The 72,089-nt window shown below is 39.5% G+C and overlaps 3 protein-coding genes across 4 annotated transcripts in view; all 3 read right to left on the bottom strand.

The window, feature by feature from the left end:
- Positions 1–27,252: 27,252 nt before the first annotated feature.
- LOC104234340 (uncharacterized) lies at positions 27,253–28,318 on the bottom strand. The gene is made up of 3 exons (XM_009787891.2): positions 27,824–28,318; positions 27,624–27,776; positions 27,253–27,567 (listed from the first exon to the last, which is right to left on the bottom strand). The coding sequence occupies exons 1-3, from the start codon at positions 28,316–28,318 to the stop codon at positions 27,253–27,255; spliced, it is 963 nt and encodes a 320-aa protein (XP_009786193.2).
- Positions 28,319–35,948: 7,630 nt separating this feature from the next.
- LOC104234337 (bZIP transcription factor 16-like) lies at positions 35,949–49,633 on the bottom strand. 2 transcript variants are annotated; one of them, XM_070152806.1, is made up of 13 exons: positions 49,276–49,633; positions 48,766–48,881; positions 48,616–48,672; positions 48,445–48,519; positions 44,638–44,727; positions 44,489–44,548; positions 44,220–44,389; positions 38,141–38,195; positions 37,889–37,925; positions 37,520–37,800; positions 36,961–37,038; positions 36,760–36,885; positions 35,949–36,432 (listed from the first exon to the last, which is right to left on the bottom strand). In XM_070152806.1, exons 2-13 carry the CDS (start codon positions 48,838–48,840, stop codon positions 36,316–36,318), a joined length of 1,221 nt encoding a protein of 406 aa, XP_070008907.1. In that variant the 5' UTR covers positions 48,841–48,881; positions 49,276–49,633; the 3' UTR covers positions 35,949–36,315. The 2 variants fall into 2 exon arrangements, with proteins under 2 accessions (XP_070008907.1, XP_070008908.1); XM_070152807.1 differs by lacking the exon at positions 49,276–49,633 and adding an exon at positions 49,212–49,234.
- A 19,241-nt stretch (positions 49,634–68,874) lies between these two features.
- LOC138875638 (uncharacterized) overlaps positions 68,875–72,089 on the bottom strand; it is a 14,079-nt gene continuing 10,864 nt past the window's right edge. Inside the window, exons 2-3 of the mRNA XM_070154489.1 lie at positions 69,250–69,360; positions 68,875–69,042 (exon numbers count right to left, since the gene is read on the bottom strand). Coding sequence (XP_070010590.1) covers positions 68,875–69,042; positions 69,250–69,360 — 279 coding nt within the window. The remainder of the gene's footprint in view (positions 69,043–69,249; positions 69,361–72,089) is intronic.

Raw genomic sequence — 72,089 nt, forward strand, 5'->3', positions numbered from 1 at the left:
TCCTTATATTTGTTAGGAAATGCTTTGGGTTTATCAAAGGAAGGTTTCCTAAACTTGGATGCGAAATGTCTGCGTTTAGGTGTTGAATATACAGGTTATGAGATATGTCTGGTTGTTCGTTGTTTGAGATACTTATTGACATAGGCGGTAGTCCAAATTATTCGTAGAAGCTACCTAAATCTCTATGAGTTTGTACTCTATCTTTGGCTAACTGTCTTAAGAACTTATCTTGGCGACAGATTTTGAGAGTAACCTGTTGGATAAGTCTAGTAAGTTGGCCATATGATATTTGTTCATAAGGAATAATACCACTAGTGTATTAATCTTGGAGTTCTTCTTTCACTAAATCATTGAGGGATTTAGGTATACTATCTAGGAATTTTTCTTTTCCAATATGAGAGGTTACCATCTGGTCTTTCATAGATTCTGGTGAGAAAATAATCCTTATACCACCTAAAATCGGAAAGGGTTTTACATTTGAGATTGTTGAGTATCTCAGAGGATTTTTATAATAAGATACCTGGACTTCCTATGAATGTCTTTATAATGGTGTAAATAAGGGTATTGGTAGAGTCAAGAATGGGTTAGCCATCTTTAAAGATTGGTTCTCCTGTTGAATCAACTCGGCCAGTTAGAAAGATTTGTTGTTTATCTTCTTCACTAAGATAGGCATACCACTAACCTTTGAGTTGACCTATAAATCTTGCTACTAAAACATGGGTAGTAAGCTAGTTACAACAATGATAGGAAGTTTTATACATAGTGACTACAATAGTCATTTGTCATAATTTTGATAAAATATTGTATTCGAAACAACCATCTATGTTCCATTCATAGATATTATTGGCATTGTAATTGTTCTACATGACATTGGATTTTTCTTCTAAAACTACATCGAGATGGATAGCTCTAGAATAATAGAGTTTTTGGGGTTTATGCTAGTTGAAAAAGTTTGCTCTAACAAGGGAAACTTCTAGAAAAGGATTGTCATGAAATTGGTCGGTATGGGAATCCATTTCTTTATCAGCATAAATTACTCTAAGAACATGTACTCCAGAGGCTTTTGAGGAGACATCCCTGGTTCTTTTAGAGGGGGTTTCTGGAATAATCAAAGTTTTTTCGATTTCTAGGATCCTATGATGTAGATGAGAGAGTTTAGAAGAATCTATAGATTGGTACATATGGAGCTCCTTAGCAAAAATTTTAGGAATCTCATAAGGTTTGAATAGGGGGATAGAAGAAGTAGAGGGTTCTACTATTTTAGAACCACTAAAGTAGATAAAATTGGTATTAAAATCAAATAGGCACCCAAAGTTTTTAAATATTTGTTTGAATAATTTTTTTTAGCAAATATACCACTAGGCAGGCTGCCTAGTGGCTAATATATAAATAAAATTCCAAAATGGGTCCAAAGCTTACAAGATGTCCAAACCAAAATAGAAGTTGCATGAAGCTACTAGCTACTAATAAGATAGAAAAGCTATAGTCTAATGAACTAGCTATTACAACATTGTCCGGTGAATGCTTCCTTCTCCTGTCAGTGTATATGAATCCAATTGCTAGTGGCAAATACCAAGCAGCACCTATCAAGCTCTCACCAGACGCCAGGGTGTGAGCACGTGATTTTTGCCCAAAGCAAATTATTCCCAAAAATTCAAACAAAATAATTTCTTTATTATTTTACAACTTTTTGTGAATTTTGGTGTCATTTTTCTGTTAATTGTTGCATTGTATCTGTGCATTTTAATTCATATGAAAAATACAAAAATATGCATTTGCATTTCTATTTAGGATTTAATTTCATATTTTTAGTATTAATTAGGGGTTAATTTGTTTTAGAACAAAATATGAAGAAAATAACAAAAATAGTTCAGGTTTGCATTTTTAAATTGTTTAATTGTGAATTCGTCCCGAAATAGTTTTTAAAATAATTTTAGAAATTAATTAGTTTAATTTTGAAATATATTAGGACTTTTTTTTTGTTGCAATTTTATAAAATCAGAAAAATACAAAATATACAAGATGAAATACAAAAATAGATAAAAGAAACAAATGAAAAGGAAAAAGAAAACAAAAAGAAATAGAGAAAGGGCTACCCACGATTTGGGCCATGTCCAATTGATTTACCCAGGCCCAACATCTTTTTTCTCTTTCTTTCCCCGACCCAGGCCCAAACCCCACCCGGTCCAAACGACCCATCTCCAGAGACACCCAAACGACGTCGTTTCACAGCAAATCAATCCTAGCCCTTCATTCTCCATAATCCAACGGTTCTGGTGCTTTCTTGTTAACTTGATAAATATGTCCGAAATATTCCCAAACCCTAAAACATAACTCATCTTGCTCGTACCCCCCATTACTTCGCCGGAATCCCACCGCCGGCGAACACCACTTATGTCATCGACCACCAAAATAACACCACGAGACCTCCTCTTCTCCCTCGTCATGAATCCACCACCCATTTCATTCAAATCCAGCCCTAGCTCGTCGAATCCTCGATCAAAGATTCTCCGGCCAAAACCCAAAGTAACCCAATCACCACCAAATTAACACCATGTGACCGCCTGGGCCCCCTCTACCCAACCCGCATAGCTCTGTCTCTCGAATCTACCTGGAACAGCTCGAATATCAAATCGAAGGTTTCCGACCAAAACCCTAATGCAAAATCTCCATGATTTCGGACCCTAACAACCCTAACCAGGCGTTTTCTTATGAAAACACGTGGTTAAGGATGTTACGGGTCAGAAATTTCGGGGGATTTGGAGAAACAACCACTGGCCGGAGCTCTTTGTTGTCAGTGAGTTCTTGTTTGTATTTTCTTTTATTTTCAATTTCTTTTTCCTTTTCTGATTTTCTGCATGTGTGAATTCCATGGTCAATGTCTATTTTAATTTGCGTTTTAAATTTTTGTCAATATTGTTCTAGTCTTGTGTCCTGATTTTTTTGTGATTAAGTCTAGTTGTTTGTTTGATTTTAATATGTTCCAATTCCTGATCTTAGTTTGATTTTAGTTAAGACGTTGATAATTTGTTAATTAGTTTTACTAAGTTTTGCGTGAATTAATTTCTGGTGTTTCTTTAGTTTAGGTTAATTACTAATTAGTTCAGTTTCAGTTTAATTAATCATCATGATTTGTTGAATTTGGTTATAGTTGATAGTTTAATTTGGTCATTAATTCTGAGTTCAATTGCTAGACTCAATAAGAGTTTAAATCGGGATAGATGCAGAGTTTAGGAAAATGTTTGGTTATAAATGTACTTTTAGTTTAAGTTCAGGGGTAGTTTAGGCATGGAAAAGGGCTATTTTGTTAAAGAATAGTAATTTCAAAACCAAAATAAGGGTAGTATAGGTATTCTAGAGGTAGAAGAACACCCTAGGGCCTTTTAGAAGGGGGCCTTGGTGTAAGTTTCAGTTTTTTAGAAGCAGTAACTTGATTAACAAGTTAGGAAATGAGGGTGTTAACTTGTGTAATAAGTTAGAAAATAGGGGACTAATAGGCAATTGAAAATCTGAAGTTTCCCCTTAGTTTTGCCTATAAAAGGCAGTCTTTATTGCTTTGTTGAGGGAGGTTGGAACCCCAGAAATTTCCCCCAAAACCCTCTCTGCAGATCTGAGCCTAAAATTTGAATTTCAAATCAATGGAAGTTCAAAAATCCTCTTCTAGATTTTAGTTTTGAAAAATCCAGTAGAAAATAAAAAAAACAATAGAAAATTCGAAAAAAAATAATTGTTCCATTGCTTTTCCCTGGGCTATTTTGAACTCCAGCACTCAATTCAAGCTCAATTAGGATCCAAAACTATTTGAAGTACTTTGTTTCTATTTGGTATTTGAGGTCTGAAGGTAACTTGGGTCAGCTGGGCATTAAGTCTGATTAAATCGAATTGACTGTGGTGATCTGTTAAGTGTGTGGATATGCTGGGTTCATTTTCTGGTTATTTGATATAGTTTTGGGTTAATTTGTTGATTCTGCTTGGTCTCCAATCCATTTTTGAACTGTTAAATCCTTTCTGAGTTGTTGTACTCGTTTGTTGACTGCTGCCGGGTTATCACTGGTTCCCTGGAACTGTTACTGTTGCTAACTTCTCTTTCTTCCTTTGGTATTCTGATTTCCAGGTACACGTTTTGAACTTGTTTCGATGTCTCATCCCCTGTTGACAACATGAAATAAAATTGGAGCAAATTCTCTGTTGTAGATCTGTTAGCTTGTTATGTTTTAGATAGTTTGTCGTGATTTGGTGGTTGTACACTGTTATCAAATTCGAAATGCATAACTGAACTGAAGCTGGTTATGTATTAATGGGACTGTAAACTGTTATGTCTTAGATTCGTGTGAGTTTATTTTTCGAGTTAATTACTAGTTGTAGTTAGTCCCCTATTAGCTGATGCATACACCTGTTAAGTACTAGTTGTAATTAATTTCATAGGATAAGTCCATACTAGTTGTAATTAATTCCCTATTAGCTGGTTCATGTCCCTGTATTAACAGACGGTTCAATACAAGATAGAACTTCTACTAGTTATTGTCATGTTCTCAATATGTAATCAAGTAGATCATAGTCATAGATGAATATGTTGGTTTAAATGTTGGATTTAAGTTTGAGTCTCAGCATGTTGATTCATAAGTGAGGAAACTACTGTCCAATCCCACTAGGATTCTGAAATTGACGAGAAGTCTCCAGTTTTTTTTTTTTTCCTAAAAATCGAATTGTTGCTTCATATTCCTGGACGGGTTTGAATGTCAAGTAGTGTATTATAGATGTTAATCCAACGATGCGAAAGGGCTGTGGCCTGGTGATCATTTGAATTCAATTTAGTTTCATAATCAGTATAGTGGCCTGTTTCAACTTGAGCCATATTTCTGGGCTCACTTTGGCCCAGTGGCGTGAAGCCCTGCCAGAATAGCACAAGACCCATTGTTGATCACTCAATTGCTAAGAACTGAAAGTTGGCGTATGTTTGGGCTCTGCAGCTCGAGCATCTTGTGAATCGGACTGGGGCCCAACAGACTGAAACCCCATTGGGCTGCTGAATCATAGACCTAAAGTTTGGGCCTCTTTGATTGCTTCTAATGATAATTGATTGGTTAACTAATAAATTAGGGCCTTTAGAGACAAATAAAGATAGAAGAATATAGTTGCTTTTAGGTTGGTTTTTTTAAATAAAATGAGACGAGCTTCGCCCAATGAAATATAAAATTGTGGGGCCTTCAGTAAAAGCCAAAAATGTGTTTAGAAATTCGGGAAGGGTCGTTCAGCGAATTTCACGGCCTTCCTCAAAAATAAATATGCGTTAGATTCTTTAGGCACGATTATAATAAAATTATCTTCTTAAACTCGAGTGCGCATCGATGCGACCCAAATCCAAGTCTCAACGAAGTCGAAATGTGTTAACAACCACGGGTGCATTGATTGCGACGTGGTTCGAGACGCGTTTTCACGACGTTGCAATTCTTTTAAAATAATAACAAAAGTGGTTTACGAGTAAAAGGCACATAAGCTAGCATATATTAAAACCAGATAAAAACAAACACAACAGTTGAGCGACCGCGCTAGAACCACGGAACCCGGGAATGCCTAATACCATCTCCCGGGTTAATAGAATTCCTTATCCGGATTTCTGATTCGCGGACTGTAATACAGAGTCATATTTTTCCTCGATTCGGGATTCAACCGGTGACTTGGGACACCATTAATCTCCTAAGTGGCGACTCTGAATAATTAATAACCAAATCCCGTTCTGATTGTCCTTTAATTGGAAAAACTCCTTTACGCCCTTACGGGGTGTAGGTGAAAAAGGAGGTGTGACAGCTCTGGCGATTCTGCTGGGGAACGAATCCAAAATCTCTGGTTCAGGGTTCAGAATTTGAGCTCAGATAAATTGTTGTATTTGGTTATATATGATTTTCCTACATGTTTTGTGCTGAATATGCTAAATGCTACCGCTTTGATATCATTTGAACTGTATATAAATTGTGCCGACACCCTTCTCTCTTCACCTCCGGGGATGTGCTTACTGGTTGAGACTCCCTATTCTGTTAGTGTCATACCCTGAAAAAAAAAAGAGGCTCGGATAAGTTGCAAAGCCAGACGATCTCGCGGGTCCCCGGTACGCTGCCCCCTCCTCGACTCGAGTTGTCCGCTCGAGTGCACTGTTTAGAACACATACCCAGGATTTGAACCTAGAATAACTTGACTTCATGTCGGATCCCTGGTAGGAGCGCTTAATTGCATCATGCTGCATTTGACTTAGGGGACTCAACACGGGGGTTGGGTCCGTCTAGGGCTAGCAACCTGAAATGAAAAGACCATCCTGATGCATCCTATTTGTTCTGTACATATATTTGTTTCAAACCAGCATGTTGACCGGCTTTTGAATCTCGGGAATGTTAGAAAATTGAGAAAAAAAGGAAAAGAGGAAAGAGGGAAATAACAGTTAGGGGGTTAATTGATTATTTTAGAAAAACCAATAACCAAATACTGGCGAAACTTTGCCGAAATTTTGAGAAAATGAAAAGAAAAATGTTTTATTAGTCTGTTTTACTAAAAGCAAAAGAAAAATAGAAAAAAGAGTTTTTATTTTTGGAAAACTGTTTGTTGAAAAGGAAAAGGAAAAGGAGTCTTTATTTTAGTTTGGGAAAAATAGGTTGTTTCTTGTTTGTCGAAAATGAAAAAGAAAAAAACAGTCGTTATTTTATCTTGTTTTCAAAATACAGAAAGGGAAAAATAGTTTGTCTTGCCATGAAAAATGAAAAAAGGGTCTTGTTTTCAAAATATAGTTAGTTTCTTTGCTCGAACTACGCAGGTTTGATTCCCACAGGGCGTGAGATACGTAGGCAACCCTCATCGGGTCCAACCTCCCCTTTGCCAAAAAAAAAATATATCAAATTTTTAATTTTCGTCATAAATAAGTTAGGTGATGCCGTTTTGTCAAAAATAGCCGAATGTTCCCGAAAGGGACGCCGGAAGGCTGACTTTGCAAAGACGACCATTTTTGGTCATTTTGATTTTTGACCGGTTGACTTTCACAGCCTTAAGATCTTCGTTCTTGGGAGTGCTGAAAGGCCGTGTTCGAAAATAGAGTCTTTCATTTTAAATTTGGAAAAGGAAATAGTTAATTTTGTTTTGAGTCAAATAAAAGTTTTGTTTTTGCTCAAATCACTTTAATAAATGTGCAGGAGGAGCACGATGCAAAACGAACCTTTCTCAATAATGACTAAAATCCCTTTCGAGTTGCGGCTATGGTGGAACGATTTAGGCAAAGAAGGACAAGACAAAGTCAAAAAATATCTGAAAGGTCTTACGGGTTTATTGGAAATCAAGCCTCGGGGTGATATTACAAGAGCGTTGGTTACCTGCTGGGACCCGGCGCACAATGTCTTCCACTTCTCAAATTTTGAGCTCACCCCAACTCTGGAGGAAATAGCCGGGTACATCGGAAATGCTGAGGTTCCGTTAAGAGAAAAATATCTGGTTTCTCCAAGAGCCATCACGGTGCATCGGTTTTTAGATTCATTGAAGATACCCACGATAGTCCATAATCCAGATTTGGCAAAAGGCTTCTGCACTCTGCGCTTCATATACGACAGGTATGGCCACGTGGGAGGTTCAACAAGACGGACATCAAGCTATGCAGTAAAAATAACCGTCAAAAATGGGATGAGCACAGACGGGTGGCTTTCATGATAACCTATTTGGGCCTTTTGGTGTTCCCAAGGAAAGACGAGAATGTTGATATAAAAGTAGTCGGGGTCGTCAGTACCTTATTTACCCAAGATGAAAGCACTCTTGCACCTATGATCGTGTCTGACATTTTCCGAGCTCTCACTGCCTGCAAAGCCGGAGGCAACTTTTTTGAGGGGTGTAACTTGTTGCTACAAATGTGAATGACCGAGCATCTATGCCATCGTTCCCAGCTCTTGAGTTATGGTTCGTCTGATAAAACCTATATAGGAGAGTTTTACGCAAGGATTGACGGGGTTAGTCTACCTGAAGGAGTAACAACGTGGATATCATACTTTCGTACTCTCAAGGACAGTCAGATACAGTGGACGTTGGGATGGTTGCCTGTTGAAGAAATCATATACATGCCAACAGCTAGGTCGCATTTTCTTTTGATGGGACTTAAGAGCATCCAGCCTTATGCTCCATGTCGGGTTCTGAGACAACTCGGGAGATGCCAAACAGTGCCACGGGAGGAAGATCTTAGTGCTCAAGTAATTGAGATTAGCCCTGACGGACAGTTTCCCGAAGCAAAAGTCCGCAAGATTTGGAATGAATGTCAATATCTACAAGCAGATACTTGTGTGCAGGATCGGGCCAAAGGAGAAATGTCGCCAGAATACCTCGCATGGTACAAAAGAGAATTGGAGCATCAGAGGCCAGCTAAAAGACCCCACATCCAGGATTTCATTGAATCATCACAAGAACAATGAGGTTGGCTAGTAAAAGAAGAAGGCTATCAGGCTGAAATCGGCAAGCTGAAACAAAAGATTGGAGCTCTGAAATTTGAGAACAGTGTGCAAGTTGCTACTGATCAGGGAGAAAAGAACAGGTTGCCCAAGAAAACGAGGCGCTTAGGGCCCAAATCCAGCAAATAAGGATAGCTGCCAATAACCAACAAAGGAGCCGGTCGGATGAGCGGTTGATAAAGGGGCTGAAAAAGGAAATTAGTGAGTGCCGGGATGAGCTGAAAAATTCCGAAGGCACCATAGCTGGACTCCGGGCAAAGTGGGTAAAAAGAACAGAAGAACGCACCCATTACATGCAACAATTAAAGAAGGATTATGAAAAGACCATTGCTAGTCTGAAAAGAAAAGTGGTCACCCTTGAGGATAAGGCAGCTAAGCAAGCTAAAGCTTTTGAGACCGAAAGCGGACACTGCTATGACTTACTGGCCCGAATGGAAGTAGAAATACAGCAGCTGCAGGATCAGCATCTTCAGGATTCTCATATGTTGGAGGCTCGCAATAATCAAGTAGGGCTATTGCTTACAGAAAAGGGTCGAACAAGAGAAAGGATTGAGACCATTGCCCACGCCATCCTCAGGAGATGTTGGGCATGTGAAGACATGACCCGCGCTACCTTCTTTTCGGCAGTAATGATTTATGTCAAGCGAACCATGTATGAGCTGGAGCAACTTGAAAGGGATTTGGCACCTAAGCCCGCGACGAGGCCGAACGATGCCCCGCGGGCACCCATTTTTGAAGCACTAATGTATTCATAGATCGAGTCTATATTTTTCATTTTAGAGTTTGTTGTTTGTCAGTCTGTTTTCTTTTTGCGTCCAATTATGCTAGTATGTTCGGAGTCTGTATTTGAGTTTAGTTGGAGTCTATTATTTTCCATTTCAGAATGTTTAGTTTGTAATAGAATGTTGTGGTAATGAAAATTTGAAAATTCCAAAAAATTATTCCTTTATTTTGGCACTTATTTTCACGAACTACGCCTGGTCTGATTCGTGCGGGGTCACGATACGTAGGCAATCTCCATAGGATTCGACCATAACCAAATGAAGAGAGAAAGAAAGAAGAAAAACAAGAGAGGATGGAGAAAGAATAAGAAAAGAGAAGAGCGGAAAAACAAGAAAGGAATAGAATAAAGGAGAAAAGAAAGAGAAAAGAAAAGAGAAAGCTTATAGTTGGAACTACGGAAATGCCGGGATGATGCATGCGGTCGAACAAATGCATAATAGAAATGGTTAATTGTATAGATGCATTCATGCCCAATGTGCGGTTATCCAATCTGTTAAAGCCTAACCGCTAACGGAATTGTTGTCTAAATGTGTGAGTCCAGGTAGGTGGTTAGTTGTTTGGCATTCTGGCAACTCATCCATACAACACCCGGTCTAAAGATAAAGTGAACATGACTGGCCCGGAATCTGATACGAGTATTGTTGACCCATCGAAAGAAGTAGAAGAAATGGACGTTCATGCAATGAGGGAGTAAATGTATAAGTTGAAACAACAGATGGCTGAAATGTACCAAGCCTGGGCGAAGGGGCATCCACTGCTAGTTTATCCCGCTAACCCCGCTTATATCCCACCATTGGCTCAGCCTCAGGAGCCACCCACTTTGAATTCATCTCCAGCATTTCCACTCTACCAACAATGCCAAGGCACCACTTCTCATACATCGCAGGCTCCTCCATCCAAAAAAGTCGCATACCCTCCTCCACCAATCACTCCCGTTTTTGTAGCACATCGGCCTACTACCCTACACCGATCCCCCAGTGACCTTTGTTCCAGATGCTTGACAACCAGTATTATCCCCCTGAGCCTACCTTCAAAGTACCAGAACCCTACTCTTATACCCCTCATCTTGATCTCACGGCACGCACCGAGAAGCCGCCCAAAACCCTGAGCAGGAGGAGATGATCAGAAAGGTCAAAATCCTGGAGCAATCATTCCGAGACATGAGGGGGTTAGGGGGCCAAGTAAGTGGTGCCTATAAAGATTTATGTCTGTTCCCAGATGTTCAGTTATCGGCCAGGTTCAAGATGCCTAAGTTTGATTTGTACGACGGGCATGGCGACCCAGTAGCACATTTAAGGGGATTCTGTAGCAAGATGAGAGGAGTAGGAGGGAGAGATGAATTGTTGATGGCATATTTGAGCCAAAGTTTGAGCGGATCGGCGTTGGAATGGTACACTAGACAAGACCATAGCAGGTGGTACACCTGGGATGACTTGGCCCAAGCCTTCGCCTGTCAGTTTCAATACAATCTTGAAATCATCCCAGATCGACTGTCATTGACAAAGATCGAGAAGAAGCCCGGTGAGAGCTTTCGAGAATATGGGTTCCGTTGGAGAGAGCAAGTGGCGAGGGTTGACCCCTCGATGAAAGAGAGTGAAATGGTTGATTATTTCTTGCAAGCTTTGGAGCCCACCTATTTTGGTCATTTGGTGTCAGCAGTGGGCAAGTCCTTTAATGAAGTCGTGAAAATGGGATGCATGGTTGAGGAGGGACTCAAATCCAATAAGATTATGAGCTATTCAGCAATCAAAGCAACCACCCAAGCCATTCAAAACGGCATTGGGGGAGTGCTTGGGAAGAAGAAGAAAGAAGAGGTTGCAACTGTCGAATCCGGAGTATGGTCCAGGTCTAGAAGCCCTTCACCCTATTACAACCAACCCAAACCCCACCACCCAAATTACCCGTATACCCCATATGGCTCTCCTCAACACTATTATCCACCACCAGAGCCACACTTTTCCGTCCATCATGCCCAAACTTATACCCAGCCTCTGGCTCACGCGCAATGGCGTGCGCCGGCTACCCAAAACACATACCCATCTCCACAAAACAAATATCCACACCCGAGGGTTTATAGGCCAGGATCCGTCTTCCGCCCAAACCAGGCTTTCAGAAACAAGAGAATGCAGAAACAGAAAACATTCACTCCGCTGGGAGAATCCTATACCACTCTTTTCCACAAACTGAGACAGGTAGGCATGTTGAACCCGGTTGAGGCCAAAATGCCAAATCCCCTTCCTAGAAATCTGGACCATTCAGTGAGCTGTTAGTATTGTTCAGGGGCTCCCGGACATGATACTGAGAAGTGTTGGAGATTGAAAACTGTTGTGCAAGAGCTTATTGACACACACAGAATCGAGGTTCAGGCCCGAGAGGCGCCCAATATCAATCAGAACCCGTTGTCGGCGCATCATGAAGCCAACATGATTGAACTGATACATAAGGGAGCATAGTCTAAAAAACCCTCACAGACAGTCATGCTGATCCGTTCTAGTAAAGCCAAAGGGAATGAAAAGTCAACTAGTGTGAAACCATCGGTCCAGTTGAAAAGAATAGACAACAAGCCAGTTGTGGTGATGGGGAAAGGATCTTCCGTTGTTGCGAAGAAACCAGAGCCGATCAAGGTAGTGGTTCGGGGAGTATCAAGCATACCTGCGGCAGTCGGGAAGGGGGCTCACATAGAACTAGTTGTTATAAAGCCAGTAACCCAGTTACCAGTAATTGACAGTAAAGTCGTCCCGTGGAAATATGAACAGGTAGTTGTGACCTACAAGGGGAAGGAAATCAAAGAGGAAGTCTGTGAAACACAAGGTTTAACTCGCTCTGGACGTTGTTTTGCCCCCGAAGAGTTGAGAAGGGCTAGGGCTCCCAAGGAAAATCCGGCGCCAGTTAAGAAAGCTATTACGGAGGAAGGGGTAGAAGAGTTCTTGAAAAAGATGAAAGTGCAAGACTATTCTATTGTTGAGCAGCTAAGGAAAACGCCAGCCCAAATCTCGTTGCTTTCGTTGCTTATCCACTCGGATGAACATCGCCGGGTTCTGATGAAGATATTGAACAAAGCTCATGTCCCCGATAAATTTTCAGTGAATCATAGAAAATCGCGAACAAAATCTTTGAGGTAAACAGAGTGACATTTTCTGATGATGAATTGCCCGTGGAGGGTACAGAACATAATAGAGCTCTTTATTTGACCGTAAAATGTGAAGATTCGGTAGTCACTCGAGTACTAATTGATAATGGGTCCAGTGCCAATATCTGTCCTTTGTCTACATTGAACAAGTTGAAGGTTGATGATGAAAGAATTCATAAGAATAGCATCTGCGTTCGGGGATTTGATGGCGGTGGTATAGACACAGTGGGTGACATCATACTTAAATTGACAATTGGTCCGGTTGAGTTCACCATGGAGTTTAAGGTGTTAGACGTAGCGGTGTCTTATAATCTTCTATTGGGGCGACCATGGATCCACGCTGCCAAAGCAGTGCCTTCTACACTACATCAGATGGTCAAATTCGAGTGGGATAGAATTGAGATCGTAGTACATGGGGAAGACAACATGAGCATTGTAAGTGATGCCATCATACCCTTCATAGAAACTGATGATGATAAGGGGCCCTGGGTTTACCAGGTTTTCGATACAGTCTCAGTAGAAAAGGTTCCTAAGGGGAAAAGCGTCCAGGTCCCCAGAATAACAGCTGCAACTGTCATGGTAGCCTCTGAAATGTTGAAAAACGGGTTTGTACCAGGCAAAGGGTTGGGTGCTGATTTGCAAGGTATTGTTCAGCCAGTTTATTTGCCCAAGAATCTGGATACCTTTGGGCTGGGTTTCAAGCCTACGGCGGCAGATGTAAGACGAGCCCGCAAGATGAAGAAAAGAGGTTGGGTTCTTCCCAAACCAATTCCACGTCTGTCCAAGTCCTTCGTCAGGCCAAGTATCGAGAAGCAATTATTGGCAAAGGTGTTTGGTCCACTGATTGGTGCGGAAGGGAACTTGGAGAAAGGACTTGAGAAGGTATTTGCTGAGGTGAACATGGTTGAGGCCGGGGAAGGGTCGAGCAAAGCAGATATACAGTACATCGGGCCATATGCTAATGTCAACAACTAGGAAGCCACTACTCTTCCATCTCGGAGGGAGTCGCTGTAGTGGGTTTTGTTTTCCTTTTGTTCACCTGGATTATTCCAGGGTTTGTAATTCAGTTACTATGTTCCGTCCATTTGGATGAGTTAAAACCCTGTTATCTTTACATTCAATGAAATGCAATTCCTTTTCTTTCTTAATTCCTAATTTTGTCTCCATTTCTTTTTCTTTTTCTTTCTGTACAGTTCTTTTTATGCCGATATCGATGATATGACATGCATGAGGAATCTTCGGCCCAGTTTTAAATCGAGGTGTATGCGGACGATGTGATTGTAAAGTCTAGACAGCAATCTGACCATGTCAGGGATCTAAGAAAGTTCTTCCAAAGGCTTCGCAGGTACAATATCAAGCTTAATCCTGCAAAATGCGCGTTCGGGGTGCCGTGTGGAAAGTTGTTGGGGTTCGTAGTCAGCCGCCAGGGTATTGAACTGGATCCATCAAAAATCAAGGCCATCCATGAATTGCCACCTCCGAGTAACAAGACCAAGGTGATGAGTTTGCTGGGGAGATTGAATTATATCAGCAGGTTCATCGCCCAGCTCACGACAACTTGTGAGCCTATCTTTAAGCTGTTAAAGAAAGACGCTGTGGTCAAGTGGACAAACGAATGTCAGGAGGTGTTTGATAAGATAAAGGGGTATTTGTCAAATCCACCCATGTTGGTTCCACCAGAACCAGGGCGGCCTTTGATTCTATATTTAACGGTATTGAACAATTCGTTCGGCTGTGTATTGGGTCAACATGATATCACTGGAAGGAAGGAGCAGGCCATCTATTACCTCAGCAAGAAGTTCACACCCTACGAGGTTAAGTATACTCATCTTGAAAGGACATGTTGCGCCCTAACTTGGGTAGCACAGAAGCTGAAACATTATTGTCATCTTATACTACTTACCTCATATCTCGTTTGGACCCGTTAAAGTATATATTTCAGAAGTCTATGCCCACAGAGAGGCTTGCAAAGTGGCAGATCCTGCTCACAGAGTTTGACATTGTCTACGCGACTCGGACTGTGATGAAAGCACAGGCCTTGGCGGACCATCCGGCCGAGAATCCGGTTGATAAAAATTATGAACCGTTGAAGACTTATTTCCCTGATGAAGAAGTGATGCATGTTGAAGAGTTGGAACAAGTTGAGAAGCCAGGATGGAAACTTTTCTTTGATAGGGCCGCAAACATGAAAGGTGTGGGAATAGGAGCGGTGCTTATTTTTGAAACAGGGCAACATTACCCTGTTACAGCTCAGCTTCGTTTTTATTGTACGAACAACATGGCAGAATATGAGGCATGTATCTTGGGGTTGAGATTAGCTGTAGATATGGGTGTCCAGGAAGTCTTGGTCATGGGTGACTAGGACCTACTGGTACACCAAATTCAAGGAAAATGGGAAACACGGGACTTAAAGCTTATACCGTACCGACAATGTTTGCATGAGCTTTGTCAGCGGTTTCAGTCAATAGAATTTAAGCACATTCCAAGGATTCATAATGAAGTGGCCGATGCGTTGGCTACTCTGGCATCGATGTTACACCATCCGGATAAGGCTTACGTGGACCCTTTGCAGATTCAGGTCTGCGATCAGCACGCTTATTGCAATGTAATGGAAGAGGAAGTTGACGGTGAGTCGTGGTTTCATGACATCAAGGAATATATCAGGATGGGTGTGTATCCGATACAGGCCACAGATGATCAGAAACAAAAAATTCGACGGTTGGCAAGCCGGTTTTTCCTTAGTAGAGGAGTGTTGTACAAAAGAACTCCAGACCTCGGGTTGTTGAGGTGCATGGATGCGAGGCAGGCCACATCTATCATGACTGAGGTACATTCGGGAGTCTGTGGACCGCATATGAGCGGATATGTTTTGGCAAAGAAGATCCTACGGGCAGGTTACTATTGGCTTACTATGGAGCGAGATTGTATCAGTTTCGTACGTAATCATCAGTGCCAAGTGCATGGAGACTTGATTCATTCTCCGCCATCAGAACTACATACGATGTCCGCACCATGGCCTTTTGTTGCTTGGGGCATGGATGTTATTGGGCCAATTGATCCAGCAGCGGCAAATGGGCACAGGTTTATTCTGGTAGCTACAGATTATTTTACCCTGAGCTGTTGTACTCGTTTGTTGACTGCTGCCGGGTTATCACTGGTTCCCTGGAACTGTTACTGTTGCTAACTTCTCTTTCTTCCTTTGGTATTCTGATTTCCAGGTACATGTTTTGAACTTGTTTCGATGTCTCATCCCCTGTTGACAACATGAAATACTTTCGGTGCTTATCTTTGTAGCACCCATATCGAGCTGTAATATTTTGGAGTGCACCATCTAGGTGTCTCACAAGGAGATCCATTACCACTTTTGCACTATCCTTCGAAAATGTCAACTAACTCTACCAATCCATCCACTATTTTGGGTTACTCTAACCCCAGCCGGATCCTGATAACCCGTCCTTCTCTTAAACTATACATGTTGGACCCCATAGAGCATAATTGGGATCGGTGTGGCCTATTGTAAATACATCTGTCACTATTGAACATAACTCAAAATGCTTATATCTCCCTTCCTGAATGCTAAATAATGATAATCTTTATTAACTGGGTACCTCGTACCTTCTTCACCTTGCTTCTTTTACTTGCTAAAACTTGTGTCTACCTCCCGATTCTGTTATTCCTTTTTACCGTAAAAGTGGATAAGTATTCTTACCTTAAAACTCCTTATCAAGAACCTTACATCTTCTAATACATGCATGGTCTGCTGAAGACCTCACATTTACTCATCATAAGAATGATGCAAAATCGAGTTTTTCTAACTCAACACTTCCATAGCTATATCTCTTACCGACTGTCTTTTTGAATGTAGGCATCATTGTATTATGAATAAGATAGGGTTTAGGAAATTGAGTTCTTACAATTGAGCTCTACCACACGATCTAGAGTAAGAAGAAAGAGTGACAGTCCTAAATGCCTTGTAGCTCCTGTTTATAAGTGTGGTGCATGACACACCCATAAACAAGACTCTACTAGACACGGCTTGTAGACTCCCTAGGACAGAAATGCTCTGATACCACTTTTGTCACAACCCAAACCTATGGGCCTCAACGAGCACCTGGTACCTTACTTAACCGAGTACCAACATAACATATCTTTCTTATTGTACTTTCATTGGCAAAACAGGCCAAATGAGCCGTCAGGGGCTAACTAGAATAAGCATGGGGAAGTACTCAATGTAGGGCGACCCAACCTGGTATAAAAACTTATACATGTGATATACGGGCCTATAAGGCCAACATGATCATTTGTAAACTCAAAACATAGGCCGGCAAGGCCATACAAGAATTCGTATATACATGACATCTATCTACAAGCCTCTAAGAGTACATACTTAACATAAAGGTCGGGACAGATCCCCGCCATACCAAACAATACGTGTCTAAATCATACTGACCAAACAAGCAACTCCGGAGCAAATGGAGCGCACCAACATCTTTCGTTGAGCCGATAGCCTACTTGGAGGACTCTCGACCTGTCTATCGAGACCTGCGGGCATGAAATGCAGCATCCCCAGGCAAAAGGGACATCAGTACGAATAATGTACCGAGTATGTAAGGCACATAATTAAGTACATAAAAGAGATGAAAGAAATATAGAGTAAATGACTCAACCTGTAAGTCTGGATACCCCTGTAATTCATGAAATACTTATAGTGTCATGCATATGCTTATGAATTTCATGTCGTGCATAGGTACATGTGTTCATAACATCAAGCCTCTGAGGGCATCCCATCATATAATCTCGGGCACTGTGGGCAAAATCATCAACGTATACCAGCTGATCAGGTGGTGGTGCGTATATAACGCCGTAATTTTTTTCCATATCCCATATAAATATAATATACATATATATGCATATATAATGTCATCTGGTCATGGGTCAATGTACATGTATAAATGCATGAAATGCATAATAAATACGTTAATAAGTTTTTCTCGGAATGCCATAAAAATCAATATGCCTTTCGGATAAACTTTATCAAATACGTATTTTTGTGAGACCCATGAATAGAAGATATAGTAATAATTCACATAGGGAATCAAGAATATAGACACCCTTAATATTTCTATGAATAGAGTCATTTAAGAAAGTTGCGTATTTTGCTCGTTTCATTTGTATCGTATGGATCATACCAAAAGAAAGAAAGGATAGCATTAACATAGCTGTGATGACCCAAAATAGCATCTTTAAATTAGATAATCATCTCGGTGTTTTAAGACCTTAAAAAGAGCTATCAATAATTCCTCAACTTGCGTGCGCAGTCTGTATAATTTTCCGGAAGGTTTTTGTATGAAAATGGATTAAATTATGAATTAGAGCTTTAAAACTCAACTGAGTTGACTTCGGTCAACATTTTGAGCAAATGAACCCGGATCCAAGTTTTGACCATTCCAGTAGTTCTATATCGTGATTTGGGACTTGATCATATGCCCGAAATCGAATTCGGAGGTCCCTAGCTCAAATTATCGCCATTTAATGGAATCTAGAAATCTAAGGCTAAATATTTCTTAAGTTTGACCGGAGATTTGACTTTTGTGCAAACGACCCCGAAATGGAATTCTGATGATTCCAATAGCTTTTTATGGTGATTTAGGACTTAGGCGCATGTTCGGATTTGTATTTGGAAGTCCGTAGGATAATTCGGCACATTTTAGCGAAAGTTGGAAAATATAAGATTTTGGAAAAGTCCGACCGAAGGGTGAATTTTTGATAACGAGGTTGGATTTTGATTCCGAAAATGGGAATAGCTCCCTTACGTCAAATATGACTTGTGTGCAAAATTTGACGTCATTCCGGATTGATTTGATACGTTTCGGCGCAAAATATAGAAGTTACAAGAATTGAAAACTCATAATTCGATTCATGGCGCGATTCAAAATTTTATTGTTGTTTAGTGTGGTTTAAATCCTCGACTAAGTTTGTATTGTATTCTGGGACATGTTGGCATATTTGGTTAGAGTCCCGAGGGGCTCGGGTGAGTTTCAGAATGGTTTCGGGCCATTTTTAGGCCAATTTAACTTGCTGGATTTTTGACAGCAAGGTTCGAAAATTTTGATGCGAGGAGCATAATTCGGAAGCTTATATCTCGCAATCTATAAGGAATCAGAAAATATATAAAACATGAAAGTTGTAGCCCTTGTATTCTAGTTTCCAGCAAAATAAACCATTCATCATTTGGAAATTTGTACAGAAAGTTATAATCGACTGAATAAGGGTTAGTAAAGCTGTTTTGAAATTTCCCAGAAATTTCTGATGCGAGGAAGCTACTTTGGAAGCTTATATATCTAAATATATATGGACTTGGAAAATATGCAAAACATGAAAGTTTTATCCCTTGGATTCTAGTTTTCAGAAAGTTAAACCATTTATCATTTAGACATTTGTACAGAAAGTTATGGTCGATTGAATATTGCTGGTAAAGTTGTTTTTGGTAAAATTTTAGTGACGACCTTTAGTGACGAAAATGGACTTTTAGTGATGGGCGGGCAGAAACTTAAGGACCAAAAATGCTCATTTCTTCATTTTCGTTTTGGGATTTTTGGAGCTCGGTTCTTGGGCGATTTTGAGGTGTTCTTCACGATTTCAACTCAAATTTGAAGCCTTTGGAGACAAATTCAAAAGGGAAAGTTGTGGTCGAGTAATTGATTGAAATTGCAAAGCAAGGTAAGTGCTTGGTTTAACCTTGACTTGAGGGAATAGGAATCCCTAACTTAATTATTATGTGAAATTTCATGTGTGTGGTGTATAGGTGAGGTGACGAGTATCTATGCACCACCAAATTTTCTGCTTACATAATCCTTTCCCCATTTCCAATATAATTGCTTCATGTTTTAATTGTTTCATGTTGTTGTTTCTATGATTACTTGGCTTGTTAATTTGTTGTTAAGCCTTGTTGCAATTATTATTTTTTTTAGTTGTTTTCCTTGGTTTTATTATTGTACATAAAGATTGAGTGGGTTGACGTTGTTTTACGATATATGTATTCCTGATGGTTTCATTTTGAGATAATATTGATGAGTTTATGAGAAGTACGGTTTTCTGTTTACATTTGCTGAGATAAAAGTATTGTGAAAGGCTTGGCCTGAATTGTGAAAATTTTAATAAATTAAATAAATGATAGTGATAAAGGCGGACATGTGAAATAAATGATAGTGATAAGGGTGGACAAGTGAAATAAATGATAGTGATAAGGGTAGACATGTGAAATAAATGATAGCGATAAGGGTGGACAGGTGAAATAAATGATAGAGATGAGGGTGGACAGGTGGGATCGGGTTGCACGCCGCAACAAGACAGTGATAAGGGAGGACATTTATGTTTTACTGATTATTAATACAAGATTTGGAAAAAAAATTATTGTTTTACTCTACTGTTTCTCATACTCTACACATATGGTTATTTTAATGTGAAGATTGGAAATTTGGAGATTTGTGTGAGATCTTGGTTACAGCTGAGGCCTGGAATAGGCGACTGAGCTATTTTATTTAATGTTACAGTTTATCTTTCTTGTTGGTGTAGAATTGTTTTATTGATTTATTCTATATAATGTTGCAGGTTAAGTTACACTGCCTCGCCTTAGCCTTGTCACTACTTCGTCGAGGTTAGGCTCGCCACTTACTCAGTACATGGGGTCGGTTGTAATGATACTACACTGTACTCTTTTGTGCAGATACTAGAGTTGATCCTAGCGGCCACATTAGACTTGCTCGGATTCAGCTACTCACGGGAGACTTGAGGTATAGCTGCACGGCGTTCGCAGTTCTAAAGTCCCCTTCCACTTTATCATAGTTGTGTATTTCTTTCTGCCAGCTTTATTTTCATTCAGACCTTTATTTGTATTATTCTAGTAGCTCGTGCACTTGTGACACCAGTTCTGGGATGGTTTTTAGACATTACTAGTATTATGGATCAATTATTTTATATTAGAATTACTTCCGCATTGTTTCTTTGATATTAAATTAAATTTAAAATTGTTAAAAATGGTTAATATTATTCTAAGGTTGGCTTGCCTAGCAAGTGAAGTGCTAGGCGCCATCACGGACCCAATGGTGGGAATTTTGGGTCATGACAATTTAGTATCAGATCACTAGGTTACATAGGTCTCACGAGTCACGAGCAAGCTTAATAGAGTCTGAAGGATCGGTACGGAGATGTCTGTACTTATCTCTCAGAGGCTATGAAGTTAGGAACAATTTCACTTCGATTTTACTCTATCGTGCGATTCTTGTTATCTCAAATACTGATTAGATTCTTCTATTCTCTCGCAGATGGAGAAAACACGTGCTTCCTCTTCCAACGACCAGCATTTCGGTCCTCTAACAGCAATAGCTCCTACTAGGGGCAGAGGCCGAAGCCGCGCCAGAGGCAGAGGCCGATGCCGCGCCAGAGGCTGAGGCAGGGGCAGGACTCAGCCCATTGCTCAGGCAGAAGCCCCAGCTGTGGAACCTTAGGTCGAGATTAATGAGGGGGTTTCATCTTAGGCCATTCAAGCGGGACCAGCTCAGGTCCTAGAGGGGTTTATTGCTACCCCGATACTTCAGGACGTTTTGGTCCGTTTAGTGGGAATTATGGAGAGTGTGGCCCAGACTGGCACATTCCCTTTTACAACAGTCGTATCTCAGACTGGAGGAGGGATCCAGACTCCTGCTACCCATACTCCGGTTCTGACTACTCCTCAGGTTCAGACCCCAGCAGCTAATCCAGTTGGGGTAATTCAGCCAGTTGCAGTAGTGTCGTCCGTTGGTGGGGCAGCCATGTCTTCAGATGCTTTGTGGAGACTGGACAGGTTTACCAAGCTTTTCCCTGTCCACTTCAATGGTGCTACTTCAGAGGACCCTCAGGAATATCTAGATAGTTGTCATGAGGTGTTGCATAATATGGGTATTTTGGAGACCAATGGGGTCAATTTTGCTGCTTTTCAGATGACTGGTTCCGCCAAGAAATGGTAGGGGGATTATCTATTGACTAGACCAGTTGGGTCACCTGCCTTGACTTGGGATCAGTTTTCTCATTTCTTTATGGAAAAGTTTTTGCCTATTACTACTCAAGAGGAGAAGCGTCGTCAGTTTGAGCGACTTCAGCAGGGCAGCATGACCGTGACCCAGTATGAGACTCGTTTCGTGGATTTGTCTAGACATGATATTCTCTTATTACCCACAGAGAGAGAGGGTCAGACGATTTATTAAGGGTCTCGATCAACCCATCAAGTTGCAAATGGCCAAGGAAACAGGGATCGAGATCTCTTTTCAGGATACAACTAATGTGGCTAGGAGGGTTGAGTCGGTTCTTGTGATAGGAGGTCAGGTGTCTGACAAGAGACCTCGCCATTCCGGTGTTTTTAGTGGTGTCTCATATGGAGGTGGGACTTCATTTAGCAGAGGTCATTCTCCCAGGCCATTTCATTCAGCACTACATGCTTCACATGGTACTTCGGGTGGTCATGGTTCTTATTTGCCTCCTTCTGCCCAGCCGGTCTATAGTGTTCCTTCTGCTCCTATTAAAGCACCTCCTCTGCAGAGCATTTATCGTGATCAGTCGATTTATCAGGGTCAGTTTACGTATCAGGGGGGATGTTTTTTGTGTGGTGAATATGGGCATATTCAGAGGACTTGTCCAAAATATACATGTAATCAGCTTCAGCATTAATGTTCTCGTGCTATGGTTCTGGCACCAGCTCCAGTACCACCTGCCCAGCCAGCAAGGGGTAGGGGTCAGGTAGTTAGAGGTGGAGATCAGATTCCTAGAGGTGGAGACCTAGTCCGTTGATATATTTTCTATGGTATGGTTGAGGTTGCTACACCAGACAGTATCGTTATAAGTACGGTCTCGAATTATTATAAAGTTAAAATCTCCTTAACTTGATTCGGTTTTAAGTATCGAGGAAAGTTCTCCTATTGTGATCCACTTATGATTGAGCTTCGTAATTCTTAAATCTACTTATGTGAAAACTCCTATTGGGAGATAGCTTCGTCTATCATTATGTGCTGTAATTTTTGTTTAATGGAAAATATTTAAAAGAAGAAAATGGAATATTTTGATTGGCACGATGTGTATATTACTGGTGATTCAGAAACCGAGGATAAGATCATCATGTTTTAATATGATTTTATATGTTTAAATTGGGGAACAAGTTGTGGTAGATGTTATATAAGGACGAGGTCCTTGTGGTGAAAAAAAATTGTTTTTAAATGCTCCTATTATGAAATTAAAATTTGTGCTATAGCACTTGTAGAGAGTCATGCCTATTAGGCTTATTTGAAAATTCTTGTATGAATATCTCTGTGCATAATTTGCCAAATTTGTATTATAACTATTGAGTTTTAGCCTACTAGGTGAGAGCGCATGTGGCGTTAAATTGTGACTCGTTAATTCAGGTAAGTAATTGTAAGATCTTCATGCCTTCTTGTTAGTAAATTGGAGGTTTGAAACAAAATTTTGTTAACATGAGGTTAATTGGCAATGTTGTAATCTATTATGAACAACCATTAAGACCAGAGATGTGGTTATGGTCATACATATGGTGCGTTTTATGTCAAGATATCATTGTGATAATGTCGTGCTTGTAATGCGGAGATTAGTGTTATTGATATATACTTTGTGGTGCTTTGTTGGGTTGTGGACATGTTGTTAGGAGTTATTTTGGTGTTACTCTAACAGATGGATAGGCCCAATTACAGGGGAGACTCTGCCGAAATTTCTGCAAAATTTGGGAGTTAGAAAAATTTGGGATATTGAGATGTGCAAAGAAAGAGATAAGTTACATTATGTGTTTGGGGACAGACTCTACTTCTCATTTGAGAACGAATGACCCGAACTCAGGGAGAATGTACTGCCCTGTATTTGATGGGTGCATAGGCACGAGTTTCTATAGCCAGTCGGGACTAATATCGTGTGTTGACGTGAAAAAAAAATCGGACCTTTCTGGAAATGATTGAAGTGTAAGAAATTTGGTTTCCAAGTTTACAAATATGGATAAAGGAAATAATCTCAATTGAAATGGTATTGTCGGACTTATGTCAAATGCGGTAATGTGGGATCAACCGCGAGTATATGTGTAAAAGTAAAATCATCAATTTGGAAACCTCAGAATAATTCTTAGTACGTTCGAGGACGAACGTTTGTTTTAGAGGTGGAGAATGTGATGACCCAAAATGCCATCTTTAAATTAAATAATCATCTCGGTGTTTCAAGACCTTGAAAAGAACTGTCAATAATTCCTCAACTTGCGTGCGCAGTCCGTATAATTTTCCGGAAGGTTTTTGTATGAAAAATGGATTAAATTATGAATTAGAGCTTTAAAACTCAACTGAGTTGACTTCGATCAATATTTTGAGCAAACAAACCCGGATCCAAGTTTTGACCATTCCGATAATTCTGTGTCGTGATTTGGGACTTGGTCATATGCCCAAAATCAAATTCGGAGGTCCCTAACTCAAATTATCGCCATTTAACGGAATCTAAAAATCTAAGGCTAAAGATTTCTTAAGTTTGACCGGAGATTTGACTTTTGTGCAAACGACCCCGGAATGGAATTTTGATGATTCCAATAGCTTCTTATGGTGATTTAGGATTTAGACACATGTTCGAATTTGTATTTGGAAGTCCGTAGGATAATTCGGCACATTTTGGCGAAAGTTGGAAAATATAAGATTTTGGAAAAGTTCGACCGAAGGGTGAATTTTTGATAACGAGGTCGGATTTCGATTCCAAAAATGGGAATAGCTCCCTTACGTCAAATATGACTTGTGTGCAAAATTTGAAGTCATTCCGGATTGATTTGATACGTTTCGGCGCAAAATATAGAAGTTACAAGAATTGAAAACTCATAATTCGATTCATGGCGCGATTCGAAATTTTAGTGTTGTTTAGTGTGGTTTAAATCCTCGACTAAGTTCGTATTGTATTATGAGACATGTTGGCATATTTGGTTAGAGTCCCGAGGGGCTCGGGTGAGTTTCGGAATGGTTTCGGGCCATTTTTAGGCCAATTTAACTTGCTGGATTTTTGATACCAAGGTTCGAAAATTCTGAGCGAGGAGCATAATTTAGAAGCTTATATCTCGCAATCTATAAGGAAACGGAAAATGTACGAAACATGAAAGTTGTAGATCTTGTATTCTAGTTTCCAGAAATATAAACCATTCATCATTTAGATATTTTTCCAGAAAGTTATAATCGATTGAATAAGGGCTAGTAAAGCTGTTTTGAAATTTTCCAGAAATTTCTGATGCGAGGAGGCTACTTTGGAAGCTTATATCTCGAAATATATATGGACTCGGAAAATATGTAAAACATGAAAGTTGTATCCCTTAGATTCTAGTTTCCAGAAAGTTAAACCATTTATTATTTAGACATTTGTACAGAAAGTTATGATCGATTGAATATGGCTGGTAAAGCTATTTTTGGTAGACTTTTAGTGACGACCTTTAGTGACGAAAATGGACTTTTAGTGATGGGCGGGCAGAAACTTAAGGACCAAAAATGCTCATTTCTTCATTTTCGTTTTGGGATTTTTGGAGCTCAATTCTTGGGCGATTTTGAGGTGTTCTTCACGATTTCAACTCAAATTTGAAGCCTTTGGAGACAAATTCAAAAGGGAAAGTTGTGGTCGAGTAATTTATTGAAATTGCAAAGTGAGGTAAGTGTTTGGTTTAACCTTGACTTGAGGGAATAGAAATCCCCAACTTAATTATTATGTGAAATTTCATGTGTGTGGTGTATAGGTGAGGTGACGAGTATCTATGCACCACCAAATTTTCTGCCTACATAATCCTTTCCCCATTTCCAATATAATTACTTCATGTTTTAATTGTTTCATGTTCATGGTTGTTTCTATGATTACTTGGCTTGTTAATTTGTTGTTAATCCTTGTTGCAATTATTATTATTTTTAGTTGTTTTCCTTGGTTTTATTATTGTACATAAAGATTGAGTGGGTTGACGTTGTTTTACGATATATATATATATATATATATATATATATGTATATGTATTCCTGTTGGTTTCATTTTGAGATAATATTGATGAGTTTATGAGAAGTACGTTTTTCTGTTTACATTTGTTGAGATAAAAGTGTTGTGAAAGGCTTTGCCTGAATTGTGAAAGTTTTAATAAATTAAATAAATGATAGTGATAAGGGTGGACATGTGAAATAAATGATAGTGATAAGGGTGGACATGTGAAATAAATGATAGCGATAAGGGTGGACAGGTGAAATAAATGATAGAGATAAGGGTGGACAGGTGGGATCGGGTTGCACGCCGCAACAAGACAGTGATAAGGGAGGACATTTATGTTTTACTGAATATTAATACAAGATTTGGAGAAAAAAATATTGTTTTACTCTACTGTTTCTCATACTCTACACATATGGTTATTTTAATGTGAAGATTGGAAATTTGGAGATTTGTGTGAGACCTTGGTTACAGCTGAGGCCTGGAATAGGCCACTGAGCTATTTTATTGCTTTATTCTATATAATGTTGCAGGTTAACTTACACTGCCTCGCCTTAGCCTCGTCACTACTTCGTCGAGGTTAGTCTCGGCACTTACTCAGTACATGGGGTCAGTTGTACTGATACTACACACTACACTCTTTTGTGCAGATACTGGAGTTGATCCTAGCGGCCACATTAGACTTGCTCGGATTCAGCTATTCACGGGAGACTTGAGGTATAGCTGCACGGCGTTCGTAGTTCTAAAGTCCCCTTCCACTTTATCATAGCTGTGTATTTCTTTCTGCCAGCTTTATTTTTATTCAGACCTTTATTTGTATTATTCTAGTAGCCCGTGCACTTGTGACACCAGTTCTGGGATGGTTTTTTGACATCGCTAGTATTATGGATCAATTATTTTATATTAGAATTACTTCCGCATTATTTCTTTGATATTAAATTAAATTTAAAATTGTTAAAAATGGTTAATATTATTCTAACGTTGGCTTGCCTAGCAAGTGAAGTGTTAGGTGCCATCACGGACCCAATGGTGGGAATTTTGGGTCGTGACAATACGTGGGTCGATTCTTTTGACAATCCAATTAATAACGTCAATTGCGACAAAACAAAATGGCAAGATCGGAGTAGGAAAATATTCATATGAGATTCTTGAGAAAGATTATACCGTACTCCCTCAGAATTGCAAAATCCTGTTACTATTACGCGGTATAATTTCGTATGAATTTTCTTGCTTAAGACCGTTACTTTGCTGGATGTTTAATCCATCTCCCTTAATGAATTTGATCACAATATTGAATATCCTTTCTTGCAGAATCTATCCATCACTTTGAAGATGTAAAAGGTCTTCATTTTTGTGAATTAAAGAAGTATTTTGATGACATTCTTTAATCCAAAGAGATAAGGTGCTCATCTTAGAATTGTTGCCACCTTGCAAGGTGATTCAAGAGTCACATAATGTGTCTCCATGTGGCTTCCATGTTTTGCTTATTAATCTTATCCAAAGACCTTAATTAGTCAACCCTACTTATTAATTAACTAGTTAATTCCCCTAGTATCCAATAATTCACATAATTAAGGATTATCTCAAATTACTTAAAATACTAGTCACTTTTAACACACCTTATATACCTTTCTATTATAGTCATGTGGTACCTTGTATGACACTAGTCCATAAATACCGGGTATTTTAGCTCGGACCGTATTTTATCCCAACATGACAAAATTCGACGAAATTCATTTTCTTCGATTTACTTACCCTCTCACCTTCACGAATTTACTCATCACTTGTTTGAATCAGCACAATACTTATAATCCCAAAATAATCTCATTCCCGAACATACGTCGATTAAGTTACGACAAAATTTTAACGTACAAAAACATGGGATGTAACATTTCTTTTGCCATTGACATGATTGTGAAAGAAACTTGTATTCTTATCTCCTTTAGCAAACCAAGTCTTCCCAACTTTTTGCTTCCAATACTGCTCTTCAATACTCAAGTATTTCTTCAATTTAGATTGAGCCTTTTGAAGCACAATCCTATTATCAATTGTAGGCTCTTCTTCAAGCAACATCTCTTTCACCCTAACAATGTCCCCCAAAATAGCCAAATGCTTGAAGATATCACCAAATGTTTCTCTACTCCATTTTGACAGTGCTGCCTTCACCCTCTTGAGCTTCTACTTGAACATCAAAAATGGATCCCCTATGAAATCAGCTTCCAATTCTGCCTCACCACATCCTTAAATGTAGCATGTGTAGTCCAAAAGTTCAAGAACCTGAAAGGCTTGACAAAATTGGTGGTCTGCTTCCCGCATGTCATTAACAATGGTGCATAAATTGATCCAGTTCTGATTAGGTGTTCAACTTCAATAGTTGGCAACATGTTCTGAAATGGAAAATTCACAAAGATCCTATCCAATCTTTTGAATATACATGCAGCATTGGATCTCCCATTCCACCATGTAAATGAACTTCCTTTGTATCCTTGCTCAACAAACCACAAGAGTTTACACAAAATGTAAAATCCTCATATTCATGAGGGTGTACTGGTAGTCCTCCTATTTTCTCATCTTCATGCAATATCACATTGAAATCTCCTCCTACCAACAATGGCAATTTCATATCACTTCCTAAGTAATACAAGTGATCCCACAATTCCAACCTCTCTATTGCTGAACATTTTGCATAAACAAATGTCATCACCATATGCTGCCCCAGGTCATGGTGAAGCACTCTCACAGTCACATGTTGTTCAGTATCCTCCGCTAATTTCCATTCCACCACTATATCAAAGAACAACCATATTTGCCCATTAATATTTGCAGAAGCACTCTCCATATTCAACCTTCTTCTATATCTATCAATGAGTCTCTTCTTTTGAAAAGGCTCCATCAATGCAATTACACAAAAGTTATGCTCTTTATTCATGTTGATCACCCTAGGAAAGGCCTACTGTGTATTCACAGACCTTATGTTCCATATTAATATTTTGATCATCATTTAGATAGAGAAACTGCTCTCCTGGGCATAATTTTTGAAGGTTGTTGTGGCTCTTTATTCTGGTTCTTCTTTGTTTTTTTACCTCCTTTAGCACTAGCTGTAGGTGATAGATCCCCATCCCTAGCCACCTGTTTGAAGTTTTCTGCTGTTGATTCATCATCTCCCTCATCCTTCATAGGATTTTGTCTCATTAAGTCTTCATCAATTGGTGCCACATTGTGTGTAACTAAATCATGTAAATGTTGTAGTGGAGTCTTCAGTGGTACATTAAGATGCATCTGCATAATTTGATCAGTGCCATATTCCATAGGTACTTCCTCTATTTCCCCAGATACTCTTGGAACAATTGCCTGCTCATTAGCCTTTTCATTGCTATTCACCATAGAAGAAGCAGCAGCCTGCATCATTTTGAATTACTGCTCATAAACACTGCCTAGCCCAGGAATTACTGTGGTAGTCTGCTCAAAGATGTCCGTTCTATTGATATCACCACCTTTTCCATTGCTTGGCTTTAGTCTGACCCTATTGTATCATCACTAACCTTTAAATTATCATCAAGTTTGTTCTCCAATGCATACACCGGAATACCATCTACATAGGCCAAAATCTTGCTAGTTGCACTAGGGATAGGGTTTACTATCGTTGCTTCATCAGGTGACCCTGGCGTCGCCAGCCTAACGCTTGGGTTACCTGGCTTTAGGCCTGGCGTCGCCAGCCTAACACCTGGGGAGCCTGGCTTTAGGCCTGGCATTGCCAGCCTATCGCCAGATAGGCTGTTATCCCTCACTTTGTCTCATGTTGTCTTTGTTGTGCCTAGTTGATCATCCTCCACCTCAATTGCATCACTCCCTACAACCTTTTTTGGGTTTATCTCATCAAGGTTCTCAAGCTGCCCAGAATCTGCAAATGTTTGAGACGGAATATCTTGACATGATTGGTTTGTAGTCACATTGAGTTGCCTTAGCTCCTCTTTGCTAGTTCCAAACCTTCTATGAACCCATTCGATTGTGGATTCCTTATAAGACCTTTCATCAGTACTTGGATCACTAGGAACAATAGGATTAGCCTTAGCTAAGTTCCCATTATGCTGACCTTCCAACACTTTCTCAACTTCTTCCTTCTTCACACGCTTAAGTTCCTGTTGATTACCTTCTCCAGCTGGTTTAATTTTAGCATCTTTCACAACCCTAACCCTAGAAGCCTTAGGATTAGGGCTTGACGCTCCGGTATTGCCTTTTTTTCTTTCTCATGGCCCTTCTTTGATTGCTTTTCCCCATGTTCCTTCTTCTTATCATTGCTATGATCCTCACCTTTGCCTTCAGTAATTTGTAGAGTAGGTTAATGAACTTCCTCAACCTCTAGTGCATTAAACTTGTTCTTGGTTGCTACTTCCTCAAATTTTGGCCTTCCCTTTACCCTTGTCAGCTTCCATACCTTGTTTGTTATCAATAATGTGACTCTTATTATCCCGTTGGTATTTGTTCTTTCTTGCTTGTATCCATTCCTGCTTGGCATGATTAGTAGCAGGATTACCAACCATCTTTCCACTTGACAGAACCTTTGTTGAATTTGCACTATACCAATTGCTTCAGTACTCACCACAATTATCTTCTCCTTGCCTTGTTCCTCACCATCTTCAGCAAATCTCTTGTGTAATTCAGGATGAATTACCAAGCATTCTGCCTCTTGTTTCTTGCAAGGCCTGCAATATTTTGACATATAATCAGACTTAATCCTAATCCATTTAAACTCTTCTTGGCAGATTTATCAGCTTCTTCAACAATCTTAATACGTTTAGAAAAATTACCTAACAAATTGACTTCCACATTCACCTTAGCACAACTAGGTCTAGTCCCATTTTTAGTTGCTAGGTCTACATGTAATGGATTACCAACTGTACGAGCTAATGAAAATACACATTCCATACCAAAGAAGTTTGGAGGAAGTTCTGGAAAGCTAATCCAAGCTATGGCAATTGGAGTCTCTTCATCAGGTGTCCACCATGGATTCTATTTTGTACAACGCATCTGCCACATGTCTGATTGAGCCTTCAAATAAAAACTGGCTTTGACATAAGATTAACATAATCCTCCAATAATGACAACCTAATCAATACATGATTATCTTTAATCAAACCAACTAAACAATGACCCTTAATCTCACATTGAATTGGAATCACTTTACGTAATTCAACAACAACAAGCTTCCCATCAGAAAATTTTCCAAGAATTGCAAGTTGAAGCCCTTGTTGTATGATGGATTGCTTCACTTCTTGTTTCTTCCACTTCACGACTGGTTCTCCATGCAGGAACTCAACGGGTTTCAATGATAGCGTAGCTAGGGTTTGCATGGGGGCATTAATGGTGGTAGGTTTTAGAAGTTTTGAATAATTCATGGGTTGGGAATTATTGTTTGTGGACGTAGAAGGCTGGGCGATGGTGGGGGGAGGTTGGTGAGGCAGCGCAGCCACTAGAGGTGGCTAGCCACCGGCCGAAGTGGCCATAAAAGGGCAGCACCGGCATGCGCTGTTGATCTCCCAAAAATCGCCTCTTTTAGGAGAGAGAAGAGAGCGTGTTTGAGTAGTTCCCCCACTTTTGAAGTCTTTTAATATTTGTTTGAATAATTATTTTGTTCAAAGATATTTTTTTTATATTTTTGCTAGTAACGGCTTCATTTTCAGCTTTTATTTTGAAAGGTGCTTATAAAATTGGGTTGTTAGCATAATTTGTTGAAAATCCTTATGATGGAGGAAGTTTAGGAATAACTTCTTCTTCAGTAGAGGTTTCCAATACTTTTGACACGTTAATAGATTTGTAAAAAGAAAAATCTAATTGGTGATATACAACATAAGCTTCAAACCATTCAAAGAAATTAATTTATCCTTGAATAAATTATAAAGACTCATAGTAAATATTTTAAAGATCTTTTCTTTCGTCTCCTTGAAAATACTAGAAAAATCATGTTCTTTTGAAAATATTTGAAAATAAAAATTTGCTCGAATTTTATCTTTATCAATTTGAATGTCTTTTTTCAAAACACCAAATTCAGCACATAAGGGTTCATAATTAACTTCTATTGGAAGGGTTGTTTCTATAGAATATTTGGCTTGTAGGATCGTAGAGTTAAAATTAACAGTTTCGATCCTAGAAGGAAATGAAGATATTGAATGTCTAGCATATTGAATTTCAGATTGTGCAGAAGAAGAGACATAAACTCTTTGACTAAGGGATCTCTAGAAAGAAATGGATACAAATCTACTAGAATATTATTAGATTTGAGAGACTGTAGTGTTTTCTGTCTTCTCAACATGAGTAGCATCTTGCAACAATTAGTTTTGTGATAGAGAAACTTGACTCCAAGAAATAGATTTTAATATTGACAGATGAGATCTTTGTAATCTGTTTTGAAGAGAACAGTTTCACCTTTATAGATGGTTTTCATGGCTCCAGTATTAAAGGATAAACTCATGGCCTTATACTATAATTTATAAATAATGGCTACTGGAAGGGACTCAATTTTGGTTCTATAATTCGTTGTTTTGACATTGAGTGTAGGGAATCTAAGATATTTCTATCTCTGAGAGACGTTGTAAAATTAGAAAAATAATCAAAGTAAATTAAACCACTATAAAGGTCGGTTTCTACTATTCCTATGAGGGAATCATTGAACTTTAGAAATCTAGAATCTCTAATATAGGGGAGTAGAGGCGTGTCTAGACCTTCTTTGGACAGAGGTCTAGCTACAATTTGCAGTAAACCAAAATGAAAATAGTTGTATTTTTGCCTATATTTTTATAGACTTAGGGTTTAAAAGTCTAATTTTCTAATGATCTGATTCAAGAGGAATGGTTTTCTCAATAGTTGAAATATGATAATCACTCGCTAAGGTCATCGTGAAGACTTGTAAATGATGGATTGTGGATGTTTAGTGATCTTCCGATCATCAATTAATTGATGCAAAACAGAATAGTTAATTTCTTCTTTGAGTTTCGAATTAGAGGAGGATGAGGAGGAGGAAGAGGTCAGAGAAGGAAAGGAACTTTTGGAAGGGTAAGATAAAGGGTGGAAAAAAATCATAGTCAGATCTGCAAGTAATTAGGTAGAAAATTATAATAATAATTCTAATGCTTCCTCTTCTTGGTTCAAGAGAACATTGGGTTCCACAAAGATAATATTCAAGTTCTTAACTTATAATTATGTAAAAACGTTAGATCTAAATGTTGAATCTATGGATACATGTTTTCTTTTGTATATAGTTGTTAAATCTGATCATTTTTAAGAAGTTGTTCTTTCAGATGACCCAAAGGTTATAAATAGCCATCTACAAGCCAACTGAGAATTAACATATCCAATTTTCTCAAGAAAATTACTTATAATGTAGATCTGAAAGGATCACAGTACCATCCTTAAGGGATCTTCTTAAAAAATTTAAGATTTAAGAAAGATTTATAAAAGAAGTCATATATTTATGAATCTAAGTTTTTTTATTTATCAATACCACATAAGAGCAAGTTAAAAATAAGAATGATAATCCTTACTTTCCCATGGCTCCGATACCAGGGGGACAAGAAGCAGACCCCTTAAAAGATCAGGAAAAGAATTAAAGAGAAGGACAGGAAGCAAGTGACGACAATATAATTAAACCTGCAGAAAATACAATTAGAGTGCAATAATTAAGTTAGGAAACAGAGCCGACCATATAAATGAAATACAACAAAATAAATTAGGTGGCTTAGCCAACCATAAGGCAAGAGTAATATATAAATATAAACTTGATTAAAAATTATTATTCAAACTGAAAATTTAAATTACAAGTAAAAAAAACTTATAATAGTGAGCTAGAGGGAGTAAGCTCTAACCAATTCCTGAGAGAGAGGGAGAGAATTTCTTATGAAATGGTAGTATAGTGTGTGTATTACAAGTGATGGGGAAGGATATTTACAGCCAAAACCTAAAAACAAGATAGTGTTTCTTAATATCATGGATGATGTCACTAGGAGTAAATGCTTGCTGATATTATAGATGATGTCAGCTGTGGTGATGCTAATATGTTATCATATTGATGTAATCTCTAATTATTTTCCTAGAAAATCATATCAGGGTCTTCTTCTGATGATAATGATGATTTTCCAGACGAAGATGCTCGATACTGTTGACTTGTAATTTTAATCTTGATTTGTTGAAGAAATTTTTTTTATTTGTTGGATAAATTCTAGCTTGCTGCTGGAGATGGCTAGTTATGCAACTGCAAATAGATTTTTGCTGTAAAAATAAAAATTGGGCAGCATCTATCAAAGCTAGATATTGTGAATTGGCTAAAAACTACTTTTCTATTGCTGGAACATAGGCTTCAGATGGATCTCAATTTTTATACCACTTGCAATGGCCTTAGAGGGCTAACCACGGTAGTCCTTTGTGTCCTGGTTTATGGAAGAAAAATTTCTAGGAGTAGATCCATGGGATGTGAAATTTATGAAAAAATTGGAGGAGTATGGGTATTTGTTGCTCACTAGAAAACCTGTGGCAAAAATAGTCATATTCTTCTTTTATTGGTGAAGGGAGAACTTCAACCTTATGACCATAAGCAGGCAACCATATCTTCAATATATATATGTGTGCGCGCGCGCGAGAGAGAGAGAGAGAGAGCGAGAGAATCAGTAGTATACATGATCTTAAAGTACAACGGAGTAAACAAAAATATATTTTTTATCATACGAGGTATTTTAACCCTTTTTCTAATTTTTATTATTAAAATTATAGTTGTTATAATTCATATTAATCGAGAGTGATTTCTGACCATTTGAAAATATATATAACAACCCGACTCATATTTTGATAGTTGATTCACGATCGAGAGGAGAAATCTTGGACTTACCTTTGACTAAATATCATCCCCAATTTTTTGGGGTTTGGCTTTTACTTCTTTTTTTTTTTTAATTCCAAGTCATGATTTTATAAGATGCGGGAAGTGAGAGATGGTTCGGACTTGTGAAGAGGAGATGTCCAGATGCCCCTGTGAGGAGATGTGAGAGGTTGACTATCGTGCGCCTGAGGAGAGGTAGAGGAAGGCTAAAGAAGAATTGGGAGAGGTTATTAGACATGACATGACGCATCTTTAGCTGACCGAGGACATGACCCTTGATAGGAGGGTGTGAAGGTCGAAAATTAGGGTAGAAAATTAGTAGTAGAAGAGCGTATTTTCCTTCCATTCCGCTAGCTGTAGTATTACTCTTGTTTTTGCCTTTTTGTTGGATTTTGAGTGTTATCTGACATTGTTTCTGCTTCGATTAGTTACTATCTCATTGTTGCTACTATTTCTTTTCATATGACTCTCTATTATTTTTATATTTCAATTTGCTTTACTGTTGTGACTGCGCTCGCCTGAGCCGAGGGTTTCTTGGAAATAACCTCTCTACCTGCACAAAATAGGGGTAAGATCTACATATATAATATCCTCCTCAGACCCTACATGTGGAAATATATTGAGTATGATGTTGTTATTGTAGTTCCAAGTCATGATTTTATTACCACTTTAAAGCAGAATACACTTTGTAGTAGGGGATAGCCTAGCCTTCTGTTACACTGAGAGAGAATGGCAAAGCCATCTCATATGGTTGAACGTAAAACTGTTTGTAGGAAACAAAAAGGAATACTCTTATCCGGTGGTAATAAAGCTGGTGTGGTCATGGTGGCTCATAGACAAGAGCCCTTGACCTTCTCTTCTTAATACTCGGAAAGCTGGTAATTGCCACCTATCTACATTTAGTAAACTTTTAATTTGTCTTGCCATTGTCTCGAAAAAATGTATAACTATGCATTACTTCTTGTTGATGACTTAAGCCATTTTATCTGCTACTTGATTGGCCTTCCTATAGCAGCTATTAGAGCTCATGGAACAGCTCGCTTATCCTTAATTACAACAATTAACATGTTGCCTCACTGTTATTTTAAATATTTCCGTGCTTGCTCCATAACTGCCTATTAGATCTTAAATTGCACTTTGGGGCCTTCAATTGCAAAACGCAATTGAAGTCTGATATAAGGGTTTTACGATCACAGTTGTGCAGACCAAGGAACTTCGGCCAAATGACTTTCCTTCAGCTGGCTTTGCCGAGTTCTCTTGTTCAGGCCGAGTTCTCTTTGTTCAGATCTTGAAATTAGATTAATATCCATTTTCAATAGATTTATTTACCGATAGAAAGATCATAGATCTCTAATATGGATCCACCCCCATGTCTAATACGTAGATTAGTTTTGGACCAAAGTTGGCTTTTAAGAATTTAGGAATGTTGCGTTAACAGTAATTTAAACATAAAACGATTAGGATGTATTTGGTCAAAAATTTGTGTCGGTCTACAAGGAACCTTCAACTTGCATCTTCAACAAGATACCATTTCCATGCAAGAGTGTTCCAGTAAGTCTAGATTAATCAGTAGGTTCGAGTTTCCCAGCAAAAGTAGTGTTGACGTTTTTAAAAACAAAATATCCTCACGGTAGAAAGGAGAAACTAAGAAATGCTAACCAATAGCAGTTCTCTGAGGGAAGGGCAAAAGAAAAAATTGCAAAGGGTGTATAATACAGTCACATTGCATATTTATTAGTGCTTATGATAGCATTTCTTCTAAGACGAGCAAACTCATTCAACCACTTCAGTACATAAAAGTTTGAGCAAATAGAAACACCACCTATTTGGCACAGAACTATCCTGCACCAATGATCAAATAATCTACATGTTATCCAGGTTCCTCGACCATAAAAGATTGGTCCAACTGAGAAACAATGGACAATATTGGACAACAAATCCTGACACTAAATAGCTCATCAGATTTCAGACTTTAAACTACATGATATGCAAATTATAGACTTCCACTACTATGTTGTTAGGTTAAGCCCTAATATTCAATCCACAATAATGTAGCCTGAACTTCATTGACCACCCTCTGTGGGCTCTGTTTGTGATGAATGCTGGGTATCTTTGCCTAGATGTATGTCATTTCTACTAGGTCTCGGATCTTCTCGCCCTGGAACTTCACCAAGTCTCTCCTGCAAAGTCAAATCCAGTGACTCAAAAATTTTCTAAAAGCGAAAACAGGAAAAGGAGAAATAGCAATTTCAATTCCCTTCTGCAATTAGAAGGTGACAAATAAAGTATGGCGAGTATTTACATTAGCACTTTAAACCATGTCACTGTCAGTCCACAACAGGTAAATTTTAGGTTGGTTGGTTCTGCGGCTAAGAACATTAATACTTTGACCTTCTGCCCTCAACTTTCTTCATTTTGCTATTAGTTATTTGTTGGCAACTATTGAATCCTTCATTTTCTCTTCTTTTTATAAAAGTTAAAACTGAAGAAGGGAAAATAGACAATACCTTAAGAGAAGCATTCTGAGCAGCAAGTTGGTCATGCTCACTCCTCAGACGACTCAGTTCTGCTCTAAGAGAGGCATTTTCTTCCTTTAGAGCTTCAGCACGCTGTGCTAGTTCATCACACTCTGCCTGGCTCCCACAGGCAAAGTGGAGTCAGGGGTCAATCCAAATTGGCAAAGAAACAAGAAAAAAAAATATCACTACCTGCTTGCGTAACCTAGACCTACGCGCAGATTCCCTGTTGGACTGCTTTCTTCTCTGCCTCTTAAGCTCCCTTTCATCCTATATTCAAGGAAAATAAATGTTCTAGGTTACTAATGACTAAGTTACAATAGAGCAAAGGAAAATAAAGGTTGACACGTCCGCCAAGGTTGACACGTCCGCAGTTAGAAAAAGAAGAAGAGGACATGTGAAGAGCATGGAGGTTACGGTGTTAAACGCTGAGTACCCAGCAAGGCTGCAATACCCAGGCAAATATCTGTGGCATTAGTAAGGTCTATATGTGTGAGAACAAATTAAATGAGCTCTACCAGTAATCCTATGATGACTATACTGAATACTAATGCATACTACTCCCATGTAACTAAAATACACGCTCTTAAATTGGGTGTTCAGTATGCACATATAAAAGTATGCTACTATCTGCAATATTTATATCCATCACCACACCCTTGTTTTTATAATGGAACATACAGAATTGATCTGCCACATGCTAAGCTAAAGCTGCAAAAGAGTAAAAAGTTAATAAGACAGAAGAAGCTACCTGAATCCACATTTGTGATTGGACAATATCCCTTGATCCAGCAGTAACCATTCCTCCAGCAACTGAAGCAGATGGTACCTTTCCGTGAATTGCAGGCATACTCGATGAAGCGGCAACACTCCAGTAGTCCATACCAATATTCAAGTTGGTTGTGGGACCAGGAATACCTCCAGCAGCTGACATTGGCATTATTGGCATAGTTTGGTTGATCAATGAATGAGGAGCACTAGTTCCTCCATTCTGAGAACTATGAGCAGAATTGCCATTTTGAGATGCTTCAGCTGTAGCAAAAACGTCATACTTTTCCATCAAATAAATGCATTGCAAAACTCATGACAAAATGTTTAAAGCAAATTCATACCACCAGACCTGAATCTTGCCTGCCTGCTGACTTCATTGGTGACTCCTGTACACAATCAAGAAGAAAAATACTCAAAGATGGCACCAACTACTAAATACGAATACACTGTTCCAAAAACCTATCCATGAAATCCTAATGCAATAAGATGGAAAACTTATCTAATAGTTTGTGTAAACAAGAATAAAGAAAAGATAATCCACCATAAAAACTGCCAAGGATTAGATATGACACAAATCAAATATCCACCACATGATACCCACGTTTTGAGAATTTGCATCACTCCCTTCACTTGAGCCTTCACTTCCACTCTCGGCACTGCAAGCCCAAATTGGCAAAGGTCAAACTTCTTAATAACTGACAGGGATGCCATTTTAAGTTTAACAACCAAAACAATCATGCAGATAAAGCAGACGAGCCTTTCATGTCAATAGCAAATATGTTCATGGGCAACAAACAGATCCCATTGAACCAGAATCCCCAAAAAAAAAAATCTATGAAGTCCACATAGAAACCTAAAAAGAGTTTATAGCATTTTATACATTTTTTGGACAACAAGTTCCCAGCCTAGCTAAGGATTCGACAGGACAATATTTAACCAAGAAAAATTTGATTGAAGAAAAAAGGAAAAAAGATTGCACGCTGAATGCAGACCCAGTAAGACATACTCTCAAGTCTCAACTGGTGATTTTTGACAGCGACTTATCCCAATTGATCCAAGGCATCTAGGCTATCATTATATACAAGCAGCTAAAGCAGATAAATAAATGGAGCACAAACTACACTCATCAGATAACCTCAAACCACTTCAATAGAGCATGCAATGCCATGCATACATGACAAAACCCACAAGACCAACTACTAATTTAAGCTGATTACATTATTCATCTACTAACCATCTCAGTCAAGCTGCTTATGTTTAGCAGAAAGAAATAATCAAGGCAATTTGCATGGAACTGCCTAAGCAATTTTAGACCAATTGAAATAGCAAATGATCGTCTGCCTTTATATATAATTTCAGCTTAAGTGTCTACTGTCACATATCCGCAAAGTTCGAGGGCAATCAAAGAAAAGCTAAAAGATTAGGAGACTAGTGACAGTATTCTTTTTTTTTTGAATTGATAACTTTTGTATATATTAATAACATAGTACATAGGTTGTACTGAAAACCAGATTTACAAGTAGGTGGTAAGTAGATGTGTTGGTGTGCAACCTAGTAAGATCCTAGTATGTCTACGATTGTCAATGTATCTTCTGTGTAAATCTGTTTACACCAAAAACAAAAAAGAAGAATACAATTGAGTTTGATCTTCTGTATTGGGTTGCTTCTATCTTCAAAACATCTAGCATTCCTTTCCCTCCAAACTGTCCACCAGATACAAGCCGGGACAATCCTCCATCTATCTCTGTTAGTTGCTTCAGCACCCGCTTCTTCCCAACTATAAAGAATTTCATTAATCCTGCACGGCATTGTCCATGAAATACCCCTAAGACTAATAAAGATTTTCCATAGTTGATCTGTTATCTTGCAATGTAGAAATAAATGGCTAATAGTCTCAGCGTTTTCCCCACATAGGAAACATCTTGAACACAGAGAAATTCCTCTTTTTATGAGATTATCCTGGGTTAATACAGCCTCCTTTGCTAGTAGCCAAGAGAAACATGCTACCTTATATGGAATCTTTGTTCTCCATATATGCTTTCATGGCCAAGCATCTATCTGAAGATCATTTTGATTCAAAATCTTATATGCATCCTTCACCTGTTGTGCCTCTCTTTGTAGAGGTCGGCTAATCTTGTTATCTCCCAGTCATTCAGCTGTCTTCTAAGAGTGAGTTCCCATCCTTGATAACTCAACATATCAGCTACTGTCCTATGCTGGTTCTGTGCCAAACCAAACATATTGGGGTATCTTTTCTTTAGGCTTCCATGGCCCAACCAATTATCATTCCAGCACATCATATGGAGTTAATGTGTGGAAATCCATCAGAGAACTTTGGCCATTGTTAGGGTCTTCCAATTAACTAAATGGAAGACCTTTTTCTCCTTATTCCCTTGCCAAATGAGGGATCTTCAGAGTTTGTTCAGTCTCTGTATGATTCCGGTAGGAATTGGGAACAAAGACATCATGTAAGTAGGAAGTGAGTCTAATACTGAGTTGATTAAAACTAGCCTGCCCCCATTGATAGGTATTGCGATTTCCATCTTGACAGCTTCTTCTCACACTTTTCAATGACTGAATTTCAGATCTCTTTGGATTTGGATCTTGCACCAAGAGGCATCCCAAGGTATACAGTTGGTAGGGACCTTACTTCTCCCCCCATTACCAGTGTCAGTTGCTCCATGTTATTAACTTCATTAATGGGATAAATATGGCTCTTTCTCCAGTTGATGTGTAGTCCCGAAATTCCCTCAAATAAGACCAAGATGATCCTTAGAAACCTGAGTTGCTCCTCTTCAGCGTCACGGAAGACTAGAGTATCATCAGCATATTGAAGATGTGTGATCTCTAGACTGTTTGCCCCATTCCTGTGAACCTCGAAACCTTTAACCCATCCATTGACTTTGGCCGTTTTAATCATGTTGTTCAGTCCTTCCATGGCTATAATGAATAGAAAGGGAGATAAAAGATCACCTTGTATTAGACCTCTGTGTGCATGGAAGAAACCTTCAGGAGATCCATTTATGAGAATGGAGAATGTAACAGTAGATATACAAAATTTCATCCACCTGATCCATTTCTGCCCAAAACTCATTTGTTCTAACAATTTCAGTAGAAAGTTCCAGTTGACATGATCATAAGCCTTCTCAATATCTAGTTTGCATAGGATTCCTGGTTCTTTCTTTTTGATTCTTGAATCCACAGCTTCATTAGCAATCAACACTGCATCTATTATTTGTCTTCCTTTGATGAAAGCCATTTGTTGAGCATCTACTAGTTTTCCTACCACCCTCTTAAGTTTTTCAGTCAAGACTTTTGAGAGCAGTTTGTAGAAACTCCCTATCAGACTGATTGGCCTGAAATCTCCCAATTCTTTCGCACCTGTCTTCTTTGGAATCAACGCTATGTATGTTGCATTGAAGCTTTTCTCAAACATCTCCTGGGAATGGAAGTTGTTGAAGGCCTCCATGATGTCGTGCTTCAAAATATCCCAGCACTTAATGAGAAAACCCATTGTGTATCCATCTGGACCTGGGGCCTTGTCAGTTGCACACATCTTCAGACAGCTCAGGACTTCTTGTTCCTCAAATTTACTCTGTAAAGACTCCTCTGATTCTGAGATTTTTGGACTGTTTTCGAAATTGACTGTCGGTCTCCACTCTTCAGGTTCTGTGTATAATCCCTTGTAGAATTCAATGATTACATTCTTTATTCTGTTTGGCTCCTCAACTGCTTCATCTTGGATCATTAGTTGATCAATATTGTTGTTTCTCTTGTGTGCATTGGCAGTACGATGGAAAAACTTTGTATTCATATCCCCTTCTTTGAGCAACAGAGCTCTTGATCTCTGTCACCATGTATTTTCTTCGTTCTTGAGGTGATCCTCAAACTCCATGAGGGTAGCTGCCTTCCTCACTGATTCCTCCTATGTCAAAGCTCTTAATTATTGTGTTGCCTCAAAACCTACCAATTGACTCAGCAATTTTGATTTTTGCAATCCCAGATTTCCTTTACAACTTCTGCTCCATTCTTTTAGCCTGCCTTTGAGAGCTTTTAATTTGCAAGCTAAAATATGGTCTGGTCTTCCTGAAAATTCAAAAGATGTCCACCAGTTTCTAATTCTGTCATCAAAACCTTCCACGTTCAGCCACCAATTTTCAAACCTAAAGTATGATTTAGCTTGTTCTCAGGCACCACAGCATAGAGCCACTGGTGAATGGTCAGAAATCAACCTTTGTTGGAGAGTTTGCTTGACATTTCTAAAGCTTTGATCCCATTCTTCTGAAATGAAAAATCTATCAATTCTACAAGCGCTTGTATGATTATCCCCTTTGAACCAAGTATAGTAGCCTCGAGTTGAAGATCTATCAACTCCATGTCTTCTATAAAATCCGAGAATTCCACCATCTCTCTAGACCTCCTCGAGCATTCCCGTTTTTCAGAAGGGTACCTTGTGACGTTAAAATCACCACAGACTAACCAAGGGCCTTCCATCAATCCCCTCATTGCACCAATTTCTCTCCATACTGTTCTTCTTTCTATTCTGCAATTTGGAGCATACACTCCTGTTATATGACATTGAAAATTCTGTAAAAGAGCCTCGAACTTGCATGTCAAAGTGTATGCACCAGTCTGTAACACCTCCCCTTTCCATACTCTGCAATCCCATAGTAACAAAATCCCCCCTCTCGTGCCGCTAGCTTCTAAACATGCGTACCTCACCCATCTCCTACCCCAAATTTGATTGACTATTTCCTTGATATCCCCCTCCACTTTTGTCTCTTGCATACAGATAATGTCTGCCTTCCAATTCAGCACTTGACTTTTTATCATCTCCCTTTTCTTTTTGTCATTTAATCCCCTTACATTCCATGAAATTAAATTGATCTTCATATTGCAATAATAGATAGATCTCTTCCCTACTCCTTTTCCAATCACTCTTGAATTTGACATCAAAGGAGGTTAATCCTTTTAATTCCAGTGAGCCTTTGAACCTTTGTTTCTTCACCTCCATCTCTGTCTCCACTCTTCTAACTTGTCTGCAACTATCAATTTGCATTAGTAACTCCAATGCTTCTTCTTCATGGCCTTGAAAATCTACTCCAAACATTTTCCCCAATTTGATCATATTTTGATGGACCCACAGTGTTGCATCCATCTCTTTATCCATTACTGGATTGTGTTGTTGTACTGATATAGGAGTAACCTCCTTGATTTCCCAATCTTGGATAGAGTTGAAGTGCTTTAGCTGTTGTTGGTGCTCCAATGCCTTTTCAACTTGATCTTCCCCCATCTTTTTGTTTATGGTATGCTCCCCTGCCTTCTGTCCCAGTATTCTTATCTCTGCTTCACCTTCTGGCTGATCGCAACTCATATGTGTTGCCTGTGACATAATTTCAAGGTTTGGAATGGGAATTGGATCCCCTGGATTGGATTCTTTGACTTCAAGTAAGAGGTGCACCCCAGTTCCTCAATATAAGGCGTCAGCCTAATTTCTTCAGTGGCCTCACACGAGAGATCATTAAAAATGGCTTGTGCAGCCAAATCAGACTCATATGATTTCAGCTCATTATTCGCCGCATTAATGCTCAGATTTGTCGAACTTGGACCTTGCGTTTGTTGCACCCGTGCCTTTCCCTTATTATTATTTTGTAATATGGTGCATCCAACTTGGTCGCCCATGTTTCTCTCTGCTCCAAAGCTATGTGTGTTTTCCGACGACTTCAGCTCAAATCTTGCCTGTTTTTCAGCCCAAATTGGGATGAAAAATTTGATCCTTTCTCTTTCAATACCAATCTCATTAGGAATCTTTCTGCCATCACCAACAATTTAAATTCTAGCCCACTTAAGGTGATTTTTGAGATCAGTTTCTTCTTCGATAGCTATCCATCCCCTACAGAGATCTCCTATTTCTTTGAAGATCTTTTGTGACCATAGATGTAAGGGAATCCCCATGGCTCTAATCCAGTATGTTTCCACAATTTGAGAGTTTGGAATGCATCCAGCAGTGTAGTTCCACCATTCCAGATGAAGCTTGAACTTTTTCCATCTCCAATCTCCTTGCAAAATCTTCTCAGCCATGTATCTGTTCGGAAACTCAAATAGAAACATGTTGCCAGTCATGTCATACATGTTGACTCCGTATGCTTTGTTCCATGAAGCAGTAGCCCATCGCCTTATGTCTGCTAAAGTGGGTCTCTCAGTGATTTCTTTCCCAAAATACCCAATAATGCATCTTTTTAGTAAACCTGTGTCTTCCGCTCCTGAAGGTTCCAAAACAGAGATATCTCCATTGTTTGTACTGACATTTGCCTCTCGAAGGGTATTGGATTGCCATTTACTCCCCTTAACTGCTTTGACATAAGGATAGTTGTCCACAGTGTTTCTGGGTGGTACTGTGGTATTCAGCTTGGGGGCATGATAGATGAATCTTTCTTAGCTGCTATGTCTTTCCAGCCTACATTCAAAGCTAACTCTGGATTATAATAACTGACCTCCCTTCTCCCTTTAGTGACAGAATACTCATATATCTTCCATGAGCGTTAAATTTCCTAGTGCAGAAATGTTCTGTCATTTGTTCCTTATACTTCCATCTCTTCACTAGTGACATTATTCTGTCTGTCTTCATTTTCCACGACTTCCTCCTTTCAAACAATTTATTCAGTTAAGATATCGCGTACCTTTTAGAATAGGCTCCGTTTGCAGATGCTCCAGACGTTTTACCAGGTTCATTATTCTTCCCTGTAATCATATTCAAACTACCCAAGCTTCCCTTAGATCTTTTAATAGGCAGTTTCTCCTTTCCCTCAGATGATTTACCATCTACTTCAGCATTGCCAGAGGTGTTAACCTACAAAAGTTCAAAAATCAGAAGCACCATGAAAATTAGAAATTTGAACATTAGTATCATCTAACAGAATCACTAAACATATCTAGCTTTGGTACTTACTGTAGCTTCAGCAATGCCGTTTGGAGAAGGCATCGCAAAGGGGCTGAAGGGGTAAGATCCCTGAATAAAATGAAAAAAATTGTCTGTTAGCAAAATAAAACACGAGCTACTGGTAGCAAGCTGAGAAATATCACGGAACAAGAAGATACCGGAGGAATAGATGGATGAGCATATATTCCACCATGGGGATACATTGCAACATAAGGATGTGGTGGAGTACCATAGGGCGGCATAAGATGCTGAAAAAACGGAAAAACATAAAATTTGGTTAAGAAAGACAATAGTAACTAGTATGAGTTGGATCCTCAAAATAATAGTAAATCCCTTTCGAAATAAATTCAAATAAGAAATAGACAGTGTAAATTTTGGTATATGACTCCAGATGCTTATATCCGGGAAAATTCACCACAAGTCTCTACTTTTAGAACCATGGAGAAGCAGGAAACTAGAAACCAACACAATAATTGAGCAGAAAGATAATTAAATCATCCATCCCTTGTAATTAGCTAATTGACGAAACCAGCGAGAGTGTCAACCAAAAGGTTGAACTGTGGAGAAGCACTCTAGAAAACAACGGTTTTTAGGATGAGAAGTAGTAAAATGGAATATATTGAACGTAAATTTAGTCAGCATAAGAAGAGTGAAGTTGACGTGAGACTAAATGGGCTTGCTGTGTGTAAATGCAAACAATTAAGATATCTTAAATGGACGTCCCAGAAGAATGGTACGACATATGAAGATGTTACCCACAAAATCAAAATAGGAGGGTCCAAATGGAGAAGTGTTATTGGAGTGTTATGTGATAGGACGACACCTACCAAAGTAAAAGGTAACTTCAATGAAACAGTGATAAGACGGCAAATGTTATAGGAGAGTGAATGTTGGGCCATTAAAATCCAACATATCAACCAGATGAGAGTCACAGAGACGAGGATGCTAAAATGGATGTGCAGCCATACGAGATTAGACAAGATTAAAAATGATCATATTCGGCAAAAGATGCAAGTACCACACATCAAGGATAAAATAAGAGGCCGACTGAGATGGCTTGTCCATGTCGTGCGTCGACCCTCCAATGCAACGATTAGCAGGTGTGAAGATGTTAAAAGGAACAAGGTAAACCTAAAATCACATGGAAATAAATTGTCTAGAAAGCCCTACAATCTTTTGGAATCCATGCAGACTTAGCAAAAGATAGCATGAATCAAGAAAAAGATCTACATAGGCGATACCAACTAGTTAGAAATATATTTTTTTACTTTAAGTCTTCGCTTTCAACAGGTCTTTTAACTTTGACGGAGATTTATATTCTAGTAGAAAACATAGAGAACTTCTAGCGTTTTTATTTTTATTTTATTTTGTATTATATTGATTTGAGATGAGCTTAAAATGGAGCGACATGGAGTGTTGTATTTGTTGTTGCTTCTACATCTTTGAAAATATCTTTGTGAGCTTGGCATAACTGGTCTGAACCCAATTAAAGTAGGAGAGTTATCGTAGATTGACAGAAGCATAAATATAGCCATAATATGGTTGGTCCGTAAACATAATGGATATAGAGGATTTATATGACTAGTTTGGGATTGAGGCATACTATCATATACATCCATGTAAATTTCAAGAAAATTTGAGACCTTTGACTTGAACAAGCAGCCTCTTGCATAACAATTATTGCTTTTGTTCAAGCAGTTAATTTTGTAGTCTCGTGTTTGTCACCTTTATTAGCACTTGAGAATCAATGAAGATATCAACATAACCACATTAGTTAGACAATTGGATTAACAACAACACAGTTATTTTCTTGATAATTACGTTCATTAAAAGTCATTAACATTTGATCTAAGCAGATGAAGATGGTCAAGAAGAGGTTTGACCTACCAAAAGATTATGTATAGCAAGCAACTTAAACTCCATATCTAAAGGTGTTCAAGAGGCCGCATCAACACAAAGTGGTATCAAGTTTCCCAAGTTTATTCTTAAAAATGAGCTTTAACTAGCAGCATAGCTGCTTGAGAGCTGAAACTAGACATGCATTGACTGTAATGCGAAAATTCATGAGCCACAAAATGTTTACTTACATAATTTTCGTGATAGAAAAACTGAATACTGAAGCATGACGAGAACAGTCGCAGAGTATTTCAATTATTCTTTCCTTTTCACCGAACTCGTCCATGTATATGTATGTATAAAAAAGTAAGAACACCATAAAATATACAGAAACCAGGGTTCACAATTAAAAGCATCACACAAGTCAGAAAAAAGCTCTTGTTTGCAATGTGAAAGCTATCTTAAATATCTCAAAGATTTACAAGAGAGCATTTTGAGTTTTCGAAAGAAAAGAGACTAAGACAACTGTACAAATTTAGGCTACAACATGCTTAATCATTACATTAATTTTAATCTTCAATGTACCAAATTTGAGCTCTCTATATTTATAAATATAGTTCTAGTTAACACGGTTTTTAAAACTGATTAAGGATGCCCTTGAATTGTAACAATGAAAAAGGGGTTTATAATGCCAATTATAGATGCCCCCCTCAAAACAATATAGCTAATAACAAAAATATAGTAGTAATAAAGGCAAAATTGCAAAAAGATACATAAATTTTGTCTGACACAAAAAAATCCAAAAACATGGTATCTACGTCCATAACTAAGGAGGACCGTGAAAATAAAATGATTGACTTTTAGCATTCCTTAGAGACAGGATTATTTCAAGAATCTATCATCACAGAGCCAGTTAAGAACTCTCATGTCCAAAAGTTGAAAGTAGCGGAAATGAGGATGTTGAGGTGGATGTGTGGGCATACTAGGAGAGACTCAGAGATAGGATCGGGAATGAAGATATTCAGGACAAGGTAGGGGTAGCCCCTAGAGGATAAGCTGCAAGAAGTGAGGCTGAAATTGTACGGGCATGTGAGGAGATGCCCAGATTTCCCAGTAAGGAGGTATTATGATGTTGCACACAGTGGGTCTAAGGAGGAGCAGGGGAAGATCTAAGAAGTATTGGAGAGAGGTGATTAGGCATGATAGGGCGCTTTTTCAGCTTAATGAGCACATGACCCTTAATAATAGGTTGTGGAGGACCGGAGGTCGAAAATTAGGGTAGAGGGTTTGTGGGTAGTAAAGCGCATTCCCCTTGCATACCGGTAGCTTTAGTATTACTCGAGTTTTGGCATATTCTTGAACTCATACTATTACTTGATATTGCTTGTGTTTCGATTTGTTAATATCCCGTTGTTGTTATGTTTCCTTTCCATGACTTGTTCATTTTTTTATATTGCATTTCTTTACTACTGATATTGTGCCTACTTGAGTCGAGGGTTTGGAAACAGCCTCTCTACCTGCACAAGGTAGGGGTAAGGTCTGCATACATACTACCCTCCCCAGACCCCACTTGTGGGAATATACTGGCTATGTTGTTGTTGTTGTTGCTATCATCACAGAGCCAAATCAATCATTCAAAGTGTGAAATTTACTGAAATTAACTAGTGATATTTACATTTTTTTTCAATATATATTCCTTTTTGGAAAAAAAAAATTGCCCCCGGAGGATAAGGACATTACTAAATCAAAACATGTTATATTAAAAGAAATTAACAGTAGAATAATGAGACTTCAATGCATGACATGAATTTCACTAGCAGGAAAGCAGGTTTAACCAGTAAATAATTACTAAAGCTCACAAATGAGGATGCTTAAGAGCAAAGCTCATCATTGACAAAACAAGCTTCCTGAAACTCTCTAAAGTACAAGCTCAACTCTCTCCCATTTCAAATCCAGAATTGGTGACAGCAAGCACCTGTTCAATGATAATCAGTAATACCGTGTATATCCGTCATTTAAACATAGAAAATATCCAGAAACATGCTTGCCCACAATGATGCAATGTAAAGCCAGCAGATCTAATTTTGAAGGAAACACAAAACACAACATGAATCATAATTCCTCCATACCTGAACTCCCCACATATAAGGGTGTGCTTGAGGACCTGACGCCAAGAACCCATGTGGAGGCATTGGAGAATATCCCTGCACAAGGATAATCCATGTCTTTTGACTACCAAGAAACGAAATGACAACAAATGAAGTAAAAAGCTGAGTAACAATGCTACAGAGAAACTCAACCTGATAGCCGGACCATTCCGGATTTACTGTACCAGTGGCAGTTGATGAAGCCTGTTCCTAAATAACACAAAAAATGATGCTAGGGATTTAGGCAAGTGACACGATATCTAACAATTCAGGTGATTAAATGAAAAGGAAAAAGACAGTTACCTGTGAGTTGGGAGTCTTCGCCTCCTTTGACTCCTTTGCCTCCTTAGAGGATTTGTCAATATCACTGCTCCCCATGGCTAAACTGCACCACTACCTCAATAACTGTTCAAACCATCCTGTCATGCAAATTAAACACACATACATGAAGTTCTTCATGAGTATCAGCGGAAGTTATCTTTTTTCAAAACACAAATTCAAAGCATGAGTTTACATATGTCAAAAGTGAAACATGAAATAGACCAATGAAGTGGAAGGAGAACCATGTGGTCTCGGGTTCAAATCCTAGTGGGGGCAATACACACCAGGTGATTTCTTACCATCTACCTAAACCTTGGAGGGCAGAGTTAGGCGGTTCTGTGTACAAGAAAAACACCGAATATACCAAAATTACCACAAACTAATACATGCAAATACGGACAAATTCTATCAAATTTGCAAAAGTATACCAAAAAAATCAAGCTAAATTTACTCGCTCATCCCAAGTGCCCAATCATAAAGATTTGCAATCACCTTGCTATAATCTCCAAAATTTTCCGCGAAGATAAACACAGACACCACTGAATCTGAAAAATTAGGTCAGCTTCAGCTGTAGTATGAGTCCCTGAGTAACAGGTTTTTTAGCCTGAAATAGACTACTAAGTGTGCGTTTGTGTGTCTGTGTGTTTGTTTATTATGAATATGGGGCTTGTAGGTGTTGCTCAAAAGGGCGCAAAAACAATCAGAGAGTGAAATTGAAGCAAAAAAATTGAGGGAAATAGCGATTGGGGAGATTAAGAAAGAGAAAGGGGGGAGAACTTTAGAGAGAGAAAGTTAGGGCTTTGGTTTGGGGGGAAATCGGCGACAGTGCGTCCACTGTCCCCGTGATTTGCCGGGGGGGGGGGGGGAGAGAGGAGTGTTAGTTTCGATCGATCGTTGAATTGGTTGATGACCTGGTGTGCTGACCGTGTCGTGGACCCTCTTCAACGGCTCAGATTCATTTATTTATTACGTCTTTTTTTTTTCTTTCTTTACGAGTAAAATTTTGTGTACAAAAATTATTTGGACAAGATTGTGAAATTGTAAAATGGGTCGGGTTAGCTATTTAACCAACCAACCCAGCTGGTAGAATGAGGGTCTGGGCGGACCCGACCAAATTGTAACGTGTCTAGGCCAGCCCAGCTCAGCCCAAGATAAAGTGTTTTGGTTTCATATTTGATATTTGATTTTTCAAAATAATATATTAATATTAACCTAATTAAGTTTAGTCCAATTTTTCTCTTTTTAGTTCAATAATTTTGATTTGTTTTGTTTAAATAGAGAACTGTAAACTTTTTTGTCTTTGAGGATCGGGTGAATGAAAAAATCAAAAGAAACAAGATATCTTCACCGATTTGAAAATGCAGAGTAAATAAATAACAAAAATTGTTTGTCGATAAAGTTCATTTTAATGTATGCTTTAAGTTGTGAACGTATAACTACAATGCACGCGAATCACTATAATCCTCCATTTCTCAAATTTGCTGTGGAGTGGAAACTTCAGCACAACCGTATGGAATACGTATGGAAATCAACAGATCAAACATAAATCAAAAAAAAAATATTTGATGGTATACCGACCATCGTCCTAAAATAAATATACAGACCTTAATATATTACCAAAATAAATATACAGGGACGGCTCAACGATATTATTGTCCTAAAGTTAAACCTCAATAACAGACCTTAAATTTATTTAATAAAATTTAATATATTTTTTAATTTTATTTTTGTAATGATGGTATACCGACCATCGTGTATGTATCTTGTTTGCTTAGTTACTTGAGAGGAATTGTCAAGAAGAACTCCTCAACACTTGAATCGGTCAAGTGATCTCCCATTTTCTTTCTCAATTTCTTTTGGGTTGAAAAATGGTGAAATGATTGGGTTAGGGTGGATGGGTCTTTTTAACATTATAAAAACTTGTGGGTCATATATAAATTTTGAAAAACTTGGCACCTCTCTCATTTTTTCTACCCAATTTCTCTCTCATCTCTCTATTCTCTCTGTCACTCAACCCCATCGACCAAGGAGGTTTGTGGCGGGACGGGACAAGAATGAAGCTTCGATTTTGGGTGTAATTGTCTCTATAAACCCATCAAGCATCATATTAAAGCTCAAAACGCGTCAATTTTGGTAAATCCTAAATTCTTCTTTTTTCATTTCTTACATTTTTTTATTTCGGGTTTTGTAGAATGATTCGTTCATGTACATGTTCAAGATCAATTGGGTTGTGAATAACCATATCTTATATGGCGTGGGTGATTAGATTTGCTTTTTGGACTACCTCTGTGCTCTGTGTATTAGAATTTCGTCATAACTGCGACCTAATATTTATTGATAAACTTGTGGTCGATTGTTTTCTGGTCATAGATGCTTGCTGGAGTTGGGGCTTATTTTTCTTATTCTGATCATAAGTTTAAATTTATTAAATGTGATATTGCATATTTTCATGTAGGTAACCTGAGGAGAAAATCAGCTACTAAGAAGCATATTCCTTTGACAAAGCCTTCACAACCTTCAAACAGGGAAGAAAATGCAGAAAAAGAAGCATCACTAAGTAAAGCAATTGCTGAGCCTTCAAAAACTACTATTAGAAAACGAAAAATAAATACTTCTAAATTTTTCCCTAGCAAAGGAAATGCTGAGATTTCTAAGCATGATAGGAGAAAAAAGAACAAAGAGTCACCAAAGTCTATCAGTAAAAAAAGAACAAGATTAAAGTCTAGATTAGTTGAGGAGGACATACCTATTAGTAAAAAATCTATTTCAAGGAGGTTAGCATTAGAGGGTATTGATGAGGTGGAGGAAGAAGACTTGGACATAAATGCAACATAAACTCAAATGGAAGAACAGGTTTCTGAAAAAATAATTGTTGAAGAAGAAAAGTACAGTGATGATGAAGCTTTAGGTGTAGAGGATGATGAAAATGGTGATGCTGCTGCTCAGGAGGTTGATAAATATGCCGAAGAAGAAGAAGAAGAAGAAGAAGAAGAAGATGATGATGATGATGATGATGATAATGATGATGATGAAGATGATGAACAACTTGAAGATGATGAACATTTTCGGAAAGTGAAACAAATACAACAGTTGAAAGAGATCGGGATGCTCTGTCAATTCCTGTGTTTATAAGGGCGATCGACGCATCCAAATACAGATTCAGGACTTTTCTAATAAAGCATAGACGTTTCCTGGCTAAGATAAGTGTGAGGTCTAGGATCAATCTATTCCACTAGTTCAAGGATAAACTTAGAACAATAAAATTGATGGAAAATTTTAATAGTGGTTGTTTTGATCAGTTTGAAAAACTTTCATAGCACTGGACATAATTCAATGGACAGTTTGTCCATTCCTTGCTGATTCGCCGAATTTATTGCGCAAAGAAGCGAGAGTTGTGGTTTTTAGTTGGAGACAAGCCCGTTCACTTTGGATTGAAGGAATTTGCTATGATGACTAGATTGAACTATGGTGCCAAACCAAGTAAAGAAACTATGAAGAAAGTGATGGGCGTGAGTTGTGGTTTTTAGTTGGAGACAAGCTTGTTCACTTTGGATTGAAAGAATTTGCTATGATGACTGGATTGAACTGTCCAAACCAAGTAAAGAAGATATGAAGAAAGTGATGGATGATGGCCCAGCATTCTGCGACAAAGTTTGACAGTCTAACAAGAAAAGGGTGGATGCAGAGCTGCTTTTGAAACAGTTGAAGTCCAAGAAGTTTGACACAGTCGAGAGATTTAAGATTGCATTGGTGTATTTTGTCCATTCAGTCTTGCTTGCAAGGGATAACATAGCGCGCGTCGATAAGAAGCGGATGTATATGGCTAACAATCTGGAATTTCATCAAATATCCATGGGGCAAAGAGTGTTTTGAGCTTGCAATTGAGTACTTGAAGAAGGACATGTTGCTAATGTACAAATCATATGTGAGCAAGAGGAAGGAAAACAATATCTCTGGTAAAAAGTCCAAATCGGCTAGTTATGCCCTGTACGGCTTCCCATGGGCATTCGTGGCAAGTATTAAAACAACCTTCTCAAATTTCTTTGCAGTTGAGTACTATTATTTTATTTACTGCAGACATAAATTAATACTTTTTTGGTTGATGAAAAAATGTAGGCATGGGCATACGAAGCAATTCAGCTATTTGGTCGTAGTGCCGAAAAATCAAAGGTCGTACCAATGTCGCTGCCAAGGATGTTGAGATGGCACAGTAAGAAAGTGATATCTGACCCTGATTGGGATCCCTTTAAGCAGAGAGTTGATGACCCTGGTGTGGTAAGATAGGGAGTGTAATAACACTTCGCCAGTAGATTAAAATCAATAAAAGTAGGAGATTATCATAGACCTTGTGTCTATTCATTACTACAAAAAAAAGCTTCTAGCAACCATTATTTAGCGGCAATAAATATATAGCCAGCAATTTATTCTCTAGACTCAATCTTTTACTAGCAAATGAACATTGACCATGAAAACTACTTTTTCACTGGCGATTAACAAAAGTGGCCGGTAAACGTTACTAGCAATTTTTCAAAGAACTTTTTATTAGTCTATTTTCCCTCCAATTTATTTCACTATTTCCTCCTTTAATTTTTATTTTTGCATCCAATAGAAAATGTATTTCTTTTCCTTTATATCTTGAATTCATCATTTAAGAGCCCTCATAGAATGCATCTCTTTTGGCGTCTATACTATATCTCTTTACATCGCTATGTCGCCTCTCTCCATAGAAACCCAGAACGTAGGGCTTCAAATCCTTAGAGAAAAATTGTAGATTTTCTTCGCTCTTCGGAAGTCCGAGATCAAGTAAAATTGATCAGTACTTATCTTCATCGTTTCCCAAAGATCTGAATTACTTCAATCTACTTGTCAGGTCAGTTGTCGATTTTTTCATTTTTAGATTCTCAAGTTTTTATACCGCATTTAAGTTGAATCGAAATTTTTCAAGAAGTCGGATTCTCGATGTTTGATTCAAATTGCTAGGTTTAAGTTTGATAATTAGTATGATAATTAATTCATCGCAATTTGTAGTAAGTTGAATTTTTGGATACGTGCTGAAGACTCCCCAATATTTCGAGAATTGGACAGAGTCAACAAGTGAGGATTTGGAATCTAAAAACTAATTTTTTTTCTTATTGGTAATAGAAACTGACTAAATTTACAATAAAAGTTGGTGTATCTTTTTCCGGGTTTGGCATCAAACATACTGACATTCTTCTAAATAGAGAAGATTTATTGTACGGTATCGTCCCTCTTTTCTACTAGTTACTACTAAAATATCTAATATATTTACTTTATGTTGGACAATATATCTAATTTGTTATACCTTGGATTTGAAATCATATAGAGCTGACAAAGAATATTGGTAAAATCAATAACATTGGTCAATAGAATGTTGTACAATAGAGGAATCTAATTTTGAAGTTTTATTTTATTATCATCCTCATTTACTGCCCTAGAATTAGGGTAAGAGATGTTCTAATTCAAATGATTCTTTAAGAGCATATCTCATGCAACTCACTTCATCCAATGCCAATTAGTTAGGCCAACTATGGAACAAGAGAATTGCACCATTCTTTGTTTGAATTTAATTAATAATTTACAACTGCAGATATGCCCAATAATCGATTTTGAATCTTGGCTACTGGAGCATGTTTTTACATGCAAATTGCCTAATTTTTCAAGGAACGTAAGTCACTTTTATTAATTGACCATAATATTTATGTTATGTTCTTTATCTTTTTAAATTCTTTGATCTTGTATAACATGGAATAACTCCTTTGACCAATGCCAAAAGTAATACTATCCATAAGATGACAGAAGATAATTTCAACATTTAATAATTACTATTGTTTAGTATTTGAAGGTAGTTAGTTAATTATATCACAAACTATAAAATCACTAATCTCTATACCGAGTCTACTTGTGCATTAAAGAAATAGGGCTCTTTAGCATATACGTATTTTTGCAAATTCAATAGTTACTTTTGAGCTTATATTTACATAATTTTATCCATGGCTAAATATTGGTGGAATATTAAACAACTAGATGACATGAAATTTTATTTCAAGAGGAGCACTAATGTAGTGACAAGAATTTCTTAAGTTATATTTTAATTATGTTTTGTAGAAGCAGCAATAACATTTAACTGCTGTAAAGAAGGTGCCGAAGCATGCTTGTCTACTCACCTTATGAAATAGGCTAGTAGGATTGTATTTGATTTGGATCAAATAGATGATGACTTCTTGTTCTTATTAGATATCAAGTTCCAAGCTTTTGAAGCATGTTCATTTGATCCTTCAATCACTTACTCATATCATGATGAAGCATTAAAGCTAGTTTCATGAACATTTTTCTTACAATTAGTCTCATATGTATTCTTTTAGATTTTTAAAGATGACATTTTTTAAAATTGTAATATTAACATGAAGATGTAAGATGGAGTTGGTGTATTATCTTTATAAACGGTTATGTGGATTAGAAACAACTATCATATATATATTTAAGGCCTGAACACCGTGGCCTTTCTTTTACATTCCAATTAGTGATAAAAACCCTCCAACAAATTCCTAAGACTTGATTCAAGAAATCTTTCACTGGGTGATTTGTGACAGTGGAGTGCTTTTAGGTTTGTTCCATCTTTTTCATGTTTCATTTCTAAAAGCTTTTTGTGAAGTTGGATTGTAATGCTTAATGTTCTCATCCTTAGTATATTTGGTTCTACGTAATTGGATGGTATGCAATTATCCCAATGTGATATGTGACTCTTATTCAATTTAAAGTCAAATTTTCTTGTCTCCAGAATGCATATCTGATATAATGTGAAATCTTATGAATCTTAAAAGTATTTTCACATGTAGGGATGGTTGTCGGATTCATTTACATTTATCAATTTCGGGATAATGATGAAAAATATAAATCTATGCAATTACTACTCCATGTATGAACATGCCGTGAAGATAACACAAGAGATAAAAAGGCGTTGCATCAGTTGAATCAGTAGAAGCCAAACTATGACAGGTATGTTTACATTTCTTTTTAATGATGTATATATGACTATGACTTAGAGATTTCTTCATCGTGTTATCGAATCCTGAAAATTAATGAAAGTATGTGATTTTGACTTTTCAAGTCTAATGTATCCTTAACTGTCACATTAATTGTTGACATTATGACATATCTAGAGGTTTAGTCCTCCTATTAACTTTCTGCTGAGAAAAAAATGAATTAATTTAACTATAGAACGAAAATCATCCAATGATAATGTCATCTTGTTAAAAAAAAGGCATTAAATTACCATATGAAGATTAGCATAAAATTGATTTTGAGCCTATACTACTCAACCTTTGAGATCTTCTCGTAGGAATTTATTTTTGAACAAAAAACTTTAATAGCAATTCCTTGATATGCTAGCATGAGTTTGTAAATGTTACATAGTTGTTCGATTAATTAGTGATGAACTGCATATGTGGTTGTTTATTTAATTTTATTTTGTTTTATCATTTCAGAACATATATTTTAATATTCAAAAACTTGGCAAGTGACAAGACTTCATTGTGATCAAGAGTTGGAGAATATTTTATATGTCTCATTTTGTCTTTTTATAGCTATTTGATAGCACAATTTATTAGATTCAAAATGTGTGATGAACCAAAAGATCATCTCTTATTTAAAAGTCAATCTTGTATTTTGAGGCCTTAAAAACCTCATTTTGTCTCACCTCGATTTGCATGCGCAGTCCGGGCGTATATCCGGAAAGCCCTTATGTGAAAAATTTGAGAAAATGCTAATTCTGCCTTTAAAATTGAATTTAAATTGACTTCGATCAACATTTGGGGTAAACGGATCTGAACCCATGATTCGACGGTCCCGAAGGGTCCGTAAAAAAATATGGGACTTGGGCGTATGCCCAGAATTGAATTACGAGGTCCCTAGCCTGAGAAATAAATTTTTGAAAGAAATTGGTTAACGGAAAATATAAGAGTTTTTGGAAATTTAAAAATGTTTGAATTTGATGGTATCGGGCCTGTATTTTGGTTCCGGAGTCCGATATAGGTTTAATATAATATTTAAGCTGTGCCTGTAAAATTTGGTAAGAAACAGAATTCATATGACATGAATCGGACCCTCGGTTGTGAAAATGGAACTTTAAGCTTGAGATTTTTCTTTGATTTTAATGCTAAACTTGTTGTTCTAGGTGTTATTTCGGCGATTTGATTGCACGAGTAAGTCTGTATGATGTTTTTAGGATTATGTGCATATTTGGTTTGGAGCCCCGAAGGATTGGGTGAGTTTTGGATAGGCTTCGGGTGTTTTTTACTTAGAAAACTTTGGTGTAGTTGTTGTATCTAGTGTCTGTGGCACTATGCTTCGCAATCGCGTAGTCACTCTCGCGATCGCGAAGGGGAAACTAGGCTGGGGAGGATTTTACCCTACGTGAACGCGAGACTGAGGTCGCGAACGCGGAGCATTGGGGGACTGCTCTACGCGAACGCGATCGGTCAACAGCGAATGCGTAGCTTTAGGATGGGCTGGTCAGGGAACATAGGGAAACCTACGCGAACGCGACCCCTTTATCGTGAACGCGAAGGCAGGGCTGGGCTAAACCTTCGCGAACGCATAGCCTTTCCCGCGATCACGTAAGTCCTCAGATGGTAGCTCTTCGCGAACCCGACAATGCTCACGCGAACGCGATGAACACAGTCGCCCAGCATTTAAAACAAAAGCAGAACGGGATTAGACCCAAAATTTCATATCTCCTTCCCTAGAATCAGACCTTAGGCGATTTTTGAAGAGAAGTTTCAATACCAAATCATAGGTATGTGTTCTTAAACTCTTAGGCGATTGGATAGGAATGAATGAAAAAATATTAAATCGTCCCATATTGAATCTGGAATTTTGGTTCTTCCCAGAATTTGTACCACTTTATAATGTATATAAAATAAAACCGTGGATTATACCAAGCAGATTACTTCTTTTAAATTTGAATACAAATGAAAATGTTAGTCAAAATAAAAACATCAATAAAAACCAAAAACAAAACTTTTTTCTACGATCAAATAAAAAAATAAAGAATCGAATTCAAGAAGCAAAAGAACCCGCAAGTCAAGGAGAAAAAGAGCGTGGATCAGATATAGAAAACAAAGGAAATCTGGGCCCTGTTCTCTCAAAACATCAAAACGCTCTTAAAAAAGATTACGCGGAATCAGACACAAAGAAGGGTAAAAAGAAAAAACAATACAAAAGCAACACGGAAGCAGAACTAGATTTGTTCTTGAAACGTTATTTGCTTTTTCAATTGAGATGGAACGATGCTTTGAATCAAAGAATGATCGAGAATATCAAGGTATATTGTCTCCTGCTTCGACTGATAAATCCAAGCAAAATTGCTATATCGTCAATTCAAAGGAGAGAAATGAGTTTGGATATAATGCTGATTCAGAAGAATTTAACTCTTACAGAATTGATGAAGAAGGGGATATTAATTATCGAACCTATTCGGTTGTCTGTAAAAAATAATGGACAATTTATTATGTATCAAACCATAGGTATTTCATTGGTTCATAAAAGTAAACACCAAACTAATCAAAGATACCCCGAACAAAGATATGTTGATAAAAAGAATTTTGATGAATTCATTCTGCAATCTCAGCAGTCGAAGTCTTGTTATACATGTAGTGATCCGAGGCACATTGCTAGATTTTTCCCTCGAGCATCGAGTAATTCTCAACATTAGGTTTCTTGTGCCATAGTTCCGGCACCAGGTGTTCCACCACCCGCTCAACCAGCTAGAGGTAGGGGTCGAGGTGTTAGAGGTGGAGGTCAGGCCATTAGAGGTGGAGGCTAGCCAGCAGGAGGTCGTCCTCGAGATGTAGTTCAAAGTGGTAGGGCCCAACCCCGATGTTATGCTATTCCAGCCAGACCTGAGGCTGAGGCTGAGGCCTATCACAGGTACGGTTTTAGTTTGCAGTAGGGATGCTTCAGTTCTATTTGATCCAAGGTCCACATATTCCTATGTGTCATCTTATTTTCCCCCTTATTTGGTTGTGCCTCGTGATTCTTTAAGTGCTCATGTTTATGTGTCTACATCAGTGGGTGATTCTATTGTGGTAGATCGTATCTATCATTCATACGTGGTTGTTATTAGGGGTCTTGAGACCCGTGTAGATCTCCTGCTTCTCGATATGGTAGATTTCGATGTCATTTTGGGGATGGATTGGTTATCGTCTTATCATGCTATATTAGACTGTCATGCCAAGACTGTGACCTTAGCATTGCTGGGGTTGCCTCGATTAGAGTGGAGAGGGACTCCTGGTCATTCTACAAGCAGGTTTATCTCATATATGAAGGCTCGACGTATGGTTGATAAGGGATGTTTGGCCTATTTGGCGTATGCTCGTGATTCTAGTGCTGAGGTTCCTTCTATGGATTATGTACTCATTATTCATGAGTTTCCAGAGGTATTTCCTGCAGACCTTCTGGGTATGCCACCCGACAGGGATATTGACTTTTGCATTGATTTGGCTCTGGGCACTCAACCCATTTCTATTCCTCCATATCGTATGGCCCCGCCCGAGTTGAAGGAATTGAAAGAATAGTTGTAGGACTTGCTTGATAAAGGCTTTATTAGACCTAGTGTCTCGTCTTGGGGTGTGCTGGTGTTGTTTGTTAAGAAGAAGGATGGATCGATGAGGATGTGCATAGATTATCGGTAGTTGAACAAAGTCACCATCAAGAACAAGTATCCATTGTCGAGGATTGATGATTTATTTGACCAGATTCAGGGTGCCAAAGTATTTTCGAAGATCGATTTGAGATCTGGTTGCCAACAGTTTAGGATTAGGGCATCCGATGTCCCTAAGACAGCTTTTTGCACTCGATACGAGCATTATGAGTTCTTAGTGATGTCATTCGGGTTGACAAATGCCCCAGCAGCTTTCATGGATTTGATGAACTGAGTTTTCAAGCCTTATTTGAATTCCTTTGTGATTGTTTTCATTGATGATATCTTGATCTACTCCCGCAGCCGAGAGGAGCATGAGCAGCATCTTCGAGTCGTTCTCCAGACTCTAAGGGACAACCAATTATATGCTAAGTTTTCAAAATGTGAGTTTTGGTTGAGTTCAGTTGCATTCTTGGGTCATGTTGTATCAGCAGAGGGTATCCAGGTGGATCCTAAGAAGATTGCGGTAGTTAAGGACTAGCCTAGACCCATATCAACCACATAGATTCGGAGTTTCTTGGGTTTGGCAGGCTATTACCGTCGGTTTGTGGAGGGGTTTTCATCTATTGTAGTCCCGATGACCAGGTTGACCCAGAAGGGTGCTCAGTTTAGGTGGTCGGGCGAGTGTGAGGCGAGCTTCTAGAAGCTCAAAACAACTTTGACTACAACGCTAGTGTTGGTTTTGCCTATAGGTTCAGGGCCATATACAGTATATTGTGATGCATCTTGTATTGGACTTGGTGCGGTGTTGATGCAGATTGAAAGGTTATTGCTTATGATTCACGATAGTTGAAGATCCATGAGAAGAATTATCCAGTTCATGATGTGGAGCTAGCATCCATTGTTCACGCACTGAAGATTTGGAGGCATTATTTATATGGCGTGTCGTGTGAGGTGTTCACGGATCACAAGAGTTTGCAATACTTGTTCAAGCTGAAGGAGCTAAATTTGAGGCAAAGGAGATGGTTGGAGCTATTGAAAGACTATGATATCACTATCTTGTATCATCTGGGGAAGGCCAATGTAGTGGCCGATGCTTTGAGTAGGAAGTCAGCCAGTATGGGCAGCCTTGCGTATATTCCAGTTGGTGAGAGACCGCTTGCTTTGGATGTTCAAGATTTAGCCAATCAGTTCGTGAGGTTGGATGTTTTTGAGCCCATCTGTGTGCTAGCTTGCACAGTCGCTCGTTCTTTATTATTTGAGCGTATCAGAGATCGACAGTATGATGATCCCTATTTGCTTGTCCTTAGGGACATGGTGCGACATGGAGGTGCCAATCAGGTTACAGTGGGAGATGATGGAGTTTCGAGGATGTAGGGTCGTATTTGTGTGCCTAATGTGGATGGACTTCGTGAGTTGATTCTAGAGGAGGCCCATAGTTTCTTGTACTTTATTCATCCGGGCGCCACTAAGATGTATCAGGACTTGCGGCAACATTATTGGTGGAGGAGGATGAAGAAGGATATTGTTGTGTACGTAGCTCGGTGTTTGAATTGTTAGCAGGTAAAGTACGATCATTAGAGACCCGGTGGTTTGTTTCAGAAGATTGAGATTCCTGAGTGGAAGTGGGAGCATATCACTATGGATTTTGTCCAGGCAGAAGAGTTATGCCGACCGTAAGGTTCGCGATGTGCCATTCATGGTCGGAGAGCGAGTGTTGCTCCGGGTGTCGCCCATGAAGGACGTGATGAGATTTGGGAAGAAGGGCAAGTTGAGCCCTAGGTTCATTGGCCCTTTTGAGATCCTTGATAGAGTGAGAGATGTGGCTTACAAACTTGTGTTGCCACCAAGTTTATCAGTTGTGCATCCAGTGTTTCATGTGTCCACGCTTCTGAAGTATCACGGCGATCCATCCCACGTATTAGACTTCAGCACTGTCCAGTTGGACAAGGACTTGACCTATGAGGAGGAGTCGGTATCTATTCTAGACCGGTAGGTTCTTCAGTTGAGATCAAAGAGTTATCATTTAGTTCCTATTTAGTGGAAAGGTCAGCCTGTCGAGACAGCTACCTGGGAGTCCGTGTCCGATATGCGGAGCCAATATCTCCATCTTTTCCCTGACTCAGGTACTTTTCTACGTCCGTTCGAGGACGAACAATTGTTTTAGAGGTGAAGAATGTGATGACCTAAAAGGTCATCTCTTGTTTTAAAAGTCAATTCTATGTTCTGAGGCCTTAAAAACATCCTTTTGTCTCACCTAGATTTGCGTGCGCAGTCCGGGCATATATCCGAAATGCCCTTATGTGAAAAATTTGAGAAAATGCTAATTTTGCTGAATTTAAATTGACTTCGGTCAATATTTTGGATAAACGGACCCGGACCCGTGATTCGACGGTCCCAAAGGGTCTGTAGGAAAATATGGGACTTGGGAGTATGCCCGGAATTGAATTCTGAGGTCCCTAGCCCGAGAAATGAATTTTCGAAAGAAATTGTTTAACGGAAAATATAAGAGTTTTTAGAAATTTAAAGATGTTTGAATTTGATGGTATCGGGCCCGTATTTTGGTTCTAGAGCCCTATACAGGTTTAATATGTTTTTTAAGTTGTGCCTGTAAAACTTTGTAAGAAACGGAATTCATATGACGTGAATCGGACCCTCAGTTGTGAAAATGGAACTTTAAGCTTGAGATTTTTCTTTGATTTTGATGCTAAACTCGTAGTTCTACGTGTTATTTTGGCGATTTGATCGCACGAGTAAGTCCGTATGATATTTTTAGGGTTGTGTGCATGTTTGGTTTGGAGCCCCGAGGGCTCAGGTGAGTTTCGGATAGGCTTCGGGGTGTTTTTGACTTAGAAAAATCTGATATAGTTGTTGTATCTGGTGTCTGTGGAACTATGCTTCGCGATCGCGTAGTCACTCTCGCGATCGCGAAGCGGAAACCGGGCTAGGGAGGATGTTACCCTACGCGAACGCGAGACCGAGGTCGCGAACGCGGAGCATTGGGGGGACTACTCTACGCGAACACGACCAGTCAACTGCGAACGCGTAGCTTTAGGATGGGCTAGTCAGGAAACCTACGCGAATGCGACCCCTTTATCGCGAACGCAAAGGCAGGGCTGGGCTAAACCTTCGCGAACGCGTAGCCTTTCCCGCGATCGCGTAAGTCCTCAGATGGCAGCTCTTCGCGAATGTGACAGTACTCACGCGAAAGCGATGAACACTGTCGCCCATCATTTAAAATAGAGGCAAAATGGGATTTGACCCAAAATTTCATATTTCCTTCCCTAGAATCAGACCTTAGGCGATTTTTGAAGAGAAGTTTCAACACCAAATCATAGGTATGTGTTCTTAAACTCATTTCTTTCATTTTCCATCAACACCATTAGATTTCTAGGCCTAAATCTTGTTCTTTAAGGGTAGAAATTAGGGATTTTAGGAGAATTGGGGATTTTACAAATTTGGGGATTTAGACCTCGATTCGGGGTCAGATTCCAAAACTAATTGCATATTTGGGCTCATGGGTGAACGGGTTTTGGTTCGAACCTCGAGTTGACCAAGCGGGCCCGGAATTGGGTTTTGACCTTTTTGGAAGAATGTTGGAAAATCTGTAATTTTTCATTTGAATTGGTTTCTTGAGCTTCGATTAATGTTAATAAGTTAATATTGGCTAGATACAATAGAATTGGAGGTGGAATCAAAAGGGAAAGCGGTATTTGAGTCTTGAGTTTGGCTGTGGAATCCGAGGTAAGTATTTGGCCTAACCTTAGCTTGAGGGAATAGGTGTTGTGTCTTATTTGCTGTGTGTTAGTGTTGAGCACGACATATAAGTGAGGTGACGAGTATCTGTACGTTGGTGTCAAGCATGCCCGTGAATCTTATATTAAGATTTTTGTGATTTTATTATGTATTGATCATGCTTAAATTAATGATTAGCACTGCGGAACAAGACTTATGATAAATTCTTGGTAATTGACTATTGTCGAGTATTGGCTCAAGTTGAGGTTTATTTTCTGAAGTAATTGTTGAAACTAGATTGGTTATAGTTGATTCCCTTGCCGGGACTATATTGTTTCTATTGTTGACTCCCTTGCCGGGATGGTATTATTTCTATTGTTGTCTTTATTGTTGATTCCCTTACCGGGATGTTATCATTTCAATTGTTTGGGTGAGGAAGAGTGTAAAGCACGAAGGGTGATGCCGTGCACGATATTGTGAGTGAGTGTTAATGCACGAAGGGTGATGCCGTGCCGATATTGTGAGTGTTAATGTACGAAGGATGATGCCGTGCCATATTATTGAGAGTAAAAGCACGAAGGGTGATGTCGTGCCGTTTCTGTTGATTTTTATGGTGAGGATGAGAGTAAAAGCACGAAGGGTGATGTCGTGCACTTGTTTCTATGTTATTATCTTTGTTGCTTCAAGTTTGATATTTACTTTGTCGCTTTACTTCATTATTGCCATAACCTGATATCCCCCTCAGTCTGTTTCCCCCTTTTTTCGTCTTACTCTGTTTAATGCTTATTATTATTACTTCTCATATATGATTAAATTGCACAGGTTTATATGGTTGTCGCGTCCTAGCCTCGTCACTACTTCGCCGAGGTTAGGCTCGACACTTACCCGTTGTATACGGTGAAATCGGAGAGTCCAATTTCTCGCCATTAAGGCACTTCCGAAGATCACCTCGAAGGCTCGAGGCCACGGCCAAGTATACTCCCTCGAGGGCCATCGACACCTGGCCTTGGGGCAGTGATGATTACGGCAATGGTAGAAATGAGAAGTTCCCAAGGTACACGGCAAAGACTGACAACCTAGTGAGCTACTCTAAACCCGAATCAGGGTGTCATCTAGCTGTCCCATCTCTACTTCTTTGTCATTAATGTATTTTGTACTATGTTGGAATTTCTCTCCTATATAAAGAGGATCCTTGTCATTTTTTGTAAACCTCTGTTGCTTTAGCTGCTCTACACGAAATATACAAGAACATTCTCTCTGCTCTCTAACACATTCTCTTGATATTATTGTTTCTATTTATTATCTTCATTGTTGTTCATCATTTATTGCTTATCATTGGCCATAAAGATCCTTCTTTGATTTCACTATAACTGTTAGCCATACTTCGACCCCCTCGATAGCTCCTAGCCGAGCTCCGGAATCGACCTCGAGGCCCCCAAATCGACAAGCTCGAGGCCTCGACTGTCAACCTATCGGTTTGATTATCACCTTATTCCTAACTCTCATTTCGTTTCTAAGTCTCACAAACACAGCATCAAACTACTTAACAACTAGCATAAAAATAAATCACATATTTTTAGAGTCCCATAATCAAATTTAATTGTTATTACCATTTTCACGGTAAATAGTTTGGCTCCACCGTGGGGCTAAAAATAATAGTGATTATTTTCTTGTTGGTTTTACTACATAACGCAAGTTATCTTTCACGCTTTCTCTTGTCCAAGATCTTCGATTTCAGGTCGAAATGTCTAACTCAGTGAATGGAGGTGAAAACAACAATCTTAAGGACCACAGAGAAAATGGTGTAGGTGTTCCAAGTGTTGATGTGCCACCACAAAACCCTGGGAATGTGCCAGAACCAATCCCCGTGGACACCGTCTCACGCAACGCCCAACGCATCGACGTAAGCTCCCACACTGATAGGAGTGTGCGCCAAGGAGATCCACAAGAAGCTCAGAAAACCCCAACCAGGAAAGAACGGGAGGTTAGCCTTCATGTTATTTTTGAAATGTTGCAGGCACAACAGGTAGCTATTGCTCAACTGCAGAGTCATCAGAAAACTCCTAGCATGGTAGCACCGGGGACAACTCTCCCAACCGAACAGGTATTGGAGAGATTGAGCAATAACGGGTCGATCACCGATTCCGTCGTCATAAAAATGCTCGAGGACCTCACCAGAAGGATCGAATTGGGCGAGAAAATGATAGAAGCTAACGACAAGAAGGTCGAGATCTACAACTCCACGGTCGACCAAATTTCGGGCGCACCCCCGGTCCTGAAAGATGTGGATTCGAAGAAATTCATACAAAGGCCGTTCCCAGAGGAAGTGGCCCTGAAACCCATTCCAAAGAAGTTCAGAATGCCAAAACTCCCAAAGTACAATGGGACCTCAGACCCCAATGAGCACGTTACTGCTTACACTTGCGCAGTAAAGGGAAACGACATAAAGGACGGCGAGATCGAGTCCGTCTTACTAAAGAAGTTCGGGGAAACACTCTCGAAGGGGGCCATGATATGGTATCACAACCTAGCTCCTAACTCCATAGACTCATTTGCCATGCTGGCAGGCTCCTTCATAAAGGCACATGCCAGTGCCATCAAAGCAGCCACAAGAAAATCTGACGTGTTCAAGATCAAGAAGAGGGAGAACGAAATGTTATGAGAGTTCGTATCTCGCTTCCAAATGGAACGAATGGAACTACCATCGGTCTCTGACGACTGGGCGGTGCAGGCCTTCACTCAAGGTCTGAATGAGCAAAGCTCGGCGGCTTCGAAGCAGTTGAAAGAGAATCTGGTTGAATATCCCGCTGTGACCTGGTCGAACGTCCACAACCGATATCAGTCAAAATTCAGGGTCGAAGATGATCAGTTGGGAGCCCCCTTGGGATCAGTATACCCAAGCAGGCTCCTGGCGAAGGAGCCAAAGCCAAACAAAGACAGATATCAGCCATACACCAAAGACAGAAGGAACGCCCCGAGGCGCAACCCACCTCGTAACGATCGAAGGATAGATCGAGGACAGAATCCTCAGGGACTCGTCAACAGAGCCGGGTTTGATAGGAACGCGGACCAACAGATGCACCTCCCTTATCAGAATACAACTTCAATGTCGATGTATCATACATCGTGTTCGCCATCAGCAAAATCAGAGACGTTAGATGGCCCAGGCCTGTACAATAGGATCCTTCACAAAGGAACCATAACTTAGCGTGCGAATTTCACAACACATACGGACATAGGACCGAGGATTGCCGGCAACTCCGGGAGGAAGTGGCCCGGTTGCTTGACAATGGTCACCTTCAGGAATTCCTCAGCGACCGAGCCAAAATCAGTTTCGAGAAAGGGAAACAACCAAAAAGAACAAAGCAGATGAGCTGCAACATGTCATCCACATGATCTTTTGAGACAACCTCCACTAGCTGAAACACCAAAGTCTCCTCTAACAGAGGGGCTAAGAAATAAACCGACAATAAGATAGCAACCACGAGACACGCTCTTGGCTGTATCTGAATAAAGGACTGTACCGCGTCCTCCAAACGAATACCAAGGTTCAAGAGCGCCATCACCACTAAGGTATAACATCTTCCTTTTCATTTTATATTTAATGCTAACCTTCGCTCGACCGAAGCAGTCAAAGCGCTAACCCAACCCGAAGACCTTAAGGTTTAAAGCATCCGTTGCACTTTTTTCCTTCGACCGAGTTTTTATCCCGAAAAGGGTTTTACCGACAAGGTTTTTAATAAGGCAACCTTCACATGCTACCTAAGGACGACTCAACAAGTATTCAAGACTTCTTTTGCAATCAACCTCGAACACTACGGGGCATCCCCCCGGAAGGCCATCCGCTCGGAAAAGCCAAGAAACGCCAAATGGGGTCCCAATAGGAAAATGATGTACCGGGCCAAACGGTCGAACGAACCGTGTCCGTTTAACCGAGCCCTTGACGGCAAAAACATGTACACTTGTACCAACTAATTGAAGAATATCTTTTATCGAATCATCTCACACTCCAAAAGAAGCTCGGCACCTTCACAAAAATGACTTCTCCGCAGAAAATGTCCCGAATACTCGGGGACTGACGTCAAAAATTCAACACCTGAACGACCTCCGAGTCGGGACTCCAAACTTATAACCCACAATGAGGCAACATGAAAATCACGAAACATCTCCAAGGCCGAAAGTGCCTCGAACACTCGGGGACTGGCGTCAAAATCTAAAAAAATGCGCGACCTCAGGGTCAGAATCTTGGAAATCATAAGCCCTCAATGAGGCAACACAAAGTTTACAAGCAACGGCTTCCGAGCCAAGATACCCTCGATGACTCGGGGACTGTCGCCAATCACCATTCATTAAAAAACCCGAGGCCATAAGACCCCGAGCGGGCAAACTCGGTCTCGTAAGACCTACATAAGGTAGCAACAATATTTGTAAGACCTCAAGCAAGGCATGAACAATAATTGTACCAAGTATCCAAAACTGTAAGACCTCAAATACTTATAAAACTTGTAAGACGTTACTAAAGGCATAAACCCGATCTCAAAGTTTCGACTATATATCGAACTTGTTAGACCCCTAAAAAGGCATACCCTCGATATAGATGCCGAAACTACTTCACTCGGGACTTAAAGGCTCCGACTGAACACAAATGACTCCGGTCACAAGGCTGTACCAGCCAAACAATGCAACTCGGGGACACTCGATCGTCGCTACAAAATCATAGGCCTTTAATTACTTCGAATCTACTTCAAAAAGAACCGGTTAAACAGGCTACCCTCGATACATGCAAAAGAGCTTCGACCATGTTAGCTCCTAAACATCGGCTTCGAGATACTCAGTCTCCGAGCCAAACCTCCCGAGGTGCTCGATCATCTCCATATAACGACTCACAATCGAGGTTTTTTATTAAGCCGTCGAAGAGTCAGGCAAACACTATTTCAAAAAATCCTCATTGAGGAAAAAATAAAGCCCACAAAAGGTCGCTTTGACCCAAAGTGTAAGAGCCATTGTCGCCAGCCTAATGAGCCTCAGGGCCACATACATAAAAGGTCGCTTCGACCCAAGGGGTAAGAGCCACTGTCGCCAGCCCGCACAAATACAAAACTTTAGGGTCGAATGAGCTCGAATCGAAACCCGATTAGGAGACTGAACCCAAAATAGTTAACTAAATACGCATAAGAGCGAAGCGTAAGAGCCATTGTCGCCAGCCTAATGAGCCCTAGGGCCGCATCATGAATCCAAGGATTCCTACCAACTCAAAGACCAGTTTACCTGGCCAAATTCGAAACAGAAAAAGATACAAAAAAATAAAGACGCAAGGTTTTCTTTTATACACATATACAATAAAATACATGCTCTATTCATGGCATACTATGAAAGCACTATATACAAAGAATGAAAATAAACGTCCCCCTTGGGGACTATGGCCCAACGGCCCCGTCCTCGCCATCTTCAGCATCAGATAGAAGGAACTTGGCATTATATTCCTCCACCTTGGCTTGCTCGATCTCTTTCGAAAGATCGAAACCCCTGGCGTGAATTTCCTGGAGAGTTTCCCTCTGAGATTTGAACTTCGCGTACTCTTTACTATTGCTCGCACGACCAATGGTTCTCCTCAGCTCAGCTCTAGTAGTGGTAGTGCTCTTCAAATAGGCTGCCGCTTTCTGGTCTGCCCTAGTGCCGCTCATCACAACCTCAGCTCAGGCATTCACCACCTCGACCCTCGCCTTCGAAAGCTTGGACTCGAGCCTTGCAATCATGTTCACTCGCGCAGAATCATTCGCACGAGCAGTCTGGATTTGCATCTCAAAGGAGGAAGCTTTAGCCAAAGCACTCTCCTTGGCCGCAACTTGGGCATCTACACGGGCCTACAGCTCGTTAAACTCATGTTTGGCCCGGTCAACTTTGCCCCAAAGTCACTCTAGCTCCTCCGTTTTGCTCTCCAACTGAAATATCGAAACATTAATCTCCAAAAATGAAAGGAGGAGCATACGTCAACATGAAATACAAGATACTTGTCTCTCGAGGCAGCTCTCGCGGATCCGGCTTCGATCCGCCTCACACCGCAGGGATACCAGCTCGCTTTCCTTTCTCTCACAAAGAAGCTTAAGGGATTTCTCCCTATCAGAAGCTTTCCGCAACCTAGCTTCATAGCGAAGAAACTCAGACTTAAGCCTGTCAAAGGCCTACAAAAGAAAATTCAATAAGAAAGGAAGGGTGTGAAACTGGAATAATTCTATGCCAGCTACCGAAGCTTACCATAAAGCCGAGCCGCTGAGCCTCACCAAAGGCCGAGCCAATGTCCGATGGCTTAGTGTCCCCCCGAAGTGCCTTTGGTAGGAAAAGAAGAAGGCTTCACATGCTCCTCGCTCTTTGAAGTACCCGCAGCATAAACGGGGAATGTTCTTTCGAGAATGGAGGCCTCCAAAACCGGATGATCGGTTGAACCGCCTCTTTTGAACCACTAAGAAGGACTCACCCCGCTGCGAGCCTCCTCACACTCCGAAGACCCTTTTCGTTTATCATCGACCCTCGATCCCGAGGTCGGCATCTCTCCTCCTCCCCCAGAGGGCACGACCTCATCTCGAAAAGATCTCCAGTACCTGCGGCGGCTAAGTTAGTATGCTAAAAAATAAAGTACAATTCTGGGGAAATAAGCCACCAGGCACCTACCATGATTCTTTGCCTCCCATCTCCCCTTGGATAGGTCTCGCCACCTGCGCTTATCATAGGTCGAACAAGCTGCCAGCTTACAAGACCACTCGGCCAAATCAGGGACCTCATTCGGCAACCAAGGTGTCGCTACAAGAAATAAAACAGAAAAATGTTGTTATGGAGCCCGCCTCCAGACAAAGTGATAAAAATACAGGTACGACACTTACGTGTGAAATTCCATTTCCCAGGAAAGGGCAGAAACTCTCCAGGAATGATATCGATTGTCCGTGCTCGAACGAATCGGCTTATCCATCCTCGGTCCTCGTCCTCTTCGCCGTCAACAGCAGGAGACCGAGTGGATCGACGCTGCAGAGTAATCAAATCCCGATAGCACAGTGGTTGATATAACCTCACGAGTTGACTGAGGGTAAATTCGAGCCCAGCCTTCTCTGCAAAGTATCTTATCGTTTGCACTATCTTCCAAAGGGATGGGTGAGCCTGCGCCAAAGTAACCTGATATCTCCGACAAAACTCAAGCACAACCCGGTCGGGGGGATCCGATGTAAAAGTGTGCGTATACACGGTCAAAAACCCCTTGACGTAGGTCATGATGCTCTCCTCAGAGGAAGTTACTTGTAGCACCACTCCTTCTCCCCATCCACAGTCTTTTCTGATCATTTTGAGGTGTTCCTCCCCTACTGATGAGATGAACCTCGATGTGTGCTCCCGAGGTCCTTAAACATTGGGAGGTCTCTCCAACATAAAGTCTCTCCTCGAGACAAAGCACCTCGAAGTCCCCTCACCGGGCACCAGCGGTGTACCACCGACCGGATGCGGAACAGAGGCAGAACTCCCCTCTCCTGGATGGGTAGATGTCGACATAGCAGTCATGGCTACGATAAAATAAGAGGAGGAGGATATAGGTTTGGGCAAAGATTTTGAGTTGAAACAATGGGAGAACTAGCACAAAGCGCCAAGTTCTATGAAAGAAATAGTTACTCAGAGTAGCAAAATCTCCACTAGAGAAGAAAGTGAATGAATATATAAGGGCAAAGCAGCGGCTACACGCCTACCCATAGGGCCAATTAATTCTGACCATGGTAACGCCATTTTTTCCTTGGGAAATGTAATGGCGGGACCACCTGGCATAACCACGATGCTCCCTTTATCAGATCGCATGAATGCTGCTACCCCACGAAAGTCGAGAGGTATCAAGACCTTGGGGGCTTCTTACTGTCACAAGCATCGGCCCCAAAGAAGCTATCAACCTAACTTCAATGTAGGACCCGATTTCAAGGGTCCCGATTACTCCAAGAATGGGCTCCAAAGAGTTAATATTAAAATTCGAAGAATAACTCAGTAAGAGCAACGAGATATAAAGAATTGAAAGACTTAGGGCAGAAAAACCCTTTTGCATTGCCAAATATATTTACAAGGGACGTCTTTACAAGACTCATTCCCCCGGGAGTACAAGCACAAAAAGAAAAAGAAGAAAAAAAAGCAAAAGCGACACAAGGCCTACCTTTCATTTCCACTATACTCCGAACCATCGCCAGGATCCTCATCTAGAGCGATCATGAGCGCCGACTTTCTCTCCAACTCTCGAGCCTCCTCAATCTCGGCTGAAAGATTGACACTTCTGGTTCCAACCCCCTCCAAATATTCCCTCCTCGCCTTCGCTCTAGCATGCTCGATAGCTCGGGCCAGTTTCAGCTTGACCCCTATCTATATCTTATGGGCTATTTGATTTGCCGTGGCTGCATCCTGCAGATAAGTAGCAACTTTTCCTTCGATCCTGGACATGGCCGTAGTCAGTGCAACAACCTCCTTTCGAGCATTTTGGAGAAGATCATGGGTCGATGCCAACTCCGAGGCCGCCACCCTGTTTCTAAGAACCAAATCCAATTTCAAAGCTGACTTCTAAAATTATTCCTCCATACATACTGTAATCATATCCGATAGTACCCATTCCAGGTCCAATGACCTCATCTTATCAAACACAACCATTCTATCGACATGCCATACCAACACAATCTAAATCCACAAATAGTGCAATCTATGCACCAATAAGCAACAATTCAAATGTACTCAAACATGGAAAATGAATTAAATGAGAGAACCGTCCCGTAAGCTCAACAAGTACCATCACAAAGCGATGCTATGAACCTATCATACCTAGTAGGACCAAGACACATGAATCTAACACTAAGGATCATATCCCAACATAACCTCGCTGCAATGTGTGACCCATCGGAACACC

This window comes from Nicotiana sylvestris, chromosome 8 (assembly GCF_000393655.2).
Source record: "Nicotiana sylvestris chromosome 8, ASM39365v2, whole genome shotgun sequence".
In the NCBI taxonomy this organism is placed as follows: Eukaryota; Viridiplantae; Streptophyta; class Magnoliopsida; order Solanales; family Solanaceae; genus Nicotiana; species Nicotiana sylvestris.

Coding starts and splice junctions, on each gene's coding strand:
- LOC104234337 (XM_070152806.1), bottom strand. CDS start 48,840: ATGGGGAGCAGTGATATTGACAAATCCTCTAAGGAGGCAAAGGAGTCA. Junction 38,196..44,219: donor AACGGAGCCTATTCTAAAAG/GTACGCGATATC, acceptor TTGGGCTTGCAG/TGCCGAGAGTGGAAGTGAAG. Junction 36,433..36,759: donor CTCAGAATGCTTCTCTTAAG/GTATTGTCTATT, acceptor TTGACTTTGCAG/GAGAGACTTGGTGAAGTTCC.
- LOC104234340 (XM_009787891.2), bottom strand. CDS start 28,318: ATGAATAAAGAGCATAACTTTTGTGTAATTGCATTGATGGAGCCTTTT. Junction 27,777..27,823: donor TGGGAGATCCAATGCTGCAT/GTATATTCAAAA, acceptor TTTCCATTTCAG/AACATGTTGCCAACTATTGA. Junction 27,568..27,623: donor ATGCTACATTTAAGGATGTG/GTGAGGCAGAAT, acceptor ATGTTCAAGTAG/AAGCTCAAGAGGGTGAAGGC.